At 50.0% G+C, this 69,781-nt stretch overlaps 2 protein-coding genes and 1 long non-coding RNA gene across 4 annotated transcripts; 1 reads left to right on the forward strand and 2 right to left on the reverse strand.

Annotated features, from left to right (window-relative positions):
• Positions 1–17,490: 17,490 nt before the first annotated feature.
• Positions 17,491–36,160, reverse strand: LOC142828082 (uncharacterized). Its single transcript, XR_012903049.1, has 3 exons — positions 21,268–36,160; positions 19,787–19,845; positions 17,491–19,295 (listed from the first exon to the last, which is right to left on the reverse strand). It is a non-coding gene; the product is annotated as an uncharacterized LOC142828082 (long non-coding RNA).
• A 3,522-nt stretch (positions 36,161–39,682) lies between these two features.
• Positions 39,683–43,556, forward strand: SSTR4 (somatostatin receptor 4). Of its 2 annotated transcripts, none has more exons than XM_075925734.1 (2): positions 39,683–39,906; positions 40,544–43,556. In XM_075925734.1, the coding sequence occupies exon 2, from the start codon at positions 41,094–41,096 to the stop codon at positions 42,327–42,329; it is 1,236 nt and encodes a 411-aa protein (XP_075781849.1). In that variant the 5' UTR covers positions 39,683–39,906; positions 40,544–41,093; the 3' UTR covers positions 42,330–43,556. The 2 variants fall into 2 exon arrangements, with proteins under 2 accessions (XP_075781849.1, XP_075781850.1); XM_075925735.1 differs by lacking the exon at positions 39,683–39,906 and adding an exon at positions 40,101–40,436.
• Positions 43,557–54,484: 10,928 nt separating this feature from the next.
• Positions 54,485–59,706, reverse strand: LOC142828084 (thrombomodulin-like). Its single transcript, XM_075925741.1, has one exon. The coding sequence runs from the start codon at positions 59,510–59,512 to the stop codon at positions 57,872–57,874; it is 1,641 nt and encodes a 546-aa protein (XP_075781856.1). The 5' UTR covers positions 59,513–59,706; the 3' UTR covers positions 54,485–57,871.
• Between the last annotated feature and the right edge of the window lie 10,075 nt (positions 59,707–69,781).

Raw genomic sequence — 69,781 nt, forward strand, 5'->3', positions numbered from 1 at the left:
GTGCATCTTTGACTTAAATGGGATTGAGGTTCAGAGGATAAAGGAAATAAGAGTCGTGTGGCATGCTGGGGGAACGGACGCTTTCCCTGTAGCCTCACGCTTGACACACAGCACTTGGCTCTATTAATCCTGAAGACAAGGATACGTTGATCAAAGAACAAAGATTTAAGTGATCGTGACAGTGCAGGAAACAAACGGCTACAGATGGAACTGAATCATAACATGTTCTCTAGAGACTAAATTTAACAGGTCTAAAAAAAGCCCACACGCAAAGCTCCTAGCAGTGTTTCAAACAAGCCTGGCTGAGACCCACCTTCTGTGAAGCAAACTCGCTGTCTCTTTGCTTCCTGGGACAGCGAGGGATGCTAGGGGGTCCCCCCAAGTTGGTGCAAGCAAACCTTTGCTATGCACCTCAAAATAAGGTCCCCCCCATTTCCCCACTGTTTGTTTTTTCCTGTTACTTTTCTCTCTCCTCTCTCTTAAGGTTTCACAACCCTTCGTTAGCGTTCAGGTGGGTGATAGAAGAGCCCTGTGAATACATACGCATTTCACATGCCAACAGACCGTTAAGAACATCCTTTTCTGTGTGTATTCATAGCTCCTTACCCAACAGCTGCACATGTGTTTTGTGCTGATACAGATGCGCCGGGTGGCAGCAGCTTTCATTTGAGACCTCATCGGTAGGCGAACTAGAATGTATGTGCCATCAGGGGATCCCTGGAGCCCCTATTGCCCTCTCTGTCCCCCATGTCTGCTGGCACTTACTGGTTCCTGAGTGTTGTGGGGCGAGCCCACCCGTTCTCCTTGAGGGCAGGGGCGGATGAGAGCGCCGTGGGGCCCAGGGCAGCACCGCGGGGCCCCAGGCAGCGAAATTTTGCGGGGCCCCCCGTGGTGCCACGGCGCATGCACGGGGCCTCGGGAAGCGTGGGGCCCGGGGCAGCCGCCCCGCTCGCCCTGCCCTAAATCCGCCGCTGCTTGAGGGGGTGGGCGTCAGGCCTCTGAGACCTCTCAAATGGCACTCACCTCCACGTGCCTACTAATTTGGAAAGGGCGGGGCTATGCCTTCCCTCCCGACTATACCTGTAACACGTCCCAGGCCGAATGGTCTGGCAGCTTGGGTCAACAACAACACCCACTTCCTGCAGGGCCACGTGGCCCAACGGCCAGAGTCGCTAGTAATGCCCTTCTCCCCCAGGGCAGTGTGGCCTAATGGTCAGAGTCAACAGCAATATCCACTTCCCACAGGGAAGTATGGCCTAGTGGCCAGAGTTAATAGTAATGCCCCCTTCCCACAGGGCTGCGTAGCCTAGCAGTCAGCGTCAATGGGGGTGGGGTGTACCACCCCACATGGGTTGATGAAGAGAGAGTAGCGGGACTCAGGCCCACCCTCTCCACCGGGTCCTACCCCAGGACCTGTCAGCAGTGGAGAGGTCCATGCTAGCTTGGCAGGGAATCCCCTTGAAACACGCCACGCACCTGGGATACAACTCCCAGTCCTGGACTTCTTCCTATCACTCTCTCCTGTACAGTCTTTTCCGTCTCTTTCCTCCTGCCCGGGGGCCTCTGCTGCGGTTCCCTGCTGACTGGCAACAGCATCTGGATGCACCTGCATTCCTCCTTCAGGCGCTCCTGCGGCGCCTCCTTTCTCATCGGCAGTCAGCCCAAACAGAGCTGCTCCATAGGCCTTTATAGCTGGCCTCCAGCTGGAGCATGCCCAGTAGGGCTGAAGGGGCGGGGCCTTCTCAGCCAGGTGGACAGGGTTAACCCTCGCATCCCCAGTGCAGGATTGGCACACCCCGTCACACTGAGTCACAATGATGCGGAGACCTTAGAACTGAAAGCGCAGACCTCCGCAGCTACAGCTGAAGAGCCAGGCTCCGTAGCTATGTCTACGTTGTTGTGGGCAGGAGGGGGAACACATCACACTACATTTTCAATGGGCTTATAAAAGACATGAGGACCCTCCAGTCATGCCATGTCCTTAGAGGCAAGGCTGAGGCTACTTAAAAGTTTGGCCAGTGCCGTGTTGGTGCCCGTTGTTTCTGACAGCAAGAGCTGGGCGTAGCATTCAGTCATTCCTCAGCACTTCAGGTACTTTGCCGTTGGCTAGAGACCAGAGGTTTTTAGGTTCAAAGGCAGTAGATAAAGCAGAGGCCGGGCTGATTTCCAGATTCTGTTGCTGCTCTGTGAACAAGAGGTTAGGATGGTTGGCCAGGAGGTGACTTTTCCCATTCATATGGAGGGCAAAGTATCTGGAGCCCAGCTGTCTCCTAGAAAATCCAAAGCGGGAGTAATTGTCTTCTCCAGAGTGCCAAGGATAGGTTGGTGATGTGGGGAGAAGGCTGCTGCACACCCTCACAGGGGGAGTGCAACGTCCCAGATAAGAATTAGAAGGAGGAACGGGAGCGATCCCTCTTGGTGGGAGATGGGGCGCGCTTAGCAATACGTTTTCAGGGACAGATCATTGGCTGAGCGGGTTGGCCTTTTGTGGACAAAGCGTTTTCACATTAAAAAAAAAATCCAATAATGATTTGCCAATATTTTTCACTACAACTTGTCCTTTTCCCCATTTTTTCCCACTCTTGTTTCAACCAAAGTCATTTTCACAAAAATGTTTCGTTAGCCGGAAGAATGTTGAATCGACATTTCCCATTACTCAGAAACCAGAATCTTGCTAAAGAAAGAAAACAGTCTGCAGGTGTTTTCAAACATTTTGGCTGTGTCTACACTGGGCCACTTATTCCGGAAAAGCAGCCGCTTTTCCAGAATAACTTGCCAGTTGTCTACACTGTCCGCTTGCTTTTCCAGAAAAGCAATGATGCTCTACTGTAAAATTGTCAGTGTTTTTCCGGAAAAACTATGCTGCTCCTGTTCGGGCAAAAGTCCTTTTTCGGAAAAACTGTTCCGGAAAAGGGCCAGTGTATACAGCACAGTAGTCTTTTCCGCAAAAAAGCCCTGATCGCGAAAATGACGATCGGGGCTTTTTTCCGGAAAAGCGCATCTACATTGGCCACGGACGCTTTTCCGGAAAAAGTGCTTTTCCAGAAAAGCATCCTGCCAATGTAGACGCGCTTTTTCCGGAAATACTTATAACGGAAAACTGTTCCGTTTTAAGCATTTCCGGAAAAGGGTGCCAGTGTAGACATAGCCTTTGTGTGGATGGGACGGGGGGGAAAATCACAAAATCATCTCAACCAGAAATGCTGGTTTGATCCCTTAATAATGGACACACCATTTTGGGGTGAATGAGTTTGTCACTCTTCTCCAAACTCTCTCCCAAAACATAGTATCATTCCATTGGCTTCGATTCAGAAATCTGTTCCTCACAGCTTACGGATAGTTCCATTCGTTCCTTGGCTGGATAAGTCCAAGGATTTAGACATCTAAGGCAGGGGATGGTTTATTTTTCCAAACACATTTGCTCACCCTTAATCAATGCCACATTGGCCTGGGGAAGAAATGAAAAAGGAGCCAAGTGCCAATCTCAGGAGCTTTAATGGCAAAGAACCTGTAAAATGAGTTTCCCTCAGCTCTTGATTCTACATCTAAGTAAAGCTCTGTATAAAATGAGATCACTAGTAAAATCCCCTCAAAGAGGTCATGATATCATTGCGCAAACACACTCAGGATTTAGACAAGCCCCGCAGTAAAACACTCACCCTGAGACGAGCCAGTTACCTTTGGGCAGCGTTCTCACTGGACCGGGATGATGCGATAGTGTTGCTAACACAGCGAGGGCTGACAAGAACAGCTGTTCACCTTGAGGGACAGCTTTGTGGCTGTAGTTAGGCATGTCTAGATAGGAGGAAGACATCAGACTTCTATCCCCAGCTTTACCGATTGGCTCCCTGTGTCACTAGAGAAAGCCCTTTAACCGCACTGCACCTTAGCTCTGCATGTGCAAAATGCCCTTTGTGCTCTGCAGGCTGCAATCTCTTTGGGGTAGTGGCCGCCTGTCGCTATGTCTTTGTACAGTGCCTTGTGCAATAGAACTGGCCCCGAGCTCGGATCCACATCAGCTCTTGGGAACGGTCATTATGGCGCTGCTAGCATAGGGCTTTGCTTGCCAGCATGTTAAATGCAACAGTGTGTGAGAAGAGCCATCGATAATGCCCACTGCCTTGACGGGTACACTGAGGAATCAAAGTTGGGACCGAAAGTGCCCTAGCCAGGGGTATGGCAGACCCATATCCTCCACGGATGGGGCACAGTAATACACACTGAGCAGCGGGTCATGCCTGCAGGGTTCTCTGAGCCAGTGGTTTTCTCCAGGGCAGATGTCCACCGGCACGGGATGTCGGGCCCCTCTCTGTACCTGGGTGGCTTCGTCGTGCTCCCATTGTGATCAATCCATCGCACCTGTTCTCCTTACGCTCTGCCGCTGCCCAGCCCGCTCCAGCAGGAGCCCATAGATAGGCCATGATGGCTGCAGCTCCCAGCCCCGGGGACCTGCTGGGACACTCCCACAGGCCCATAGTGAGCAAAACCAATGAGTGAGGCCAGTGTAGCTGCTCTACCAGGTACTTGGAGATGGGTGGAAATATTGAGTCGTGCCCCTCCTTCACCAGAAAGCAGGAGGAGCACTGGGGTAGGGCCGTGCGACAGGCCGGGCGAGCTCACCACGTCTGCACAGCAGCTAGAGTCACAGACCCACTGGTTTTGTTCAAGCCAGCGCGCTAACAATTGCACCCAGGTTAGCCACCCAGGTACATAGTGGGAGGGAGGGTGTAATTGGGCGGCTGAACGGAGCCACGGCCCATGCTGCTGTGGCCACGGGGCTGGTTTTAGTGTGCTGGGCAGTGCAGAGCTGGCGCACGTCTGTCTACCCTCACTGGGACATGTGGTCTGAGCCGCGGTGCAGACGTTCCCTCCGAGAACACCCCAGCTCGGCTGTAGGCCTTAGGAATGTCGGACAGAATTGGCCGTCGGTGGTAGCGGAGTGCCTACCGCCTCCGCCCCCTTTTGGATCTCTCAGTGTTACGGTCACTGTTAGATCTCAGGCGTCTCCTGGCTGGGAAACCTTTCACTGTGGCATCAGGCAACCCAGGGCACTGTCAGCTGCCACCGGTTTTGTTTTAAAAAAGGAAAAGACCTTCCCAAGATAAACTCTCCATGGCCGTGGCTAGCACAGCCTGCTCGAAGGGCAGGTGAGGGTGGGCACGCTGGATGCCAACTTCTATTGTGCCCCCTTTATTTTTTTGAGTTGACTACTGAGGGGTAGGGGTGGAAGTGCCAACATCATTTTCATCCCGGCTGGCAAAATGCTCAGAGCAGCTCCTGGTGACCAGCCTTATTTCTCTGGGCTGAGGAGCTGTGGACCGTGCTGGTGACCTAAGAGGTGCATTTGAACAGTTTTCTACGGCACCCGACCCCGGTTGTCCATTTCATCCTGTCGAGCTGTGGCTTGTCATTATAAACCGAGAGGGTGAGTTCTCCAGGGCAGAGTCTGTCTTCTTAATTCTCATTACTACAGAGCCTAGCAAAATAGGGCCCTGAGCCTTGATTTGGCAAAAGACAACTGGTTAATGCTAATGGTGCTGTTTGAGACGTCTGATCGCTTTTACCATAGGACAGCCATGTGATCTGGGCTATCTCCTACAGTTACAGAAGCGACGAGACCCCCTCTGGGCATGACGTTCCTCTGATGTTTTTCTGGAAGCCCCGTCTTCAATATTCATTTAAACATCTATTTATTTTTCACCAAAAGCTACTTTCGCCTCCCTTCCCCGATTCCAGCACAAGTGAGGACCGATCGCTCTTCCAGTCATACTATTTCTCCCCCCAGCTCCCCGGAGCCTGAAATATTTCAGAAGCCGGATAGCTCCAGGGTCCTGGATCTGCTTTGCAAGTGAATACACGAGGCATCTTGCATCATGAAAGTTCCACCCAATGCCACTTGCGTTTCCGTTTCTCCTTCCCAAACGTTTATAGGTCAGAAGGGACCTTTCTGATAATCCAGTCTCTGGCTTTGGGCACTCAAGAGGGGCAGAAGCTCGCCCAGTGATTCCCACAGTGTGGGGTACTGGGGAAGGCCGGCTGTGCCTCCACAGCCCAGGGCCGGCCCACAACATTTTGGCACTTGAGGCAGGGAGCTCAAATGATGCCCCCATGCCCCTTCACTTGGGCCAAAACTTTGAAAGGTCTCAAATCTCTGGGTCCTATGGCACCCCTCTCCTCCCCCAGTCTGGCACCTGAGGCGGCCACCTCAGTTCGCCTCATGGTAAAGCCAGCCCTGCCACAGCCCCACCTGGCAGGGAGAATCTGGCCTCTTCAGCACCAGCGTTCTGGTTGACTAGGGAGTTGGCAGGATCTCACCACTACTTCCCGCTGCCCGCTCTCCTCTGACAGGAGGACGGGGTCGCCTCTCGGGTACGGGCTGCGGGAGAGGGAAGGTGTTGTGCTGTAGGAACGCAGCAGCTGGAAGCCATGCTCAGGCCTGGGGCACAAGCCCCGTAAGCAGCCTGAGAGGAGGGTCCCTACGAGGATGCTCTGAACCGACGTATCAGCCCCTGATATGCGGGGACTCTCCTGCTGCCGCCTCCCTAGTCCCCTTGTCCCGTGATCCCCCTCCTGCCCATGTCATTGGGGGGCATGTGCCCCCTCAAGCCCCCCATGTGTCACCCCGCTTAACTCTTTCACTCCAGGTGGTGGCAGGAATAAATCAATGGGAACCCAGCACGTTGGCCGATGAAAGATTAATACCGGTAAGTGTGTCCTTATCCAATGCTACAACATAGGAGATGTAAGCACATGCCGATGCAAGCAATAGGTTTAGAACATCCCAGATATTTACCTAAGTTCTGGGACAGTGCTGACTAATCGATGGCCAGCCTGCTGGGAAGAAAAGGTGTCAGAAAAAATATCTCTTAGCATGGCATCAGAGAACTGCTCCAAAACACATTTCATGAGCTAGTCTTTTATAACTAACTTTTATGAACCACAAAGATCAGAGTGCTAGGTCATCCCTTTACTTAATATCAATCAATTGCTTTGCAATAAACATTCCTAACCAGCTTAGTCAGAATACGCTTCTCCATCAAAGGCACCCAAATTCATTGCTCTCGTCCACTCCTTTTCATTCAGTCTCAGGTGTTGAATTTTTTTCCTCCTCTCTTCCCATTCCAATTAGCAGCGCCTGCAAGTTTGCAGCTAGTTTTGACCTTGCCTTCAGAAGTCCAACTATTCAAATTAACCGTTCCCGATGTGGTTTTCTAGTTTATTCATTCACATGCAGAAAGGGATCTAGGGGTCATACTGGACCACAAGCTAAATATGAGTTTACACGGTGACACTTGCAAAAAAAGCACATATCACTCTGGGATGCATTAACAGGAGTCTTGTGAGCAAGACACGAGAAGTCATTCTTCCACTCTACTCTGTACTGATTAGGCCTCAGTTGGAGTATTGTGTCCAGTTCTGGGCATCACATTTCAGGAAAGATGTGGAGAAATTGGAGAAGGTCCAGAGAAGAGCAACAAGAATGATTAAAGGTCTAGAGATCATGATCTATGAGGGAAGACTGAAAGAACTGGGCTTGTTTAGTTTAGAAAAGAGAAGACTGAGAGGGGACATGATAGAGGTTTTCAGGTATCTAAAAGGGTGTCACAAGGAGGACTCCTGCAATGAGGTTGAACAGGTAGCTCGAAATAGGGCTTTATTTTGAACACACATTTCACTGCCGCGTGTAGATGCAGGCAGTTATTCCAGGCTTGTCAATTCAAAAAATGGCGCCCGTCCGGGAAGATGCAAATCAAGCGCAGGATATGTAAATCCCAGGCTTGATTTGCAATTTTGAATGCCTACATTTGCAGCCCTATTTCAAATTAGGTTGCAAGTGTAGACATACCCTAAGAGTGAAGCCAGCAAACAGTTAATCTCATGTATATCTTTACTCACAGGATCAGTCCTGAGTTAAATGAGACTACTTGTGTGAATAAAAGTACAGAGACATAAGAGTTGCTGGATCGGGGCCTAAGAGTTGAGGATTCAAATACAGGAACACCAGAAAATTTGTTCTGGTTCACAGGTCATAAAGCCAGAAGAAACCACTGTGATCACCTAGATTGCCTTCCTCTGTAACACAGACCAGAGACATTTTTGAAGTAATTCCTGATTGAACTAGAGCGTGTCCTTTAGAAAAACCACCCAGTCTTGATTCAAAAATTGCCAGAGATGGAGAATGTCCCCCAACCTGTGGCAAGCTGTTCTGGTGATGAACTACCCTTGTTTTTTTCAGTGTATCTTATTTCTAGTCTGAATTTGGCTCATTCTCTTGCTTTCAGCTCAGTTCCTCCCAGATGATATTTCGCTTTGTTTTGTTTCAGAAATCAAAATAAAGAGCACCCGTTATGAAGAGCCTGAGCATGTCTCATGCCGCTAGGTGCACTGAATGGGAGGGTGTTATTAAATGCCGTTGATATCACAGACCACAGAATGTGAAACACCGATCAGCATCCACCCCCCCCTTCCAGTGCCCATTGTTTTTACGGTGAGTGGCGACTGACAACTTGGCATCCGTTGTCCAGCCCCCTGCCCGTCTTCCCCAGACGATGAGGTTTAAGAAACGGGAGCCAACGGAATCATGGCCACATGTTTGTCATTAGTCACGAGACGACAGCAAGAGACGGAGGACGCAGCTCAGCACTTGTTTACATTAGAGGCTTTGGGGCTCTGTGAACTCCAGTACCGAGCTGAGCACATTTTCTGGACATGTAATATATTCACCAAAAATGTAAATTGGGGTCAACTGACACAAGTCAGAAATTAGTGCCAAATGGGGCACATAGATTTGCTTTTCTCTTACTAGCCAAACCTACGTCAAAATGGATTTCCACGTTTTCCAAACAAAACGTTTGGACATGATTTTGAGTGCTGAGATTTGGCTGGATTTCTTTTAACAAGCAACACCCACCCAACAGGATAAGAAATACCTGAAAACTATACGAAATGGGGAGAGAGGAGGCCCCCTCAGCTCAGCTGGGTCCTCTCAATGCTGCTTTAACAGTCATTTTTCAAACTCTGTACAAAACGTACATTTGGATCGACGTGATCTCAAACTCAGCCGTTCAAAAGGGAGCAGCGCCGCCGAAACCAGCTTCCAACTGAGCTGAGAAAAGTCAAACATGTTTAATTATCCTTTCCCCAAAAGATGGTGTCAGCCTGCGAGACTGGCATCATCAGGGTTTTACTCATTATCAGGCGAGCTGACAGACTCACTGGGCCCTTGGGCAAGGTGGGGGAGGGGTGGCTTCATGCTCCAAGAAGGGGTGGGGCCTCAGGCAGAAGGGGCGGAGCCAGGACAGCTGGTCCTCAGCACCACCCAGACAATGTCGCCCCTCAGCGCTGTCCACAGAATGCTGCCGGGGGCCTGGCTACCACCGATGCTGCAGTAACAGTGATGGCAGCCGGAAGCCCCAGGCCCCTTTCAATCGCCTCCTTAAACCTCCCTCCGCATCAGCGGGTCTGCTTATTATATGCAATGCAGAAATCTAAGAGACTCCAGACTAAAATAATAAACATGAGTTTGTGTTTGTATCTACACTCATCTCCAGAGAGATGTAATGGTCTTGTCAAAGGCAAAATCCTAGCTTAGCCTGGAATGATAGCCCTACTATAATAAATTATTCGTTTATTACATCAATCTAATGCAACCGCTGGAATCCATTTTCAGGAAAGGACCAGCTTTATCAACTTTATTTTCCACACTAAAATGATTTGGAAGTGCACCACCTTCTCCTGTTCAATACCCCAAGCCCTTACACCTTGGGCTCTCAGACATATCTGGTGCCCTGAGGTAGTCACTTACCACTGTGCCATTTCTACAGTGTAACATGGACATGGCTTCACTTTGGTCAATAACATCATCCTGAAAGGTCAAATAAATCAGAGAATGTCACTCCTTTGCCGATGTCCAGGATCTCACAGATCGGCTTCTCATTGGAGGACATGGATTCCTACCCCAATGACGTGGAGACTGGGTATATTCTTAGCGTAACATGTTTTATTTACGCTATATACAGCAATCTTGGTAAGAAATACATACGCAATCCCTTCTTCTAGAAATCTCAGCCCCGCCCCAATGCCTACTACCCAGGATGCTTCTGTGCTCCAAGAATTGATGCTAGCAATAGGGATAGATGCAGAAAGCATGTTCTGACCATATGAATCTGCAACAACATAGCTAACACTTCAGCACTTCTTCAAAGACTAAAAGCTTGCTCGCACACTAAGGAAAAAACAATGCTGCATCACAGCACTACTGGCGCCTTTCACCCTGACAACAACGAAATGTTAGCAATATAGCTGGAGACACATTTTTTTGGGACAGCTCACCCCATTTTCTTGGCCAGCTCCAGTCAGTATTTTCTTGGACCTTCAATGAAAAAATTGTTATACTCTTTCCCCCCTTCTTGGGCTGCCCCTTGCCTGTGCTTAAGATACTATTGGCACTGCCCTGAGCTGCAGTCCCCAAAAATATAGGCCAGACTGCTCTGCAAGCCCTGGATCAATTATTTGATCATCTATCCCCTGCACTAGGCCTAACAGACTCTCCCCTTTATCCCTCACGGTGGAAGTACTGTATACACCAGACAGTTCCCTCCTCTAAAGAGTCTGCTTCTGAAACAGAGTTGCTAGCTGCCTGCAATTCCTGTCCCTTCAACTTTCCTCAATGGCCCCATTCCCGGTGTTACCGTGCAACCTGACATGCACATTGGAGAGGTGAAATTCTCAGCCGGTACAATTGTTAAAGCTGTATTATTTTTGCACCTGCGTGTCTCAGAAGAAATCATACTAGTGGCAGAAAGACTGTGCCGTCACTTCAAGGCAGGGGTGGGCAATAATAGTTGATAGGGAGCCTTGCCAAGATTTTGGTAAGAGGTTCAGGGCTGCGCTTTACTACGGAGGTGGTGCAGGGTCTAGGAGAAAGTTTGGGTGTAGAAGGGAGCTTGTGGTAGGTGACTGGGGTGCAGGAGAGGGTATGGGATCTGAGAGGGAGTTTGGGTGAAGGAGGGAGTTGTGATCTGGGGCAGAGGCTTTGGGTGCAGGGTCTGGGGAGGGTATGGATGCAGGAGAATATTCTGGCCTGGGAGGGGTGTAGGATGGGGTGCAGAGTCTGGGAGGGAGCTGTGACCTGGGGCAATGGGTTAGGGAGGGTGCAGTGGGTTAGAGTGATGACCTGGCAGGAGGGGGTGGTGGCCTGGGGCAGGGAGCTGAGGGGAGGGTGAGGCTGGGGTGCCAGAGGCAGGCTGTGGCTTGGAGACGCTTACCTAGGTATCTCCTGGCCAGCAACCCTGCAGGACCTCAAGGCAGACCCCCTGCCTGCCACAGTCCCAGGCTGCTCAAAGTGTCTGGCTGCTCCCTGTGGCTCTGCTTTGGATGCCAAGTGGGGAGGGGGAGGCGTCTCATGCTACACCCCACCCCCCACAGCAAAATCTCTCAGCTCCTATTGGCTGGAAGCCTCCCTTTCCTCCCAGAGCCTGGAGCAGAGAGTCACAGGGAGCAGCCAGCCATTTAAAGTGGTGTGGGGCTGCTCTGTGCCAGAGGGTCCTGGTGGGGCAGCCCACAGTCCGTATCTTGCCTGCCCCTGCTTTAAGGTTTCAATCACCAGATTGCTGATGCTGGCAAACAACTGTCCAGCGGCCCACTGAACTGCTGCTGTTCTGTATGAGGATTGTGCATGTGACTGCACAAGACAAGGCATGAAAGGCTACTAGAGGAACGTGCAGAAATTGAATTGCAACGGTACTGCTGACCCAGGACAAATCACAGACTGCTTACTAGGGTCTGACTTGGCTCCTGGACATTTTCCTAACCCTCTGTTTGGTTTTGCCTGATGATCCTGGGCATCTTCTCTCCCCACCAGGGAACGAGGCAGAGACTTTCACCCAGACACAAAACACCTTTACGTTAATGGGAGGAAGTCTTGCCAATTGTGCTCACAGTCTAGTCACTAGCTGTAATATCCCCAGACAGGTAGCTGGGTAGATAGTTTTCCAAATGACCTCCATTTTTCCCCCCCAACATCGTTGTTGCGAACTTGAGGCATTCTTCCAAGGTGTTCGGTTTCCAGTAGCATGCTTGCTACAACCCAGCACTGCAACACCAATATCAGGGGTTGTAACACCCTTTCCTTTGCTGGATGTGTCAAGAATTTTCTGGGCAAATGCTCATTTAAGATTGTTTCCACCTAAGAACTGGCTGTGTGTTTTCAGTTTCACTAGCAGCGTGACTTTAGAACCACTTACAAAACTGTAGTTACTTTTTCTTTTTTAAAACAAGGAGCGGTGTGGTTATCTACCCTCCTTGAGCACTGACTAACAGCCAGTGGCTGATGTAGATTTAGAGCAATTATGAATCCTAATAGCTATGATAACAACTTCAGACAAATGGCCTTTACCCAACAAGCCTTTGGACGGGGATTAAAATGCCAGTGGCTGAATGAGGTACACGCAGCAGATTCATTAACACTTTACCTGAGGGAAGAGTATCTCATGGCCGACTCATGGTGGTTTTTTTAGTCCTGTTTTCACACACGTGCATTACCATGTTAACTGATGTGACTGTGAATTTTATAAACAGGAGATACATGTTTGTCATTGACACGTTAATTCACGCGTGTTAAAATGAGACTAAATCATCAAGTAACAGCAAGATGTTAGCACCTGTGATGCCAGTGACTGGAGTTTGATTATTGGTTACCAGCTGAATACAAACCCTAAACAGGAATGCTAAGGTTTCATAGAAGTGTCTCTGTTTGCAAACTGTTCCTCGATGTTACGCAGCTTCTTTATGTCCACAGCTGGATGCCCGGGAGAAGTCTGTGCTCTTTTAAAGACAATCCAGGAAGGTAAATAAGAGCTTGTCTACACAAAGAAATTAATTTGGAATAATGTGGGATGTGAATTTAAAGCACAATAGCTCTTCCAGACAGTGTCCATATGTAGATACATCTCTGTATTAATCATAAATCTCTGTATTAATCGTTTTCTCACTGAAGAGTTTAACCTGGTATTATGTCTTTTTATGTAGAAACTCTGAATCTTTTCATATATAACTTTGCATTAAGACTTATATTATAAAAACTTCGTATTAGGACTTTTTAGAATGTTATAGACCATAGGAATAGTTAAGGGAAAGAAAATGTCTTTTTCCAAGGCGTAGAAAGAGCTCTTCCCTTTAACTGATTGCCCTGTTGAATGAAAGAGGGGTGAGTGAGTAAGGTATGGAAGTCAGGTGCAGCTGAACAGCTGCAGCAGTTGAAGAGGGGATGGAAGCCAGATCCAAGGACAACACGCTTTCTTTGTATTACCTGTCAAGTGGGATATACTGAGGGCCTGGGGAGAAGCAAGTGCCTTCTTTTGGACGCACCCGTGTTGAGAGGAGTCATTAAGAAGAACTGCATATGCGGCAGATTTTGCATATGTATGTCATGATAGATTTGCATGAGAGGGAAGCCACTATAAAACTAAGGTGTCTTGCAGGGGGACCTCTGGTATCGTCTTGTCAACATGGGAGCACCGATCTGGATCGGCAGAAGCCCGGCTCCACCCCTCTCCCACCTAACCAATGCAACTATTGGTAACAACAACAAGACGGAGTGTGTGTGTGTGTGTGTGTGTGTAATATATCACATACATATGACAAGTGTTGATTGCTACATTACCAATAAATGTGGCATATTGCCTTGTCCCCCGAAAAGATCCCGTGCAGCACTTTAAATACAACACATCTGAGTCACTATTCTGCAATAGCTATTAGACAAAGGCTAGAGAAGGATTTCTGCATATTTTGCTTCTTCTCTGAAGGTGTCAAAGGGTGAAAGGCGTGTCATTACGGGTATGTTTACACGGCAGCCGGGAGGTACAACCCCCATCTGAGATCCTAGGGACGAACCGGGGCAGCTAGCTAAAGCCACAGCTGCCATCACCGTCACTGTACTATTCTTAGGTGCCACGCAAGTGAGTGGCCTTGTAATTATTCATCCGAGCCATTCCCCGCTTGGTGAATCACTCTTCCACACTACTGCCAGGTAAGTGCCCCTAACCCTGAGAAGAGAGAGGGGGAGTGAAATACCTGGGCCTTCCACTTTCCTCATCACTCAGGTTTCCTTATCATTTCTGTTGACCTGCAGCATCTGCCCTTGTGACAATGAAGACCCCTTTGCACAGTGATACTGGCTCGCGATGAACAATTTGCACGTCTCACGGCAGGCTGTAAGGTTTGCTCCTGTCCTAACCCTTTCCCGAGAAGCAGACATCTCGCTGCTTGAACACTGGACTCCCATTGCCTGGGCGCAGCTCCCCAAACGCTCAGCTAGACCAGCTCAGGTGAGCTGCAGGAGCTGATTTCCAAACGGGAACTTTACACGCACATGGGGAGTCCGCCTCTGTTCTCCCAGTGCAGTATACTTCCCTCCAGCTCTCTGTATACAGTCTCTTCATCCCTTCCTTTGAGCCATCTTACAGGGTCACGGCTGTTCTTAATCACTGGAAGAAAGACTCTTTCCAGGACTTTGCAAGAAATTCTGCCTAAATCTCTTGCTGATGCCAGAGCTTGTTTTCTTATGCAATGATGAGCCCCTCAATTATCTGGCCAAGGTTTGCGAGCATTCCTGCTTGTATTATTCACCTGTGCTTTACGATCCACGATAGAACAACTTGATCCGAAAATTATGTCCTATTAACTAAGCAGAGCAGATCCTAGTCAAGTGCATTAATACCAATTGGAGCTGTTCCGAAACTTCATTTAAAAAAAATAATAAGTCTTTTTCAGGAAGTGGAAATTTCTATCACAAACATTCTGTTTCCTTTTAAATTGATCTGGGTTTTATCAAAAAGCTGTTTTCAGTATGAGTGGTTTATGACTTACCAAAACCAAAACCAAAAACTGTTTGGAGGTGAACAACTTTAAAGATTGTTTCAACAAAAGTTGAAAGAGGGTTTGGTTTTCTCCCTATTGTTTCTGGGACTGGAGGATGAGTACATCTCGTTCCTCCTCCCGCCCCCTTTCCCCCCGCTCTAATGCTGTGCATATTTGCCAAAGCTGAACCTCTGGCTCATATTTACTTTCTAACCCTCTCCAATCTGAAAGTTCATTAAACTAAATTAAGTGTGGCATTCCTTGCAGACATTTGTTTTTATTAACAGAGGATACATGCACTCTTTCCGGATATCCTCAGCCTTGGCGAAGAGGTTTACAGCGCCATGAACACTGCTGTCATGATTTTCACAAAAACAATTGATAGAAATAGTTGTAAGGCATTCCAGGAAAATAGAAAAACAAAACATGACAGACCTTTCTTGACAGGACACTATGTGCCAACTAAAAGTTTCTCATTAGACCGGCTTAAGCAAACAGCGTTTTTGCAAGCATGGTCTGTTTATATATTTTAGCTCATTGCTACATTCCCAAATACCCTAAGCTTCGGCATCAAAATGGGAACAGATGCTAGGACCTACCCTCCACAAAAGCTGAAATTTTATCTATATGTAATGTTTGGTTTTATCCAAAGTCAAAAGGGCAAAGAATTTAGCATGTGATGCATGAACCTGAGTAGTGTTTGAGTCCTGCTGTTGACTCAACGGGCTTTGAATCAGGCCCTAATTGCATAATGGTCGCTGGTTTTGTTTTATTTTGTTTTTTTCAAATTAAAGGTCATTGTCTCAGGAACTGCTTATCAGGAGCGAAGCTCTAGTTAGATCCTGTTATTAGCACAAACTGTTGTCCTCTCAATCTTTTTTTTTTTTTTTCACCCGGTAGTTTCTTGCTACCGTTTCCCAAATTATTTTGAAGGACTCAGAGCAGATTATGCTGGACTAAAGGGGTAGGGATAGCTCCGAGGTTTGAGCATTGCTAAAACTGGGGTTGTGAGTTTAATCCTTAAGGGGGCCATTTAGGGATGTGGACAAGTCTGTCAGGGATGGTATGTGGTCCTGCCATGAGGGCAGAGGACTTGACTTAATGACCTCTCAAGGTCCCCTCCAGCTCTATGAGATAGGTATATCTCCATAATTTACTATCCAAGGTTGGCACAGTGCCTCAATTACATGCATTCCAGCATCATATGTTTGATTCCCTTCTTTATCTGACACACTGGTCTGATTTCTGTGGTCTAAAGAAGGGGTGAAATAGCCAGCTACCCATTCCAACCATGCCCACATGTAAGTTAATGGTTTTGGTGACTGCAAAGAGGTAAAGTTCCCACAAAAACACACTTCCAGGGTTAGGTGTCTGAGAGAATTCATGAAACAGGTATAGATGCCTCTCATGGACAAAAAGGCATTGCAGTTCTCAGTCCGCGGTTTGTTATGCTGTTTGCTTCTTTCAGCGTCTAACTGAGATCTGAAAGGTGTTTGCCTTTCAAGAGCTACCAGACACAGAAAGGTGATCAGAAGGCAAAGAGAAACAGAATTTACAGACAGGAAGGACTAAAAGGGCAGTACCAGATGTGATGGAGAAACAGAAAAGGAAGCATCAAGGGAGAAAAGAATGAAAAAGAAAAGATCTAATGTATTTTAGACCCTTCACCCCACCCCCTGGGACATGTTTCTGATACCATTACTCAAGATGAATGGTATCTGAGTGCATGACAGATCTGTGGTGATAAACGGAGTTGGTAGATCTACCTCATTTGTCAGCCTATCTGTTGGAAAGTGGATACAAGTTTATGAAGTGTTAATTAACCAAAACAATATATCTGGAGGAAAGGTGCAAAAAGGAGACAGGGACTGGCTTGGTGTAAATCAGAGGTTCTTTGTCGAGAGGCGTCCCTGGGGGTGCTCCACATCAGGTGTTGAGCGCCCCAGCACTTCTCAACAGATTTTTCTGAGCAATGTATTGGGGGCCGTGCATGTGCAGTGCACACGAGCCTCCCTCAGTACTATCGCGCATGTGTCCCCACCCTTCAGTTTCTTTCTACCATCCCCCGGCTTCAGACAGAACTCTCCTGCTCTCGCAAAGATTTCTCCTCACAAACTTATTTCTTCAAATACTTGTTTAGAGTTAGTTTATTTCCATAGTTTCTGTTAGTAGTTAGCTAATTTACTTGTTTAGAGTTTAAAAAAAACCAACCCAACCGCCTGCAGTCTTGAACTGCGATCTCCAGCCACCTGGTTTTGAAAGCTGTGGGCTCTGCAAGAATGTGATGCCTGTCACCAACGGCGCTAAGACAAAAACGTGCAAAGACAGAGAGCTGCAACTTAAAATGTCCTGCTCTGACAAGGACAAACACCACACCTCTGACCCGGGCTGGGGTCTGAGCAATACACCTATGAGGCAAACCTAAGCCATCAAAAAACAGGACTATGTAGCACTTTAAAGACTAACAAGATGGTTTATTAGGTGATGAGCTTTCGTGGGCCAGACCCACTTCCTCAGATCAAATAGTGGAAAAAAATTTCCTCTATTTGATCTGAGGAAGTGGGTCTGGCCCACGAAAGCTCATCACCTAATAAACCATCTTGTTAGTCTTTAAAGTGCTACATAGTCCTGTATTTTGTTTTAGCTACACTAGACTAACACGGCTACATTTCTATCACTATTTTCTAAGCCATCAAAGGCAGGGATGAGCGCCCTGAATCAGCAACCCAGAAAACAGCAGGCTGAGGGGAGAAAGACACACTGCTCAGGCAATAACGCTTGAGCTTGTTTGACCTCGCAGGCACTCTGGGTGAGCACAAAAAGGGCAATAAAAATGCAAAAAAATTTGCCCTTACCGAGGCAACAGGTGTGCCCGTGCCCGCCTTACACTCTGCGCTGACACATCAGTGCTTGCCCTACCACCAGCCATAGGAGATCTTCCCGCTCCCATCACAGCAACGAGGAATCCCCTCATATACCCACCACTGGATGCCCCCTTCTCCCGTTACCAGGGGCAACACCTCAGAGGAGCGCTGCCTCAGCAGCTCGGCCAACTTGTTTACTAGTCAGCAGAGGTATCCACGCTGCATACTCCCCTCACTAGCCACAAGGACCACAAAGACCTGGCAATCTCCCACTTTACATTCGCCTCGCTTGACTGATAACATACATCCTCTATCTCCATTCTCCGATTACTCTGACTTTCCCTCCCCCCTCTCTGAGGACCAGGAGGAATGTTTACCTGCTTTTTCACCTCAGCCATATATGGAGGGCTCTCCGTGGTCTACTTATCAGCAACAGCCAGATTTTCTTAGAGCACAAATGGCTCCTTATTTTTGGATGCCACCACCTATGCTTGGCCCCCCACAGTGGCAAATGTTCCATCAACCACCTCAACAATATAAAAAGAGACCATGTAAGATGAAGCATATGGCGAAACCCTGCTCGCCCTTAACCCTGTCACCCCACACATCTATGAGGGGAACTGACAGTGAAAGCCATTGCTCTCCGATGTCGGCTTCTACATCCACATTACATTCAAACGCAGCCTCAGCCATAGAGCAGGCATTGTTACCATCTGCTACTCAGACCACCGATGATCTCTCCTCTTTCCAAGATGTATTTAAGAGTCGCTATTGATTTGAATATATGCCGGCTTGTAATCTACTCACCATGGGCAAGTAGATTACATGATTTGTCGAGCCCCGAATATATCTATGGAAGAAGTTCCAGTTTCTCAACATGAACTCACTAACATCCTCCAGCCCAGTATAGCAACAAAGATGGCACTTCCTATTAATCCAGCCATCTTGGAGCCCACTAAAACCCCATAGCAAACACCTGCATCCATCCCACCAACATGCAGGAAAGCCAATCAAAAATACTATGTTCCCCCCAACGGTTCTCAATTCCTCTTTTCTCACCCTCCACCCAACTCCCTCTTAGTAGACACTGCACAGAAGAGAAACAAACAACAAAATCGTTCTACCCCATCTGAAAAGGACAATAAACGTCTAGACACGCTCAGAAAGAAGGTTTAAGCCTCTGTCACTCTTCAGATGAGAGTGGCGAACTATGCTGCTTTATTAAGTAAATATGACTTCAATAATCATACACATTTCAATACTTTTATTGAAGATATCCCTGCCAGCAAAAAGGCACAGTTTCAGGCTCTTGTTTCAGAAGGCCAGATAATATTGTGAATAGCCCTGCAAGCTGCACTTGAATCAGCAGACACAGCTACAAGGACTATGGCAACAGCAGTCACTATGAGACGAGCCTCATGGTTCAACTCTTCTGCTTTTCGCCGCCAAGTACAACCATCATAGAAGACCTTCCGTTCAATGGAGAAAAGCTATTTTCTGCAAAGACCAATGAACTGCTCCAATCAATGAAAGATTCCAGAGCTATATTGTGGTAACTCGGTATCCAAACCCCTATGACGAGACAGAGACAGTACAGGTACCAACCATATAAGAAACCTAGGTACCCACAATTCACTTACCAGTACCAGAGACAAGACCATGCCCCGTACCAACAGCAGCAGGCAACACAGACGGCACCCTCAGACTAATAACCCCAACCGCTCATCCCAACCAAGCAAGCAAATTTGAATCAACAGTCAAAAGATGTAAAAATACACCCCATGCGCCAGAGCTTGAGATTGGTTCCAAACCTTTCCTATTTCGTTTATTACCTTTCCTTTCAAATTGGGTATCTATTACCACTGATAAGTGGGTAACTCAAACCATCTACGTAGGTTATACCATCCCTTTTCTCTCCCCCCACTCTCCCCACCCGCCCACCCCGTCCCTCTTGAGGGACCCCTCTCACGAAATCATTTTGCAACAAGAAATTGACCATCTTCTTGAATTAGGAGCCATAGAACTAGTACCCCAAGAGTTCCACGGAACTGGTTTCTACTCACATTATTTTCTTGTAGAGAAGAAGACAGGTGTTTGGAGGCCGATTCTTGATCTTCGGTTACTAAATAAATACATAAGGAAACAGAAATTCAAAATGGTCACCCTAAATACTATTATCCCAGTTCTGGAGTCTGGTGACTGGTTTTCTTCTCTTGACCTGCAGGATGCATATTTTCATGTATCCATTCGCCCCTCTCATAGATGTTTTCTTCGTTTCTCTTTAGGTCTCCAACACTACCCATACACGGTACTGCCCTTTGGTCTCTGCACTGCACCAAGGGTATTCACGAAGATGCTAGCGGCTGTCGCTGCTCACCTCAGAAAACAAGGAATCACGATTTACCTATACTTAGACAACTGCCTTATCAAAGCGAGGACCAGTCAAGAATGTTATCAAGATACCATTACTATGATAACCTGCCTTCACTCATTAGGTTTCCTAATAAATTACGGCAAATCAACACTCACGCCAACCCAAACAATCCAATTCATCGGAGCTCAGCTCAATTCGATCACAGCCAGAGCCTCTTTACCGACAGACAGATTCACTTGCATCAGTCAACTCGCAAAATCGCTTCAAGAGATGCCAGTAGTAAGGGTTTACGACTGCCTTCAACTATTAGGTCACATGGCATCATGCAATCCTGTGGTCCCAAATGCACGTCTCTTTATGAGATGCCTCCAAGGTTGGCTCCAACACAAGTACAAGCCACACATCCATCATATGAACAAAATGCTCACACGACCACACCCTGTGAAAGCATTCCTACACTGGTGGACAAAATAATGCAATCTGTGCATAGGCATCCCCTTTCAAGCCCTGGACCCCTCTGTAGTTGTCACCACAGATGCATCCTTTATGGGCCAGACTGCCCATATAGAAAGCCGCACAGCACATGGCCTATGGTCTCCAGCAGACCACATGCTCCATATCAGTGCCCTCGAACTCAGGGCAGTTCGCCTGGCATGCCAAAAACAGTTACCCAATGTCACGGGAATACACGTAAAAATATACACAGACAACACCGCATGCATGTTCTATATAAACAAGCAGGGTGGTGCCCGATCACACACTCTATGCCTGGAAGCGATAGCACTTTGGAATTGGTGTCTAGCCAGAGACATTCACATATCTGCTTGCCACCTTCCTGAGGTCCTCAATTCAATGGCAGATGCCCTCAGCAGAGCCCTGCCACAAGAACACGAATGGGAACTCAACTATGTACTCCTCACCGACATCTTCAACCAATGGGGTTTCCCAGATATAGATTAATTTGCCACCTCAGTCAACAAAAAGTGCCCAGGTTATTGCTCCAGGGCGGGCACAGGGAAAGAGTCCTCCAGGGATGCTCTTATTATAACCTGGAATGCACTCCTACATTACGCTTTTCCACCATTTCCTCTCCTCAACAGAGTCCTCATAAAGATTCTGAACGACAAAGCAAAAGTTATCCTCACTGCACTCTGTATCATATATCCTCACCCACAGTTTCGCACACTCCATCTCAAGGTGTGGTACTTCGATGGTTCACAGGCATAGAACTGCAGTGCTCTCAACAAGTCCACGATGTCCTCTTTCAAAGCAGAGCACCTGCAACAAGAAAAACATACATGAGCAAATGGGCTCGATTTGTTCACTGGGCAACCTCTCGTAACATAGGACCACAAGACGTTCCACTTGCTGATATACTGGAATACCTGCTACACCTCAAACACTCACATCTCTCCCTCCGCTCAATCAGGATCCACTAAGCAGCCATTGCAACCTTCCATGTAACAGTGGAAGACACTACAGTCTTCACACACCCAGTAACCACGCTGAAACAAAAAACAGGACTATGTAGCACTTTAAAGACTAACAAGATGGTTTATTAGGTGATGAGCTTTCGTGGGCTAGACCCACTTCCTCAGATCAAATAGTGGAAGAAAATTGGCACGACCATATATACCAAAGTGATACAATCAAAAAAATGATCACATATGAAATCCAAATGTCGCCACCCTCTCCACTAGCTCTGGCTGAGTCCCAAACACCATCTGGGAGGTGAGACTTGGTCTCATGTGTATATGCACCCCCCCCAATCTCCTGCCACCTCCTTTTCTTTCACTTCCCCCATATCACCCATTCAGTGAATGGGCACAGGTAGAGATGGGCCAGTCAGCTTGGCTGTGTTAGGGCTAGATTGTGAGTTGGATTCCATGCAGTGGCGCCTTTTCAGATTTTGGTCGGGGGGAGGGGGGGGGCTTTAACCATGATTCCAGGGGCTACTATGCACCTGAAAAGCTTAGTTTTCTGGCAGATAATTTAGAAGTTAGCAAGTGCGAACCCTGTAACTCATAGAATCATAGAACACTAGAACAGGAAGGGACCTCGCGAGATCATCGAGTCCGGTCCCCTGCCCTCATGGCAGGACCAAGCACAGTCTAGATCATCTCTGACAGGTGTCTGTCCAACCTGCTCTTAAATATCTCCAGTGATGGAGATTCCACAACCTCCCTAGGCAACTTATTCCAGTGTTTGACCATCCTGACAGGCAGGACATATATAAAAAGAATGACATAGATAATAGACCCACGCTGCTCTAATAACAACATGTCCCGGCATCTTGTGGCATGTCGCTTCAGGGCAAGGCAATATTCAAGGACTGTGAATGGCAGCTGCTTGAAAACGGGTAACCAAGAAATCCTATTTTTTCCAGCAAACAGATAAAGAGCCTGTGGAACTCATTGCCACAAGGGATCAAATCTTAGCAACATTCAGAAAAGGATTGGACCTTTATATAGATAAGATGCAACTCCTGGGTGATACAAGAAAGGAATAGGAAAATCAAATAAGGTGCCTTTGTGTGGATTTTGGTGCCTAATTTAGGAACGTCAGAATTGCCGGGCCAGGGTCCATCTACTCATTCTCCTTTCTCTGACAGTGGCCAGCACCAGTGGCTGCAGAGAAAGGTGCAGCAAATACTGCCATGGACAACTGTGGAATAACCTGTCCACGGGGAACATTCTTCCTGGATCAAAAGCCACTGCAGCGCTGCTGTAGCTTGTTAGAAAGCTGCTGGGATTTCATCCCAGTGGGGGAGGCATTGCAGCGGTGGGAAGCTGATCAGCTCCTTGCAACCGGATCTGGGTCCTGCTCAGGAACTGCGGAGCAATGGGTGTTGAACTATGAATGTGCGCCTTTCAGCCCAGCCCCCGAAGTGAGGCAGGTGCTTCATGTCTGCAGAGATGCAGCTCCCAGCCGGCCCAACCTTCTCAGGACTAGATCCTGCCCACGCACCCCCAGGCATGGGGCCAATTACTGGCCGTACTGAGCATTACTAATGAGAACACTGAGCATCTGCAGGTCCAGCCTTACGTTTACATGGGGGTAGAAACTGGAATGTCCAAACTGGATCTGAGCCAAGCCCCACGTAGGTCAGCACCCTCCACTCCGACCGCGGGCCGCACTGGCTGCTTCAGAGCACAGGGTAAGAAATCCTGCAGCCAGCCGGGAGGGGGTCACCTGCCTCGGGGGCTGTTTCCTCCTGATCCCCAGCACTTAGCTTGCCTTGTGCCCTGGAGAAGGAGGGTTTGTGTCCCTCTGATGCCCTAGGAGGGTTAGGCCACAGAGGGGCTGGGTGAAGTTGGACAAGTGTCACAGGAGCGGGACTGAAGGCCACTCCTGGCATGGCACATCTTGGTTCTCATGCTGCCCCATTCTCCAGTCCCCCAAACCCTGCCCCGAAGCTCCGGTCCCCCCAAGTTCTCATGCTCCACCCCATTCCACCCCTTCTCCCAAGCTCCTGTCCCTGTTCCGCCTCTTCCCCCCCTTTCTCTCCCCTAACCTCACCCCATCCTCACTCCTCCCCTCCCTCCTGGAGCTTCCGGAATGCCGCGAATCAGCTGTTTGCCGCAATGCAGAAGCACGGGGAGGGGTTGGTAAGTAGGGCGAGAGGTGCTGGAAGAAAGGGCAGAGTGGGACAGAGCTTGGCTGCCCGGGGCTTGACGCCCACTCATTTTCTCCCATGATGCTCCAGCCTTGGAATACCCATGGAATCGGCGCCTATGCACATAGGTACTTTGCGCTTTTACCTTCTCCCTTAAGTCAGGGCTGAAGACCCCGCTTACGTTCTGTGGCACTCTGCCAGAAGCACCATCTTTACTCCTCAGTCTCTAGCCAGCAACTGATCTGGTCTGTCCAGCGGCTCCTTTTTATAGAAGCCTCCTGGGCTCTCATTGGCTCTTCCCTGCTGCCTCTCTAGGCAGGCTGGAGGACCCTCCTCTACTGCTGCCTTTTAGGAGGTGGGCGTGGCAAGACCATGAGGCTACACCCTGTCGCAAGGACCATTCAAGGTAGACTGGTCCTGTAACACCTCTGCAGTCATAGGATCAAAAGAGAGGATTAGTGGGTGACAGACTGTTGTACTAAATCATAAATCCAGTGTCTTCGTTCAGTCCAGGATTTTTAGTGCCCAGCAGAGTAAGGAATTTGAGCTCCCAGTTCATGTTCGGAAAGTGTTTAGAGTTTCTTTGATGTTTCGGAAATTCCTGACCAGACTCCCCGAAAGCGACAACTCCTATCGAAGGTAACACAAACGACAAAATCATGGGTTTACTGTCCATGGATGGGGAGTGACTGTAGATCGGGGTGGGCAACAGAGCCTCCGTAGGCCAGATCCAGCCCGCCAAGCAGATTGATCCAACCCACAGCCACCCTCCCGCTCCCGCGCCCCCAGGCCAATCGAGACCTGGGGACAAGGCAGCCCATGAAGTCTCCCCCCGCCCTGCAAGGAGTGCATGGAACCTAGCAGGAACTGCCAGCTGTTCAGAACAGGTGGTGGTTCCCTTTAGGTGTTAGAGGGTGGGGTGGGAGCAAAGACTTCACACACTCCCCCTTTCCCCAGGCTAATCAGGGTCTGTGGGCAGGGGAACATGGAAGTGTCTGGCCCTACCCCTTCCGGGGCAGCCCGGGGCCGCTTCAAAAATTTGTGGCATGGTCCCCCTTCTAAAATTATTGCCCACCCCTGCCGTAGATGCATGCCAGTGGTACGGCGGGTTGTGGAGCCGTCCTGCCACTACAAGGGAAGATGGATCAGGGAGGCTTTGGGAGAAAGGAATGTACCCTCGGGTCAGAGAACTTCACTCACAGGTGGCAACTGTCTTCGGAATAAGAGCACCAGCAGATGCATTAGCCAGCACTCACCTAGCGTTCAAAGACCGCACATTTCACCACACCTCGCTGTGCTATCAGCAGCATTAACAGGGCATTGGCTGGGTGCAGCACGTTGAGAAACATCCATCGATTCATATTTCATCCCTGCATTCTTACAAGGGGAGGGTTTTAAGGCAAAAATAGAATTTGCTGCAGTGCCCTGCGCTCAGTGAGAAAGCTCTTGCCAAATACCAAAGTACGGTTGCTGTGCGGGGTTGGAAAAATCAAATTAAGCCAAGCCATTGGCTTTCCCCCCAAGCATTCCAAAATGTGCCTTGTAAATCATCAGTGTAAACCTCCCTTCATTGCTGGAATACCCATGGCGAATTCCACGCCTTTGCTCTTTCTCCCCTGATGCCTCTTCCCCCAGAAGTAACCCCGGGAGACCCATTCCCCAAGAAACGCTTCTTACCGTATTTTTGGGAAAGTCAGTGGCCTTTACATCAGGCCCTACATGTGCTAGATGACAGAATCAGGCCTTGCATTTGTTGTCAGCTGCCACCAAGCAAATCTAAGAGGAGTTTACCGCCAGGTGGGTAAAATATTCAGAATCCTCAATTTATAGTACGGGCTGAAAAAGGGGATGGATTTGTCATGAAAATGTGTCTTTTTTTTCTGTAAAAAATGTGAGAGTTGATATTTTTTGCCCATGTCAAGAGATGCTCTAAAAATGAAACAAAGTTTCCTTTTTAAAAAATGCTTCATTTGTGGTGGAAAATGTGAAAATTTGGGAATGTTTTGACTCATGGTAATTACAATGCCACAATCTAGTTTTCCCCATGTAGAAAACACACCCAGTCCTGGTGACACTCTGTCCCCCTCTAGTGGTGACCGGACCATAAATAGAAGTTGATGAGCCCGTGAAAGCCTTAGCTAATAAAGCTGGGCCTTAAGGCCATTACACACGTGTTTAATTTCAAGCTGAGTCTATGGCCACAGGAGTCCGTATTTCCTAGCACAGTGGTTCTCAAACTTCTTGGCCCACAGCCCACCCTGCTCAATGAAGACCTTTCTGTGGACCACCAGCCAACCACCCATGATGACAAAATGGGTGCAGGAGGGGTTGGGGTCTGACCAGGAGTTAGGGGGCAGGAGTGAGCTACGGGTGGGGGGCATGGGAGGGAGGGTGCAGGAGCGAGCTAAGGGTGGAGGCCTGGGAGGGAGGGTGCAGGAGTGGGATGGGGATGGGAGGGTCTTGGCAGAAGGGGGTCTATGAGGGAGATGGGAGTGCAGGGTCTGGGCATGGGGCAGATGGGAGGGCACTTACCTGGCTCTGTGCCTCCTGCTGCTCCCATTGGCTGTGATTCCGGCCAATGGGAGCAGCAAGGAAAGCCTCCAGGCAAGAGGTTTCCTGCACTGCTGTTTCTCAAGGCAAGGGCAGGGGAAGGAGCAACATGCAGAGCTGATTCCTTCCCCCGCAAGCTGGATCCAGCCCGTGTGGCTTTCCCCTCCCTCCCATAGCGGGTAGATGAGGGGGGAGGAGTGGTGCACAGGGCACCGGTGCAGGCTCCGTGCTGCAGGGGGAAGGTAAACCCCGAGCCTGCGTCCACCTGCAAGAAGGTCGCAGAGAACAAGTGGTTCACGGCCCACACCTTGAGAACCACTGGCCTAGCACAACCACTCGTTTCAATAAGACTCCAGAAGTACCCATGGGGGGGAGGGACGGATAGCTCAGTGGTTTGAGCATTGGCCACTTATGAGCTCAATCCTTGAGGCGGCCATTTTGGGATCTGAGGAAAATCTGTCCAGGATAATACTTGGTCCTGCAGTGAGGGCAGGGGACTGGACTTGATGACCTTCCAATTCTATAAGATAGGTATAGCTCCATATTATATTTATTAGCTCATGCACACACCCACACAGAGGGCTCCTGGTGCATACAGGGCTCATGGTGCAAACCCCAAGGGAGCACGAGTTAATAGAACCTCAGTCTTCTGGATGAAATCCTGACCCTGCTGAAGTCAATGGGAGTTTTGCCATGGATTTCAGTGAGTTCAGGTTTCCATCCACTTTCCAGAGCCGTGCGGAGGAATACGTTGGCACACGATCAAGGAGCAGAACATGCCAGAACCACGCTGGTCTGAGCTCAGTCAGAAACGGAGCAGACTAAACAGCGTGTGCCAAATGAAGAAGGACAGCGCCAGTGGAGAAGTACGTGTTGTCAAGACTTTATGGACGTAGCGCACATAAACGGGCTATTATTATGGTCAGGAATTTAACTGAGGGCAGGAGGGTGGTATTGTGGTTAGGGTACTAGCGCTCTGAGGGGGTGGGTTTGCTTCCTGCCACTATCACAGACTCCCTGTGTCACCTACAAGGGCTGTTTGTCTGGATTTATGCTGGATAGCCCCTCCTGTTTTTTTCAAGGTTTGTCCCGTCCAATATGACTATAAAATGAGATGTGTTTTTTTTCTGGTATCCTGCCACATGCGACTGAGGACATCATTTTGAAGAGTGTGCCACTCCACGCCGGCGGGGGTGACCCTGTACATATCGTTCCTGGGGTCATGCCAGTGATGCACCCTTCCAAATGGCATCTTCCGTGAAGCAGGATCTCCTATGCACTATGCAGGTGAAGTCACACCAACAGGGGTGGGGAGTGAGGTCGTACAGGAAGGAGAGGCCCATGCTATTCCCAGAGTACCAGCACGTCCAGTATTGTGGGGATACACTCCGTGGCCACCTTAATGCTACTCTAGGCAAGCCACTTAAGGCACAATTTTTCAATGCTTTAGGGGCTTTGGGACAGATTGTAAAAGGTATTTAAGTGCCTGAGGATGCAGTGAGATGCTTTTGGAGATCTCGGTAGGCACCTAATGCCCAAAAGTTCTCCGTGTGATTTTGTCTACTTCCGTTATACCTCAAAATGGAACTGAAACAAGAATGAATTCTAGGCTAATATTCTGCTTGGTAACTATAAGTCACCTGTATTTTACAGTTCTTTCCTCTAAAGACTTAATTTAATTCACTTTTTCTAATGGAGAGATATGCCTATCTCATAGAACTGGAAGGGACCTTGAGAGGTCATTGAGTCCAGTCTCCCGCCCTCACGGCAGGACCAAGGACCATCCCTGACAGATTTGACCCAGGTCCCTAAATTACCCCCTCAGGAATTGAACTCACAATCCTGGGTTTAACAGGCCAACTCAACCCCCCCCTGCAACTGCATTTTGCTCTTTCAGAGTCACATAGTTAAACAAAAAGTAACTCACTTAACACAAGCAAACTAGAATGAATTAAATGGATTAGGCTGACAATTGAGCTGACTGCTATTCTACATTTTGTAGAACTTTCTCTATTCACAGTGCACTATGCTCTTCCTGTTTCTCTAACACGGTCATATTACATTCATAGAAAGGGAAATGAAGACAAGTGAAATTAGTGAGTAATGACTCAGAAAATCAGCAAGCAGAAAAAGTCAGCAGCAACGTTCCCTTTAATTTTTTCCACCAATGTGTGAAATAAATTTGTTATGTGCACCAATACATGGCTGGATGTGCACCACCAATAGCCACATGTTGCTGGCTGTGGGTGCTCTGCTAATCAGAAAGATCCCTTATTCCTCTTAAAAAAGGGAATAAGGGATCTTTTGGAAAAGGCTTTATTTTCCGAAAGATCCCCGTCTAGACTGGTGCTTTTTTCCGGCAAAGCTCCGAGCTGGAAAAAAGCGGCAGCCATGTTTATGCAAATGAAGCGGGGGGGATTTAAAACCCTGCTTCATTTGCAGTTGCGATGTGTCTAGTTTGCATCCCTTTTACGGAAAAGGGATGCAGTCTAGACACAGCCCACATATAAAGGCTACATTAGAGGGGCATAAGGGAGAGAGACCTGAAGAACTTTCCACAGATATGATTGTTGTTTGTCACCGTGAGGCCACCAGACCCATAGGACATGGAGCATCAGCAGCCATTTGAGGACAAAGGACAAGGCAAGGCAGAGCTCCAGAGACGTGAATTGGATCAGTGAGGCCAGCTGCTTTGTTTCGTTGTGTCCACGTTCCCCATAATCCTTGCTGACTCCCTCCCTTTGTCTAGAAAGTAAGTGCTCTGGAAAAGAGAGGGGCCAGATGTGACCTCTAGGGGCCACCGTTGTACAAATAATACCTACAATTCGACCAATAGGAAGGGGCGTGTTTAATGTTACACTCAACCCTACGGAATTAGCGAGTGTTTCACAATAATCCGTCCCAAAGTGAGGAGCATTCAGTCCAGCTCCCTTTGACTTCGGGGTGGCGGGGGGGCAGAGTTTTACCCTATATGTATTAGATGACAGGTGCTTGGAATGCATTATCTTAACCCATACCCGTTGTGGTAAGGATATCTCACTAGTGAACCTTCAGTGCCAGCCGTGTATTCCATCTGAAATCACATCAGACAGCTCACGACGGCAAGGAGGGGTGGGCTCGGAGCTCCGTAGTTGCGGCTGCCAAAAAGATGACACTACGAGCAAAGCTTCAGGCTTGCCGATGAAACTCCGGTGTGATTGTATTGTAGGGAAGGCAGGACGTATTTTCATTAGCCAGCCGTCTGACTATGCCACGCCTCCGCCATCGAGTGCGTAGCAGATAATACCAATACAGGGCAGGGAACGGTTTCCAGAGATCGAGACAACACCAGCGACCAGGCACTTGCCGAGCCGGAGGCGTTGCAAGACACGCACATTTTCTTCTCCCTGTTCTCGGAGGGGCGAATGGAATCACTGGTTGACAGTAACACAAGGTGGACAGGACTGGCAGGGGGATGCAGGGACTTGCTTGCTCTTCTGGGGGTGGGGAGGCTCTGTGCAGCAGGACATCATCACATTTGGCTGTGGGGCAGGGTGACCCACAAGAAGGACCAAATGACATGAGCCGCCCAGATGCTTGGCTCCCTCCTCTCTGTCAGAGGGGCACCAGGAGGGAATAGCCTCTGCAGAAGGCTCTCCAGATGCTCCATGTCCCAGGGCAAGGATTCCTCCTTCTTGTGTCCGCCTGTGGATCTCAGCATTCAGCTGGGCTCTGGGAGGTGGATTGCTCCTCCAAGAAACTCTTCCAATACAGCAGGAGGTGTAATCTGGTGAAACGTGTTTCGCCCAGTTGTGCTCCACCAAACCCGAGCGCAGTACAGACTTTGGCAGGCCTTGGCATGCAATAGACACCCACAGAAACAACCTGTGATGGGGGCAAATCTGACTCCCTTCACTCAGGCTCCATAGCACTGAAAGCATCTGTGCAGCCAGGGGCATGAATGGGACTGGAATAAGCTCCATATAGCAAGTAGCATTGTCTCACCAGTCGAGGCCACGAGAGGATTTGGGAGGTGAGCCGGGGATAAACTGCAGTTCTCTGTCCTGGGCAATGGAGCGTCTGAAAATCCCTCCTTAAAATTCTCCTCTGCTGGGATGCCTACAAACCACTTGACAGCAGTCAGATAGCTGATATGCTAAGACTGGTCTCAAGTCGACTAGTATTGTCGGTTTTCTTGTGCCCCCTTTGCCTGTATTCACCTATTGGCTTTCATCCTCTGCTAGAGATTGTAAGCTTTTGGGAGCAAGGACTGTGTTTGTACAGTGCCTGGCACCATACAATTCTTGACTGTGATGGGGGCTCTTAGGTACTAAGGCAAAACATTATTAATTTATTATTAACTTCTAAAGCTGATGATCCAACCAAAGTCACGGGCACTAAAATTCAGAACAAAGGATATCATGTGAGAGCAAGAATATGCACGAGGCTGCTGGAAGTGTCTCCATCTCTAGAGGATTTTAAGTCCCGGCTTGACAAAGCCCTGGCTGGGATGATTGAGTTGGGGTTGGTCCTGCTTTGGGCAGGGGGCTGGACTCGATGACTCCTGAGGTCTCTTCTAGTCCTAGGAATCTATATTAAGGTTCATGGGCTGAGAATGGCCATAGTATTCATGAGCCCTGCTGGTGGCATTTTCCAAATGTTGAGTGTCCAATGAACATTCTGATTGGAAATTGAGTTTCTGACTCGATGATATTGTCTCACGAGAGTTGAAGGCCATTGGTGAGCTCCTGCTGCACATTTCCAATGAAGGTCTATAAAATCTTTGCACTAGAACAGAGTCTATTTTCCATACAGTGGCTACTTTCCACACATCTCCAGGATCCACGCTGTTGTAACCACATTGGTCCCAAGACAGGGCTGTGCCCCGAAACTTCTTATCAACCACGGAGGTTTTAGCTGTCACCATTATCCTATTCCTACCATGGCTTAACAACCTCAGAATTACTCCTGTGTGCTACAGTGCAGCATGTAGTGGTCAGGAGACCGAGTCACTAGAAACATCATCCCCTGGCAACTTGAGAGCGCGTGTTCTGACCTTGAGAAGAAACCTATGCGGCTCAAAAGCTTGTCTCTCCCACCAATAGAAGTGGAGCCAGTTAAAAGATAACACCTCATCCACCTCATCTCACAGATCCAGGAGTTTTGGGGACTAATTTTTTCTACGCCTTAGTTATCATTAGAGTTGGTTGGAACCAGAGGCGCCAATTTCTGCTCTAGCTCTGGGATGCTTGACCTCCCACATTGTTCCGGGTCCTGCTTCGACTCCACCTCTTCCCCCAAGCCTCCGCCTCCACCCCAACTCTTTCTGCCCTCTCCTCTGAATGCGCCACATCCTCACTCCTCCTCTTCTCTCCCGGAACCTCTGACCACCTTGTTTGGTGGTGGTGGGAGGGAGGGGACCACCAGCAGGTGAGAGGCACTGAGGGGAGGGGGCAGGAAGGGAGTGACTGGCTGCTGGTGGGTGCTAATCATCTGCTAATTTTTATCCGGAGATGCTCCAGCACCAGAGCACCCCTGGATTTGGCATGTATGGTTGGGAATTTTCCATTGACAGGTTGGATTAGATTACGCAGGTTTTTTAGTTTGTTTTTCAGAAAATGCAGCTTCTGGAAAAGTCAGCATTTGGGGAAAATGTGGATTTTGCCAAAAATATTTTGTTTTTCTGATAATTTTCTCTCTTCAGCTGAGCTATAATCTGACCAGGGAAACTCACCCTGGGAGGATAACGAAGGCCTCAGAAATGTAACCTATATCTCTCATAAGGTACCACCGTCATATAGGAGCACACAGAGTAAAGCTGAGGCATGCTGAAACAAAAGTTTTCCTGCCCATTCCACACATTTTTAAAAAGCACTGGTTTTGAATTCAGGAATGTCTTAATGTTTTGTTTCAATCCAAAATGTTTCACATATTTTTAAGCTTTACTTAACCACAATTTTTTTTGACTTTTCATCTCAATCTGTAATGGAAATTCCAATTTTCAAAGTTACTAAGGGTGCGTCTACACAGCACCCTAAACTCAAAATAAGATACACACTTTGTGCTACGCAAATTGTGTATCTTGTTTCGATTCTATTTAGAAATAGCTTATTTTGAAATTTGGCATGCCTACACAGCGCCAAATTTCGAAATAATGCACTATTTCGAGACACCTCTTAACCCTCGTTGAACGAGGGTTACAAGGATGCCAAAACAGCACGCCCGTTACTTTAAAAAAAATCAAAATAACAGACAGCTTGTTAAGACACGGGGTAGCTATTTTGGGATACTTCCTGTGTCTTAAAATAGCCGCACAGTGTAGACGTACCTTAAGTGCCTGAATGAGCCAGGCTCAGGTAAAGAAAACAGTGAAAAGCGATCAATTTAAAACTCCTCTTCAATGGCCTCAGATAGCTCTTCTGGGCCTGCAGATATGATAACCTTAAAGCCTAGATCTCAGGGTTAGAAGCAGGCATCATTGGCTAGCCGTGACTATCTCCTATCCCATGTCAATCCCAAGTCCAAACAGGCTTTGAGAGATTCGTTCTTAAACCTGTCAATAGTCCAGCACCACTATTGCTTATCTGAGGCCTCAGCACAAGCAAATGTAGGCCTGAGGAAATTTCACACAGAGGGATCGGAAAGGGGCGTTTTTGCGGCAGGTTGACTTTGTTTCAAGAGTGCCCAAGTGAACTGTTGTGGCTGTGGCAGAGCTCCGGCCTCGCTTGGGGCCTGCATTGCTAGGCGGAAAGTGTTTGCCTCAGAGGCTCGCTGGGCACCTCTACACCAGCCTCTTGACCATTACTAGAGGCCAGGAGCACAGCCTCCAGCGCGTTCTTCATCATAGGCCACTCACACGGGTTTGGCATGAACCCCTCTTGAGGCCCAAACTCCCCCTTCAGAGGTGCAGGGAGAGCTGAGGGGAACCCGGGCCTGCCCTCTGCTCCGTGTCCAGCCTAAGGACCCTAACAGCAGTGGATAGTGATTCCTCAACCATCAGAGCTGCAGCTTTTCTCTGGACCACTTCCCTAAACAGCCCCTCCCAGCATCTTTCTCCTGGAACCTGATTACATCCTTCTGCTCTTCCCCAGCACCTCCTCACACCCAGTCCTTGGCCTGCCGGCCCTCCCTGAAGGGAAGCCTTATAAATTAGCCCCAACAGGCCCTTAATGGGCCGCAGCTGTTCGGATAGGCCTGCGGCTTCTGGCAAGCCCTTAATTGGGTCCTGGATTTTCCTGAGTGAGCTGCACCAGCTGCTCCTGCCCTAGTTACTCAGGGAAGAGAAAACTGTTCACCCAGGGTATGTCTATACTACAGAGTTTTGTTGGAAACACGGCTGGTTTTCTGACAAAACTTGAGGAGCATCCACACTGCAATTGTGTTCTTCTGCAAGAAAATCGAAAGAACAGAGGGGTTTTTAGTCTGGTATTTGTAATCCTCGTTCTACAAGAAAGAAGCCTTTTTGCGAAAGAGCTCTTTCGGAAAAAGGCGTGTGTGGACGGGAAGAAGCAGTTCTTACAGAAGAAGAGGAAAGAGGAAAAAGCACAGGTGCCCTGGTGGCCATTCCGTCCATGATTTTTGTGGCACTCTGTCATGGCTTACATACGAGAGAGCGTCCATTCAGTGTGGACGCTCTCTTTCGAAAAATCAGATCGCTTTTTCGATGCACTTTTGCAGTGTGGACGCTCTCTTTCTGAAGTTTTTTCGGAAGATCTCTTCCGAAAAAAGTTTCTTCCAAAAGAAGTCTGTAGTCTAGATGTAGGCCTAGAGGCCAGCATTTCTATCTTCCATCAGACTGTGGTAGCCCGCTGGTCTGGGTCTGTCACATTATTCATGTGTGTTACAGTAACACTTACAGGCCCGGACTAAGATCAGGGCATTGCAAGAACACATAGTAAAAGAGTCCCTTGCCTGGAGCGCTTTCAGTCTAAATGAACGTGACAGAAAACAGGTGGGAGAAAAGAAGGATTATCATTCCCATTTTACAGATGGAAAACTGAGGCCCAGAAAGTCTGTGACCAAGCCGAGAATGGCATCTAGACCTCCAGGGTCTCAACCCAGTCTTTCAACTACAAAACCTTTGCAAAATGCCATGCATTCAGCCTGGTATGAAAGCGCGTGATACATTATTAACACGGTACACAGAGCTCTTGAACTCTTGCCGGCTGAAGATGTTTCTAATGACTCACTATACTAACGAAGATTGCAGGAGACAGGATTCAATCTTTTTATTTCAAGCCAAACTCCGTGATAAGAATAAGTAACTGCTAAAACCTAAGTAACTGCTACCGAGTTTTGGAGCACACCGCTTTCCTCCTTTACAGTAAGGAGCATTTAATCATTTCCTGTTCAGCGTGTTCACTTTGGGCTATTCAATGTAATCTGCATTCCATTACACTGCTTTATTGCACACCTTCCGGTGTATTGCTGCAACAGGAACTAGGTCTAACCCTGCACCCCCCACCTCCAGAACAGAATGTATTCCTTGGCCAGAGCTTCTTTTAGGAATGTTCATATCCGTGTGGCTAATGGAGACTTCACTTTCACCACATTAAAATGTTCAGGATCCTCCCTCAAGACGCAACGGGGAAGTTGCGCTGATGAAATGCAAGAGGCTGCATTCACGGCGTCAGTACCTCCTCACAGGCTCCGCTCATATCAATCAGCATAAAACTGAAGCTGTGCCCAGTTACACTCGCTGAAGATTTGGCCCTAGGGATTTTAGTGCTTTTTGTACAGCAGCCAGCTTTAAAGGGAGGGACGAAGTGGGTCAGGTGACCTCTTTTATTGCAGCAACGTCTTGACAAGCTTTGGAGCCACAGAGAGCTCTTCTCTGTGTAGCTTGAAAACTTCTCTTTCCCCAAAGGAAGTTAGTCCAATAAAAGAAATCACCTCGCCCAACTTCTCTCTCTAGCATCCCGGGACTAACCTGGCTACAACACCGCTGCAAACCAGGCGAGAACTGGAGACATCTTCCAGGAGAGGCGAGGGATGGCTGAAGGACATATGTCAGCAGCAAGGAGGCCATTAAAACAAGCGCTGGAAACAGGATTGCTAACTTTGAAAGGTCAATAATTGGGAGTCGGACTCCAAAAACTCATGGGTGCATGTAACAGGTCGGCACTCACCTCACACGAGTGCCCCTGTTTGGGTTCCTGCAGTGCCGTCAATCTTCAGCCTTTCAGCTACTCAGTCCTCCGGCCAGGTCACACAGCCTTGTGTGAAATCCCTGTCCCCTTCCAGGATACACCTAACAGGAACCCATCCCGGTCCCCCTTGCTGGCATCTCCAAGTCTGTCTCTGCTTCGCCTCAGTCTCTTTTCCCACTCAGTGAGAGTGGCATCTCCAGGGCTTCCCCTCCTGAAGGCAACTTCCTCAGCAAGCTTCACAGTCTGCTCACCTTCAGCTCTGCCCCACACTGACTGCTGCTGGGCTTTGCAGCCCCTTTTGTAGACCTCGCTGGCTTCTGATTGGCCTGTTCCTCCAGAGCCTCTCTGGTCTCTTGGAGGACTTATCTATGGCCCTTTTGGCCTTACGCCTACACCCATTACAGAGTGCCACAAAAATCGTGTGTGTGTGTGACCCCCATTACAGTAATTCCTCATTTAACACGGTAGAGACGTTTCAGAAAATGATCGTGCTTAGTGAAAACGCGTTATGCGGGATCCATTTTCCCATTGAAAATAATGGAAAAGGTGGGGGTTGCATTTCAAGCGCACATGTGCTCACAGCTCCAACCTGCACTTGTTAGCAGCTGGGACCAGGACATAAGATTGGGGGAGAAAGGGGACTAGGTTATAGCAAGGAGGGGAGGTGTTTGGCTCTGGAGAAGGGAAGGGAAGGACAGGGGAGGGGGCTTGCAGCTGGCGGCTGGGTTTCCCCAGCTGGCCGGTCACTGGCAGCTGCGCGGGGCTTCCTCGGCCTCCTTACAAAGCGGCAGAGGTTTGCCGCTCGGCGCGCAGTTCCCCGGTGACCCCCTCTGACCAGATGCCTTGCGTCCGGCCAGAAGGGGTCACCGGGGAACGGCGCTGCGAGCGGCAAACCTCTGCCGCTTTGCAGGGAGGCAGGGGAAGGGTTACGCAGCTAGCAGCCACAGGCCGGCCCTAGGGGGAATCATGTTATTGCGGGGACGGGGTCGTGTTGTTTGAAAAATGTTCCCTAAAAAAAAAAAAAAAATCGGGCTATCGCGAAAACGTGTTAAGGTAGGAATTACTGGACAGAGTGCCACAAAAAACAGGAGTGTGCGTGTGTGTGTGTGTGTGTGTTTTACAAAAGATGACACTTGCAGGTACCCAGGCTGTGTTTTCATTGTTGACCTCCCTCTGTTCACCCTACTGTGTGTGTGATGAAGTTGGAGGAGGCTACAGGCTGCTCAGTCCGCCCCTACTGCTCAGTCCGATGCTCCCGCTCATGGATAGCACTTATGTTCCTGAGATGGGGAGTTCATGTCGATGGAGCTGCTGCCACAGGCGTGTAAAAACATGGCCCTTCCCTGCGTGGCCCTTTGTGATTAGGGATGGCGCTGCTGGTGACCCCCGCTTTCGTTTCCACAAATGGGGCACCAGACTGTTCCCTGCCAAGGATGTGGGTCAAAGGAAGCCAAAACTAAATGGAATCAAACCAAGTATGTCTCCTTTAATGCAGCCTCATGGAAGGAGCCGTTGTAATTCACACAAAGCCCCCTTGAACTCTGGTTTGGGGGTCTCCTCAACTCACAGACCTCAAAATCTCTACCTAAGCAGGCCACTATTCTGGACAGCAAGGGAGAGCTCTGACCACCCCTTGCAAACTGGATAGCCTCTCTGCTCTGCTTCCTGTTCCTGTTGAAACAGGACAGCCATAAGGCGGAGCAGGTAGCCTTCTTGATTAGCCCCGGCTGTCTTGGTTGTGAGCACCCGGCTGTCCCTTAAAGGGGTAACACACTCCTTCACGATCTAGCACTCTGACCTTCCTCAGGAACAAGAAACGTGACGCAGGGCTGAAAAGCAGGTGTCCCCAGGTGCTGGACACACGTCCTTTGTGTAATAACATTTATAGAATGCTTCGGATGCAGTTTAATTAACAAGGGGCCGGGATAGCGAACCTGCTCTGTCAGGCTTCCATCGTGGCTTTTTTATAAAAAGAAGGGTGCTGCTCTCTTGGCGCTATTGCATGTCCCAAATTGACAGGTTAATCCAAAGGTTTTCAAACTTAGCGGCTTGCAAGGGAAAGCCACTAGCTGGCCGTGAGGCGCTTTGTTTACCTGAGCGCCCGCAGGCCCGGCCGCTTACTGCTCCCAGTGGCTGAAGTTCACCGTTCCTGGCCAATGGGAGCTGCAGGAAGTGGTGGCCCAGCCCACACTGCTTCCCGCAGCTCCCATTGGCCGTGAGATATCTTTCTGTACACGTTTTTAGGAGATAGGTAGCGCTGGGCACCCCCTTGTGGCCAAGGATGTCTCTGCAGTGGCCTACCTTGAGTAGCTCCTATAGCACTCCACTGAGCCTTTGTTGTGGTTTGCAGCACCTCTGTCTGGGGCTGGTTTGATATTCTCTACAAGGGGAGCCTTGATCACAAAATAATCCAACATAAAGTCCAAAATTATAAGATCTCCCTGAAGCCACCAATTCCCAGCCCCCTTTGCCCAGACCTTCCCCCACTGGCCGTTTATCCACCTGTCCCCCAAGTCCCTCCATCCCCCATCTCCCTCCCTCCCAACCATCTACACCCCTGAGGTTCCTATTGCTTTTTATACCATATCATCTGATTCCCCTCAAGTGAGTCTCCCCTTTTAATCCCGGCTGCCTTAGCCCCAGACTCTCCGGCACAAGCCACCGTGTTACATGAGATACATACATATATTCCAAATAAAACAGGCTGTGGAGACACCCGTATGGATGAGGCTGTAAGCAGTGCACACTTACTTCACAGCAGAAACTTGAAGCAATTATTTCCCTGATGTGAGCTATCTAGTTCCTTGCTCTTTCCTGGGGAAGGGTGGGACTCTCATCCCTACAGTCCTCCAGGCCAAAAATGAAAACTCAAACACACAGACATGATCAAAATATCTTCAAAGGAGCCCTCTGATTGACACCACAGCTGCTACAGAGGAGGCTTGGCCCGAAAACAAGAATTCTGTTCTGCGAAAAAAATCAGTTTCAATGTCCTACACTGGGACGAGCCCCTTTCTAACTTCACCATGAAAAAAATAAGAGGGAGACACCAACCTCAGAGCAGCCAGTCTCTCGGTGATTGGGAGACTCACCCGAGAGGTGGAAGAGCCAAGTTCAAGTTTCTGTTTTGAATCCAACAGCGCAAGGAGTTGAAGCCAGTTTCCTCACCTCTCTTGTTCTCCCTCCAGAAAGTCCATTTGGGATCTGACAAATCTCCCCAGGGAAAGCGAGGCAAAAACTTTCTGTTTCCAGGAAGAGACGTTTTTGGATGGAAATGTGAGCCACTGACAATCCTCTGTCTGCTCGAAGTACATTCCCAATGACTGGATAGACAAGAACAGAACAAAGGAAACTAAAAGGAAAGGAAAATGCTTGTCTCTCTCACCAATGGAAGTGGGTCACATAAACGATATTATCTCACTCCCTCGTCTGTCTGGAAAAGATGAGGCACACTGGGAGTCAGATCCCTTGCTAAGACAAGGGCTGGTGACTCCATGCCTCCATTGTCGATGGATGCAACTTAGTTTTCCTCAGCCTCAGACCTGTTTGTGTCACTGCCATGGCCAGCTGGTCTGTGGCAGCCCGGGTTCCCCTTGGGGCCTGGCTGGGATCGTGACTTTGGCTACACCTCACTAGACATCATCAGAGTCCTCCGCGGGCTCCTGTCACTAGGTCTGCCTCAGTCTAGACATGCAGCCCATGCTGTGCCCGGCTCTTTCTGCCCTTTCCCCCCGGGCTTGTTCAGAGAGTCCTTCCCTTGCTCCCGGAGGAGTGGACTCCGATACCCTTATGCAGGCTGAATGGGACCTTACTGCGGGAATAATCCAAGCCAGGGGGCAGAGGAGAAAGTAAGGAGCTAAGCTACCGCAAGACCTGGCTGAGCTGCAGCAAAAGCCCCAGGGAGCTATTGAAAGAGCTGGCAGGCACCTGGGTTGCAATAGGACAGTACTTGTACGACATTTAAGTTCCTTTCACTCCTACCAGGGGATTACTCGTGGAGTAAGGAGGGCCTGCAGACCTGAGCACACACAGTTTGCTTGGTCTATTGCAGCGGTTTCCAATGCTTTTTGTTCTTTGCAGACCCCTTCGGTAATTATGAACGGGGGCGCACACCCCTTTGGATCTGCACTGTCAGGGGATGAGTGGTGACATTCTGTCCAGTTTTCAGGGTAAGACTTTTGCGGACTCTTTAGACATAGTCGGCGGCCCCCCCAGTTTGAGCTGCACAGCTTGATTTGATTTCCTCCCTCTCTCCCCCTCCCTGCTTCCGAGTCCCTGTCAGTGGACCGGCCAGAGCAATTCCGTCTGGGAGGAAAAAGGCAAACCCCAGCCCTCTCTGCAGTGGGAAGAGATTCCCAAAGGAACTCTTGAGCGCTAGCCAATCCGGGTGGGCCGTCTCTAGTTGCTAAGGAAACCTTCCTTCCTCTAATGCCTAGCCTATGCGGCGACACCTTGCATTGTGCTGCGCGCTGCTTGCCCGCATGACCCACTCCCAGAGGTACCGGCTGGATTCCCGTACGTATATCATTTGTGCAGGCCTTTGGGATGATGCATGTGAATGTTGTTACGGAGCGGGGACAATTTTGCCGCGAGCGTCTTGCCTCCCTGCCAAGATGCCCGCAGTGCTGACTGTGAGTCCCTGCAATGCAACCGGCACTAGGCAGTTACCGGGAACAGATCTGTGATTTAGGAACGTTCCCCCTTCTCCCTGACCGCCACAACTCTCGCAGGCGGCTAGGAGGGACGATGGAGATGCAGAAAAAGGAAGCAGTTTCCTTAGCTATTTTTAGTGGCCAGGGACAAATCCAATCAAGGGGGAATGATTTGAAATTTGAAACCCCTGAGCAGAAAACGGCAGTGTCTTGGGGGAAACAGTGTATTCTGTGTTAGAAATTATTGGAGCAAATGAGACGAAGCGGGGTTAAAATGCAAGGAGAGCGGCCTGTCTTTTACTCCACAAGGGCCAGATCCCACTAACTTTATTCGCCTTGGCTAGGACCTCCTTGTGAGTGTAGCCTATTGATGTCGCCGGAGCTGGCTGCAGGGTAAGGCATCTTCTTAGCAGCATGCAGGTGGCAGAATCCGGCCCTAAACAATGGGGAGATTAAATAGCCTCCGGGCAGCTTTTTCATGACATTCCCCTTCTTTGCAGGGGGGAATGAAGCCCATGAAGGCATGTGAAGCACCTCGGGGAAGATGAACCGTTCGCTGTTGATTATCCCTTTCCATGGCCCGGCGAGCAGCCCCTGGTGCGGCGTCCGGCGTCCGGCTCGGTCTGTGCTGGGCCTTGCGAGCGCCGCATGCTGCAGCGTGCTAGTGTCTGGCTGGAAAGTGAGTCCAAAGCACGGCAAGCGGGTGGCCCGTGATGGGAACAGCTGGCGGTGCGTAGCAGCGATTTGACTGGCCGGGCAGCAGCGCCGAAGAGCACAATGCTGCAGCTGCTGCTATGGATGCGGCAGACTTCCTCTCGCTCTCTGCATCAGCGGCACGCTGAGACGCAATCCTGCCAGGCGGCATCCTCCAGCCCCGTCCTTCCTCTGCCGGCAGCACCACCCGTCAGCAGGCAGCAGCCGGGCATCCCCCTGCAGAATCCCGCTTCCGGCCACACACACACACGCCCGTCTCACAGCGTCCATCCCCAATAGAATCCAGGCCCTGCCGCCCCTCTCTCCCCGCCCGCCTCTGACGGGCCAGTGGCCAACATGAGCACCGATGCCACACGCCTGCCTACCGGCGCCCAGGCCGGCGGGGCTATGTGGACTCCATCCGGCTTGATGGCTTCCGACATGCCTCCCAACGCCAGCAGCTCCTTGGCGCCACCGGAGCAGCGGCCCCGGGCGGAGGAGTGGACTGGCAGTGCCGGAGCGGTGGTGGGCACGGTGGCCATCCAATGCATCTACGCCCTCGTGTGCCTGCTGGGGCTGCTGGGCAACTCGCTGGTGATCTTCGTCATCCTGCGCTACGCCAAGATGAAGACGGCCACCAACATCTACCTGCTCAACCTGGCCATCGCTGACGAGCTCTTCATGCTGAGCATCCCCTTCGTGGCCACTTCCGCGGCCCTGCACCACTGGCCTTTTGGCCGGGTCTTGTGCCGCACCGTGCTGGGCGTGGACGGGCTCAACATGTTCACCAGTGTCTTCTGCCTGACCGTGCTCAGCCTGGACCGCTACATCGCCGTGGTGCACCCGCTGCGGGCCGCCACCTACCGCCGGCCCCGGGTGGCCAAGATGGTCAACGGAGGCGTCTGGCTGCTCTCGCTGCTGGTGGCCTCGCCAATCCCCATCTTCGCCGGCACGGCCACCACACACGACGGCCGAGCGGTGGCCTGCAACCTGCTGTGGCCTAGCCCGGCCTGGTCGGCCGCCTTTGTGGTCTACACCACCTTGCTGGGCTTCCTGCTGCCGGTGCTGGCCATGGGCCTCTGCTACCTGCTGATCGTGGGCAAGATGCGGGCGGTGGCGGAGCGGGTGGGCTGGCAGCAGCGGCGGCGCTCGGAGGGGAAGCTGACCCGGCTGGTGCTGATTGTGGTGGCCATGTTCGTGGTCTGCTGGATGCCCTTTTACGTGGTGCAGCTGGTGAACCTGCTGCTGCCCGGCCACCTGGACGCCACGGTGAACAACGCCTCCCTCATCCTCAGCTACTCCAACAGCTGCGCCAACCCCATCCTCTACGGCTTCCTCTCGGAGAGCTTCCGGCACTCCTTCCACGGCGTGCTGCGGCGGTGCTGCGACGCCCGCTTCTGCTGCTCCCACCCCGGCCTGGACCCCGCCGAGGAAGAGGAGGAGGAGGAGGCGCTAGATTACTGTGCCATCCCCAAGGCGGGGGAGACGAGCCAGGGCTGCATGTGCCTGTCTCTGCGGTGCCACCAGGAGCCGGTGCACCCTGACCCCTGCTGTAAGCCTGGCACCCTCCTTGCGAAGACCACCACCTTCTAGGTGGCACCATTCGCCCATGTGTCCTCCTCCCGGGGACCCCTGCCTTTGGAAAGGGAGGGTCCTCCTGGACCAGGCCCTGCCTTGGCAGCACTGGCTTCTTCTACTAAGCACCATTGCCCTGCTGTAGAAACAGGCGCACGGGGTCAGTCAGGAAGTCCTCAGCGTCAGAGGGCTGGCTCTTCCCTTCGGGCTGCGGCTGGGGTGGGGCTTGGACGGGGGCCGGGGGAGCTGGCGCAGAGACTCCACTCGCTCTTTTCTCTTTGGGCGCCTGGGCTTGTTTCTTGGTCTATTGCTTCTGCCGCCGGAGAGGTCCCTGGCCACTGAGACCTCAAGGACCATGCTTGGGGGCAGGAGCCACTTGAGGTGGCAAAGGGCGGGGGCAGAATCTGACCCGGGGAATGAAGATTCTCTTAGCCACTCCCATGCTGGGTATTTGATCTCGGGGCAGGTGTTTTCTGTTGCGCCTCTGTGCTTCTGGGCCTGGTGACTTCAGGAGGAGCTTTTCCTGCTGATCTTACTGGGATTAGGCTCAGCTCTAGTGCCAGAGAGGGAGCAAGAGAAGGGACCTTCTTTAATCGTGACCAGCTCTCGGCCGGGGACGTGCCATCCTTAGCAATTGATGGCCCACTTTCCCAAAGGGCCCAGCTCCCAGTAAGGACAATGGGGGCTGTGGGACCCTTTTGAAAATCTGCCCATTAGCCTCACGTTTCTCTGATGGGAAAGGAGTTTGCAGAAAGCACCCCGAAGGATGGCAGCCCCGCTGCGCTGATGTAAGGCTTCTACGTTAGGACCGAGAGTTTTGCCAACAACATGACCCTACCCAGGCTCTGGACTTTTTAAATGCTTGAGGTTTTAAGAGCTCCCTAGAAAGAGCACAGCTGGGAGGACTGCGCTGCCGTTGTGCCAGGAATGATCCAATCTGTAACTGTGCCGTGCAGTTTGGAAAAATAAAGAACCGTACTATTGGCCTGGAACGTGGGTATTATTAGCCCTCGGTATGACATCATGGGGATGTTCTTGTTGTTTAAATAAACGGCCTTCACAACATACAAGATCTTTAGGCACCGAAAGGGGGAACCAGAGTCTAAAATGGATTCCCAGGATCTGGCAATAAATCCTAACCAGGAACTGGCTCCAAAAGCTTGGGGAGTCGGGAATTTTGCTCAGTCCTCCACTCATGGGGAGCCGGTGAAGGTAGGGCTACAGTAAGCAAGCCCCCACCCCCGCACCTTCTGACCAGACCACTGCCCCCAGGGGAGCCAGGCCGCCTCCCCGTGCCCACCCCCAGCACAGGGAGGGTAGGCGGGTGGGCGCACAACCCAGCCTCCTTGGCCCCGAAACAGGAGGAGGGTGGATGCTCAGGGCAGCAACACTCCGCTCCCCGGATGCCGACAGTAGGGTGGAGTGTGGGAAGGGCCAGGCTGGCGGTTTGGGAAGGCAATACCTCCCCTTGCCTCGGATACCGGTTGCCCCTCTCTCCACCGACGTCCTGCATTTTAGGTGCAGACACACACTTGTTCTCATTTGACTTTCTTTACAATTCTCTCGGTTCCTAAAAAGGCCGGCTCCCGGCAGTCACTGATCCTGACGTCCTGGGCATGTTCTCGAGCGGTTCATTCATCCCTTACAAATTACTGCAAGGGTTTCAGCGATCACTAGGCACCTCTATGTTCTAGTTTTCTACAGCTGCTCCACTGTGTGGCGAAGAGCTTCCCAATTCACTGACTTCTCTTCTTGTTTCCTTTTTATGTGTCTGACTGCTGGCTTGAGAGCATCCGTCAGCACCGCCTCATTGGTCTCCTTTTCTCGAACAGCTCGCGATGGCTAATTATTAATTATTATTATTATTATTATTACCAGGGCACCTAGACACTGGGGCGGACGCCACCGTCCTACAAACCCAGAACCAAAAGACGGTCCCGCTCTGGCCTCCGAGAACCCACAACCTAAGAAGTCACATTTCCAAACACTCAGAACAAGGGGAGACCATTTTAACCTTCGTCACGCTCAGCTGATGTAGGAGAACAATAATCCGAGGTGGGCAGGTTTGTCTGAGGTGCTTCAAATTTGGGTCCCTGCCTTGCAGTTTGGTGCCGGTGCTCATCACGCCGTACTGCGAGCCGTTGTCAGTCGATGAGACAGCTGGTGGCGCTGGGGGATGTTATATTTACTTTGATCAACTAGGCAATGGATTTTCCATCAACTAGGCGATTAGTCGATAAGTGGGGGGAGCTGCAGCGGGGTTTAAAAGACTGAAGCAGACCAGAAGGGACTCGGCACGAGCTGGAAATCAGCTGACGCCGGGTTCCCTCCCTTTCCCCTTCTCCTCCACAGGCTGCGTCTAGATTGGCAAGATTTTGCGCCAATACTTTAATGGAAAAGTTTTTCTGTTAAAAGTGTTTGCGCAAGAGAGCGTCTATACTCGCATGTGCTTTTGCGCAAAAGCATCCATGCCCAGTGTAGACGCTCTCTTGTGCAAGAAAGCTCCAATGGCCATTTTAGCCATCAGGCTTTCTTGCGCAAGAAATTAACGTTCCTGTCTACACTGGCCCTCTTGCGCAAGAGGGCTTATCCCTGAGCGGGAGCGTTGGAGTATTTGCGCAAGAACCACTGATTTCGTACAGTACAAAGTCAGTGCTCTTGCGCAAATACAAGCAGCCAGTGTAGACAGGCAGCAAGATTTTGCTCAAAAGCCAGTCTAGACGCAGCCACTGTGTTTTAGCTTTTCAAATGTATTAAGAGCCCGCAGGCTGTTAATACATTTAAAAGGCAGAAGCGCCGAGGGGGGGGACTTGGCACCAGCCGGGCCAGCTGATTCCTGGCTCGCACAGGGTCTTCTCCACTGTGCACCAGCCTTAAACGTAAAAAGGCTGGTGCGCAGTGTGGGGACCTGGCGTGGGCCAGGAATCAGCTGTCCCTCCCGCTGTGGTCTCCTGCTGTCCCTCCCGCTGTGGTCTCCTGCTGTCCCTCCCGGGTCCCTGCTTCCGGCAGGCTCTTAATACATTAAAAAAGCAGAGGTGCAGCATCTGGGATTGGGTGCAAGCCAGGAGTCAGCTGATTCCTGGCTCGTGCAAGGTCCCCACTACTCCTCTGCCTCCCCCCCCCCAGTGGAGATGGTGCTGGGGGGGTGGGAATCAGTTTTTAAGCTGGTTCTCCCCAGCACTGGCTCCTGCTCCCTCCTTTTGGTGCCTCTGATAGCGGGACTAGTCGATTACCTGATCAGTTGTTGCTTATCAGGTAGTCGATTAGTGGCTTACATCCCTAAGCAGTGCATATCATTAAATGTGTCTTGTCAAGGGTTGGGGGTTTGGATGCCAGCGTGATCCTGGGAAGATTTATATAAGAGGTTCCATTGGCTGGATATGCCCTGCAAAATGGTATGAGGTGACTCCTGTCCTTTGGCTAACCAGGGCACTCTCTTGGCAGCTCAGCACGGGGATGGTTCTCCTGCCTTTTCACCGGTGCATTCTGGTCCGGCAACGTGGCTCACCCGCTTTGCCTTTGTGTCAAGCGCTGGGCCTGATGGAAGGCAATGGAGCTGCACCAAGCCTTACGCAGCGATAGCCCTGCGTGATTTCCCAGGGCTGCTGATCCGTCTGCCATGGCTTCGCTGTGGCTTGATGGGCAGGAAAAGCGAAGGTTCCCAAAGGAAAGCCTCGCGCTGCCCTTTTGGCTCTGACAGCTGTGGCACTGCCCTTGGCCTTCCGCTGCACACAAGGGAAGCAAAGGGATCTGGGCCTGGGAGAGGCTCTTTAATAGCATTTCAATTATGCTCCGACAATAGAAAGGACAAGTCTACGTTCTGGGTGTGTCTCCTGCCGGGGTATTGCCCTGCCTTGGGCGTGGGCTGTCAGGCTCAGCCCTATGACCACCAATGTTCCCAGCACCGAGCCCCGCTTTCCTCGCAGCAGCCTCGACACGGCCTGGAATTCGGGGTATCGTCCGCGTGTCTGTGGCTAAGTGTCTTCAGTTCAGAGCTCTAAGGCTGGAAGAGGCTGCTGCGCCCACCTGCTCTGACCCCCAGAGCATCACCCAGCAAGTGCATCAACCCACGCACGGCAGGAGGAACTAGCCCAGCGGGTTTCAAACGACTGGCACTCCAGGGCTGTGTCTACACTGGCCACTTATTCTGGAAAATCAGCCACTTTTCCGGAATAGCTTGCCAGCTGTCTACACTGGCCGCTTGAATTTCCGGAAAAGCACTGACGATCTACTGTAAGAAATCAGCCGCTTTTCCGGAAATACTATGCTGCTCCCGCTCGGGCTAAAGCCCTTTTTCCGGAAAACTGTTCCGGAAAAGGGCAAGTGTAGACAGCACAGTAGTGTTTTCCGCAAAAAAGCCCCGATCGCGAAATGACGATTGGGGCTTTTTTGCGGAAAAGCGCGTCTACATTGGCACGGGCGCTTTTCTGGAAAAAGTGCTTTTCCGGAAAAGCATCCTGCCAATGTAGACGCGCTTTTTCCGGAAATACTTATAACGGAAAACTCTTCCTTTTTAAGCATTTCCGGAAAATCATGCCACTGTAGACATAGCCCAGGGGTGTGTCTAAACTACATGGCTCCATCGATGGAGTCATGTAGATGAGGCTGATAGGCAAAGGGAAATGAAGCCGCGATTTAAATAATTGCGGCTTCATTTAAATTTAAATGGCTGCCGCGCTGAGCCGACAAAGAGCTGATCAGCTGTTTGTTGGCTCAGCGCGCTAGTCTGGACGCTCCCGCGCCGACCTGAAAGGCCTTTATCGACCTCCCCGTTATGCTTTCAGAAGCACTCAGTGTTACTTATGGCCTTGTTTGTACTAGAAAGTTGGGCCTCTCTAACTATGCTGGTGTAGGGTTAGACAGACATGGTTAAAGCCGGGCGACCACACACACACTGGTACAGCTAGCCCCATATGGGATGGCGAATAAACGGTACTGGTACAAAGCATCTTTATTCCAGCAAAACTGAGAGCTCGTACCGCTATAAACACATTGGTCAAAAAACCAGTGTGCAATGGGCAGTCACAATTAGTAAGTGGGCTGCATGAGTGGCCCTCCTTCATCTCTGTGCCGCATGCGGCCTTGCACACCCCTTTCCCCGTGCTCCTCTTGCACACGGGGGCACTGGAGCCCTGCCCTTCCCACTCCTCCCATGCCATCCCAGCACTTTCAGAGCGCCACAAATCTGATTCGCATTCTGGGTTTGCTCCCACCCCTCCCTCCCAGAGTTGGAACCCTGTGAACAGCTGATTCGTGATGTTCCAGCTCTGGGAAGGAGGCGGAGGAGCGGGGACGGAGCGCGAAGCAGCGGATTCGTGGCGCTTGGAAAGTGCTGGGAGGGTGGGAGGCTGAGCAAGGAAATGCAGGGCCCCAGCACACAAGAGACCCATGGGGGAGAGAGGCAGACTGGGGGTCCGTGGGTGGCAGGCATGCTGGGCCGCATGTTGCCCACTACTGGTGTAAGTGCATCCTACAATGACAAAAGAGTTTTTTCCATCACTGTACGTAATCTACCTCCCTTGCATTGGCAGCTAGGTGGAAGGAAGAATTTTTCCATTGACCTATCTATATGTACCTTGGGGGTGAGCTCAGCCTGGCCACATATTGTCGTGGGAATTTTTCACATCCCTGAGCACCAGAGCTGTGTCAACCTACTTTTAAGTAGAGATCCGGCATTAGACCAACACTGACTGCTTTGAACATCCGACTCAAGGCTTGGGTACTCTACCATATGTCCTGGGGAAGATCGTCACTGCTGGTTCAGACATTTCTCTAGCCTCCCCTTGCTGTTTAAGATATTAAATGACAGGGTGAACCTCCATAATTTGGATTTTCCCGGGCTGGGATTGACTCGTCTGGTCTGGCAAATCCCCTGACTCATGACCAGTCAGGTCCCCCTGGTGCTGTACCAGGGAGGTTCAACCTGTAGTTACAAAGTCTGGATTCACTGAAGCAGGGGCCAATATGCAATTTGAATCTTTTACATGGAGCCCAGGTGAGCAGAGGAGCTGTACATATGGTCCCTTACATTTGCATTTATTAAGCAATTAAGAGTGGCTCAAAGGAAATACTTGGAAGCCTGAATCAGATTGGTAGCCCCATTTGGTAAAAATCTGGATTAGTTGCCCCAGGAATCGCCAAGTTTCAAGGAAGTTTTATTTCTCTGGGTTGGTTCCATTTGTCACTTAAAAATCAACATTTCAAAACTCAAGTCCAGTGGCATTTAATGCCTCCTCATTTTATCTGTTAGCCAGCACCGTGGGTCATTTATCCCAAGACAAGAAAAATGCTAAACCTTATCAAATCCGAGGGCTGGCATTACACAACCACTTTGCACCTACACTGCAAACACCTTGCTCAAGGAGGAAAGTTACAAGGTGCAAGATCAAGACCTTACAGCGGGCAGTAGGAGTAAGACATGAATTCTACTGGGGCTATGTCTAGACTGCAGGCTTTTTTTAGGAAGAAGCTTTTCTGAAAGAGATCTTCCAGAAAAACATCTTCTGAAAGAGCATGTCCACACCGGCCAAGGGCATCGAAAAAGCACCTGTACTATTTTTCCTCTTTCCTCTTCTTTCGAAAGAACTCCCTCTTCCCCATCCACACACGCTTTTTTCCGAAAGAGCTCTTTTGCAAAAAGGCTCCTTCCTCGTAGAAAGAGGTTTATCAATGTCGGAAAACCCCCTCCATTCTTTCGATTTTCAATTGCAGTGTGGACGTAAGTGAAGTTTTTTTTCGGAAAAACGGCCATTTTTCTGAAAAAAACCTCGGTAGCATAGACATAGCCTGGGAATCCCTTTAAAAGAATCTATTTCCGAAGGGGTTTTGTTCCCTGTGTTTAATTTATAAGTGGAGGAGAGGGGATGGTACCATTTTTTCTCCGTAACTGGTGAGCTGTGCTAATTGGTACAGAAATGCTGCCACCACACCCCCTGGCTTGAAGTAGTTTCCAGCATATGCAGGGGCATTTCCTCCACAGCTTCTCTCCCCTCTAGGGGGCAGACTGCACCCAGACAATGTTAAACCGATGTTGCCCGGCCCCTGTACCAAACATCCTAACACGTTCCCCCCCCGTTTGCACTCCCAGGAATTCGTGCTGGAGCCCCCTCCTGCACAGGGAGAACATGCCTGTTGCTAGATCCTTGCAAGGGGGACCGCACATGCCAAGGAGTGCCTGGGAGCAGAGCTGACTGGTGCCTGGAAGGCGGGGCACAAGGCTGATGGCTCCGCCTCCTCTCCATCCCCTTCAGCTCGTGGGACAGTGCAAAGAGGGAGGAGCTTCGGTCCTGTTGTCACGGGCACGTGGGCTGCTTGTGTGTGTTTCCTCCCCGGGCCACGGAAAGGGCCTGGCAGCATGGACAGAGCAGCCTAGGGCAAAGCTCAAAAGACAGAGGGAGAAAGGGACTGAAATCGGGGGAATTGTCCGACCGCGGCCGGCTCAAACGAGGCTCAGCAGGGAGCTGCAACCCTGACCTGACTATGCCGTCCAAGATCTCCCGTATGTAAATCAGGGAGGGGTGGATCATCTGGAACCCATCTCCAAGGGATGACATCAGTAGCAGGTGGGGGCATTTTCAGGGCTGGAATTCATCATCTCACACGCCATCCCGCTTCCCTTGCTCCTAGGAATTGTCCCCTGGGTCTCCCAGCAGGCCTCCTGGGCTGGGGTTTTGTCTCTCATGAGCCATCCAAAGGGAAAGACTTGGAGGCACTTGTCATCTGCAAACGTTGGGGGCTGTTTTAAAACCAAACACTGTTATTTATGGGCAGATATTTCGCAGCTCTGGGGAAAACATCTGGGTTGCATTTACGTGTAGCTGCTTTGAATAAAAACTGAACGGGACGTACATAACATAACCCTCTTAGAACAGCGAAGGTTGGATTCCCAGCTGCTCCTCTCCCGCACAGGGCCAGAGACGGAGCGAAGGATTGAAGTCCCCCACGATTAAGGCAGAGTAGCCTCCGAGTGGCTCTGATTTACACGCTGCTTCTACCTGGCTCTGTTCGCTCTGAGGGGCAATGAACAGCTGTAGTGCCCTCCAGCCAGAGCCCTGAGCTATCTCCTGGGCTGGGCCTGGAAGCCAGACGGGTGTAGAGCAGGGGTGGGCAATAATTTTCACAGGGGGGCCACTCAATGAATTTTGGTACTAGTCACGGGCTTGCTCCACCCCCAAGGGGCGGGGTCTGGGGCAGAAGGGGCGGGGCCTGGGGCAGAAGGGGCGTGGCTGAGGACTCCTTCCCCCTCCCCTGAGCAGTCTGGGGCCAGGGCTTTTAATAAAAGCACAGAAAAGGGCTCATGGTTCCCAGCATCACCGCTACCACATTGCCTGGCAGCCGCCCAGGGTTGCTGCAGCTATTTAAAGGGCTCGTGGCTCCAGCCCCTGCCAGGGTAGCGCCGTGACCAGGAGACCTTTAAACAGCCACAGAAACCCCGGGAAGCTTCCAGGCAACACAACAGCAGTGAGGCTGGGAGTAAACAGCAGCAATTTAAAGGGCTCGCGGCCCAGCCGCTATCACGCTGCCTGGCAGGCGCCCGGGATTGCTGCGGCTCCAGTCCCTGCGGGGGTAGCATCGTGACCAGGAGCTGTGAGCCATTTAAATAGGATCCTGCTGCCTGAACCACCACCTGGAAATTCGGTGGCACGGGCAACAGGATATAAATAGAAAGCAGCTAGATGCAGTCTGTGAGCTGGATCAAAGTGTTAGGTGGGTCGGATCTGCCCCCCAGGCTGCGTTTTGCTCAGTCCACAATCCTACTGAGAATCAGGCCCTGAATCTCAAACCCTGAGGGTAGTAAAAGGACACAGCAAAAAGTCTCTGTGAAGTCCTGTGGCACTTAAACACTAAGCCCTGGTCTATACTAGGACTTTATTTCGAAATAACACCCCTGAGGTTGAATTTAGAAGAGGAGCGTCCACTCTCCCAAGCCCGTTATTTTGAAATAACGGGCTGCTCATTTTGAAATCTGTACTCCTGCTTTCCTCAGGGAATAATGCTCATTCCAAAACAGTTATTTCGAAATAGCGGTAGTGTGGATGCGCCGGTGCTGCTTTTTCAAAATAACGACTCCCCAGAGCAGTGTTTCCCAATTTTATTTGGCTGAGGAACCCTCACGTTTTGTCGAGCCAAAAAAACCCCCAAAAAACCAACAAATCCCCAACAACAATGCGTCTCTGTCTCTTTAAGTGGGGGCAGGGGAATGGCAGGTCTTCATGGAACCCTTGCTTTCGCTTCGTGGAAGCCCAGGGTTCCACGGAGCACCAATTGGGAAACACTGCCCCAGAATAATTAGAACTAATTACTCCCCAGAACTTCCTGGGACTCTAAGTCTGAGCCTGCCTTGGACTAATTTCAAGGCTTTCCCATAGCATAGACAGGCTAGTTCAATTTTGTTAAATCAGGAGTTATTAAGTCGACTTTACTAATTTAAAAAGAGTTTCCTAGTGTAGACATGGCCTAACAGATTTATTTGGGCATCAGCTTTCGCGGGGAGCATCTGACAAAGTGGTTTTTACCCTCCAAAGCTGATGCCCAAATAAATCTGTTCATCTCTAAGCTGCTACCAGACTCCTCGTTGCTTTGGCAGACACAGACTATCACGCCTCCCCCGCTGGGACCTGTGAAAGGACCGCTACTAACGCGGCTGACGATGAGCCCTGCAGTTGCTGCTGCAATAATTAGGAACTGACTCTCAGAAAACCAAAGGAGCCAATTCCGTTCTTAGTGACATCATTACCCGCAAGGAGTTGACCCCGTGCAGTTGGGGGAGGATGTCAGTTTTTGGACCCAAATCTGGGAAAGGGAACACAGCCCAAGAAAATTTACATGACTCTCAAGTCCTACACCCACACCCAAGCCCGTCCGTGCACGGGGCTGGAAAACAGAAACCAAAGCATTTCCTGGAGTGTTTGGTTCCTCAGTTTTGATTGACAGGAAGGTACTATTTCGTCCACTTAAAAATTTGTCACTGTTTGGTTTAAAGAAAGGGGTGGTGGGGACCACAATAAAAACTGCCAGCAGTTTGCAAGTTCCCCACATTGTGCCTATGTGGACTAGCAGCACAACCTACCCTTGCTGCCCTTGGAAAAGGTGATCAGTTCCTAACCATCCTGAGTGAGATCGCTGGAATCCGGCCACCCTGGACGGAAGCTTTGCAAAACCAGCATCCTTGATCAAAACCTCCTGGGCTTGAACAAAGACATAAACTAGTTGGCGTATTACAAAGCCAATTTTCCCCACCTTTAACATCTGCATTTTCACATCAAAAGCCATGAATGAACACTTCCATTAGCTTCATTAACATGGATCCTACAATTCACAGGCAGTGATTTTGCTGTTATATCTTGGATTCTGTTATTTCCATTCCAACTCATCTGATGAAGTGGGTTTTACCCACGAAAGCTCATCATTCTGTGTATTTTTGTTAGTCACTAAAGGCATGTCTACACTAGGAAATTATTTATTTCAAAATAAGCTTATTCCCCAAGGCTACATCTAAACTACAGGTGCCTCCAGTATTCTGAAATAGCTATCCCACGTCTTAAAAGCAAGCCCGTTATTTTGAAATATAACAGGCTCACTATTCCAACATCCCTTTAAACCTCATTCCATGAGGAGTAAGGGATGTTTTGGAATAGTGGGTTATTTCCAAATTAAGCTATCTCAAAATAAGACTGAAATAAGATATGCAATTTGGTATGTCAAATTGTGTATCTTATTTCAACCAGTGTAGATGCACCCGAAGGAAAACAGGAGTAGTTATTTTGAAATAACTAGCCCCTTATTTCAAAATAACAGGTTTCGCAGTGTGGACACTCTGCTTGTTATTTTGAAATAACTCCGTAGTGTAGATCTGGGCTAAGGTGCCACGGGGCTACTTATTTTTAAAGTTATAGACTTACACAGCTACCCTTCTGAGACTTCAAAACTTCCTGACTATCCATGGATGGTGGTCCATCCCTTAATCTTTTATTGTCAGTCTTCTCTCTTTGGAGTGAAATCCTGGCTCCATGGCTGTGAATGGCCAACCTCCCCATTGATTTAAGTGGGGCAAGGTTTCATCCATCATTTTTAATTGCATTTTCTCCCCCAAGAAAATCCCTCTTGCAACCTTTCCTTCCCACCTCCTGACCCCTTCCCGTTCCTCCTTAACATATATGTGGTAACATTCCCCAGCCCCTCTGCTCCCTGCAGAAATCAGTAAACCTAGGATCTTCGGCAGGACATTTCTTTTGTGATTATTTTTATTCATGCAGCACTTTTCGCTCTCAAAGCGCTGTACAAGTATGAACCAGCCCTCCCAAGAAAAGTCAATCTTAGCCCCTTTGGACAGACGGGGAAAATGGAGCACAGAGATGCTGTAAAGTCACACTGTGAGCCTCCATGGGAGCCAGCCAGGTCTCCCCACTCAAATCTTGTGTTTAATCCACCTGCACCACGATTTCTGATCGGAACACATGCAGGAGAGTCTCTGCTCGTGTGTGCCACTGAAAACAATTTGCTGAAACTTTTTAGGAGCAAATTCATCCCTGGCCTGGGAATAGGAGTAAGTTCAGCTCACAAGGAAGTTGTCAAATTAAAAGGACGATTATAGCAGGCGCTGCATTTCAACGTTAACCAGTGCCACTACTGGACGGGTAACGTTATTTGCAGTAACATATAAATTTTAGGCCCAATCCTTGCTCATATTAAATTCCCATTCAAGTCAACAAGAGTTGGATAAAGACACATGGCCAAATTATCTCTTCCACATGCAACTCCCACAGGCCAAATCCTGTTCACACTAACAAAAATTCACTCACTTTAAAGGAGCATTCTATGTGTAGACAGATAGATATCTCAACAAAGTGTCGGTAGGGCCACATTCATTCTTATGTAGCTATCGTTTTATTTCTATTTTTTAAACACTTTTCTTTCAATGTTAATCTTGTTCTCCATTATTTACAGCCCATTTTCTCTGATAATAATCACACTTGTGAAATAGCCATAGAAGAACACCCAGGTTGCTTTTCAAAGGTGCCAGAACATGCAGCTCTCATGGACTCTAACGGGATCTGTGGGAGTTATGCACATCTGATAATCTGGCCAGTGAAGAAATCATTCTTGGTAAGGAAAGATCAGCATCTGCTGTTACTCAGGGAGATCATGGAAAGAAAGAACATTTCATTACCACATTTTCTCTAAACCAGCTTGGTCACGCTTTATTTGGCTGCATGTGAAAATTGCATAGGGTATATTTCCAATAAATAAATAACTATTTACAAATGCGCTGAGTTTACAAAATTGCAGCTTGAACCATTTACAGTAAGAAAGCTAGATTTCATGTCACACATTTCCTCTTCTCCAAAAGCTGAAATGTAGTTTGATCATTCTGGCATGTCAGGAAAAAAAATGCCAAGTGACAGCAATTTCACTTTATATGTACCTAGTTATTTCCACCAAAAAGGGGAAGAATACGAAACACCCCTCCCCGCAAAGTGAAGTCCTGTGGCACCTCCGAGATTAGAATAGTGATTCTTAAACTTTTTTAGACTGAGGAACACCAAACAATTTTTTTTAAATGGGGAACACCAACCATTTTTTTTTTGTCGAGCAAAAAAAAACCCACCAGGACTGGGAGACCTGAAATGTGCCACGACCTGCCCCCCCTTCTCCCTCCCCACCCCACAAGAAGACTGCCCTAATAACAGTCTGGTACATGGAGCTGAAAACGTAGACCACAAAAAAGTAAGGATAGAAATAAACAAATGTTAAATAAGGTCACGTGTCTGGCCAGGAGGGAGGGCAGAGGGTCTCAGGGCAGGGTGTCTGGCCAGGAGGGAGGGTGCAAGAGGGGACTTGGGGCAGGGTGTCAGAGCAAGCTGGGAATGCAGGGTCTTGGCAAGGGGAGGGGAGTGAGAGGGGTTTGGGTGCGGGGTCTGGGCACGAGGGGAGACGCTTACTTGGCTTGGCACCCTGCTGCAGCAGGGAAAGCCTCTAGGGAGGACACTCTTCTTCCTTGGAGAGACAGAGAGAGAGAGAGAGAGAGAGAGAGAGAGAGAGAGAGAGAGAGAGTGGGGGGGGGCTCAGTTTACCCAGGGAACCCAGCACAGCTGCAGCGCCAGGCCAGGCTTCCTGCTGGCAGGGCGGGGGAGTAGAAATCCCGACCGTCCTCGCCACATTAAACTCTGCCACTTCCCCAGCAGGCTGGGGAGGGGCGCAGAGGGGAGAGAGCAGCAGCGCCTGGGGGGCAGCAGAGCCCAAGCATGCCCCGAGGGGGGGGGGGCAGCAGAGCCCGAGCATGCCCCAGGTGGGGGGGAGAGCAGGCAGCAGTTTTAAAATGCCATGGTCTGGGAGTGGCTCCTCGGCTCCTGCCACTCCTCCCCCTCCCAGCAGCAGCAGCCCCTGTAAAAGCTGTCACCTGCACATGTGGAGGAGGAGGCTGAGCAGCACTGAGGCCCCGTGGGACAGGGGCCATCCTGCAGGCTGGGGGGGCAGCCGCAGCGGGAGCAGTCTATGGGCTCTGCAGGGGACGGGGGAGCAGAATTTTTTCTGTTCTCTCCGCGGCACACCTCTGAGGTGTGCCACAGAACACACTAAGAAGCGCTGGACTATAACAAAAATATGTAATGTCACAAAAGCTCATGCGCTATATATTTTTGTTAGTCTCTAAGGGTGCGTCTACACTGCACCATAGTTCGAAATGAGATATGCATATCTTATTTCAATATAGCTTATTTCATCAGCTGGCGCTGTCTACACAGCACCAAATTGGAAATAACCCGCTATTCCAAAATGTCCCTTACTCCTCATGCAATGAGGTTTACAGGGATGTCGGAATAGCGAGCCCAAAATAACAGGCTTGCTGTGAAGACGTGGGATCACTATTTCGGGATACTCCAGTATCCCAAAATAGCGCTGCAGTGTAGACGTAGCCTAAGGTGCCACAGGACTACTGGTTTTTAAATTTACAAATGAACATGGTTACCCCTCTGAGACTAGGAAAACCAAGTTTTTCTCAATCTCTGAACAGTAAGAACTGTTTCTTAAGAACAGCTAGGTGGCAGCAACATGTTTCTTTACAGTCAGTTCATTTTCAGTCACTTATCTGTCCGGGCTTGCTAGCCCAGAACTGTAAAGTGCACTGCTAGAAAATTGAACACGGCTGCAGATAACGACTTTATACACACAGAACCCTATCTGGTAGAGCTGAATTGTGCTCCTCTTGAAGCCAGCATCAAAGCTTCCAGCAGCTTAACAGAAGCAGAAAAAAGGTCCTTAGTTCTCCCAGCATGCGGGTTTATTTTCTTCCACACTCTCCTTTTGACTCTCAGCTTTTACAGCCTCCTAAGCCTTCATCTCAAACAATTCATAAAAGAATCCAGAAAGGAAAGTGTGAACGGTTTTCAGATTTTATTCACTGAGATGATTCCCTGTTCTGTTCACTCCCTCTGGGGCACCTGGCGTCGGCCACTGTCGGAAGACAGGATCCGGGGCTAGCCGGACCTTTGGGCTGACTCCGGTTCTTATAAGACCAGATGGCAGACAGAGCTGGCCTGATCCTGCTCCCATGGAAATCAATGGAAGTCTTACCACTGTGTAGGTAGGATTGGTACCAGTGATCTGGACAGGGGCAGAAGGACTTAGCAGCGCTGGGGAAAAAAGCCCTGCCATTAATATAAAGTGGTTTTGTTAATGATATTTTAACCTGATGGCGAGAAAAAGGGAACAAAACGTCCAGAGAAAAATGTGAACGGAAGACAGAACTACCAGATGGGAAAGCTTTTCTACCTCAGCAAGAATGACGCATCACTGACAGCTCCATGTCTCCCCCCGCTCCCCAAAATCCTGCAACAACAAACAGCAGCAACATAAGCAGTTTTGACCCCTCCAAGGGAGAAGGAGCACAGATGCCAGGAAGTCCATTAGGAGCTTTTCCTTGCTCTTGATTTCATATGCAAAGTGCCCACACTGCATTGATGACTAGCAGGAGAGCCCCCTAAGACACGCAGACGAGAGGAGATGCAATTTCTTACAGAGAAGCAAGAGGACAGGACTACGGAAGGTAGGGGAAGCAAAAAAAAAAATAAACCAAACCTAATTCATGTGTCGCAGAGGTATCCCAGCTATTCCTGATTGCTGGAAAGAACTCATGACACTGTGTCTAGAGGCAGACCAGTTCAAAGTCTATAACTTTTCAACAGTCAGTTGCGTCTATGCTCTTGTTTGATAGTCAACATAGATTTCAGCAGTCAGTTCCAAACGAGGGCAGTTTTGTCAATGCACAAAAAAATCACCAACATCTCTCCCTCTTTAAGCCCCACACAGATTGCCAAAACTGGAAAAGAAGGGACTCAAAAGGCATGTACTGGTTTCTTTAAAGACACGGGATTAGCTCAGCACTGTCTGCCATGCTAGTCAGTGTTTCCATCTCTTGGACAGCATATTTTTCTGCAGCTGGCTGAAAAACAGAGAATATTTTTCATGCAACGTTTAAGTAACTGCCCTAGAAACTGTTTCATTGGAATTTTGGAAAATTCCAACCAGTTTCATCCCTTTGCTTTCGGCCCCATGGGATGTCGTCACAGTTTCTGGCTGGCAGAAGGGCACCTGGGGGTAACTTGCTGCAGCACCACTTCCTTTTCCGTGCTCTTGCTGCATTTATAATCCATGGTGCCGCGGGCCGGGCAGTGCTTCTTCACCAGGTGGTAGAGAATGGCCAGCAGGGCCAAAAGCGTGGCCAGGATGCCCATGCTGATTCCGATCAGCGCTCCGGGGTGGAGGCTGTCTGCCTTCGGCGGGGCGCGGGTGGGAGCCACTGTTTTGGGGTAGGGCTCCGTCTCACCTGACGACTCCTCCTCAGGAGAACACGTGCGCTGGTCAGAGAGGACGTACCCCTCCCGGCAGTGACACCTGTAGCGGCCTGGCTCGTTCGTGCAGAGCTGGTCACAATAGCCCTGCTCACACTCGTCCACATCCTGACACATCTTTTCACCCCTGTCACCCTCATTCAGAATAAAGCCGTCGGGGCAGTAACAACTATCCAGAGTGTGGGGGTCACAGTCTGCTGGGCATTCTGTCTGGTTGCAAAATCTGGCACATTTGTGCGGGTTTAGGGGGTCTGTAATGAATCCATCAAAGCAGCTGCAGCTGTAGCTGCCTGGCACATCCTCACACTTGTGCTCACACTTGCCTTCCTCGCAATCCAGCACGTCCTCACACTTGCCGTCCACCATCTCGTAGCCCGGGTGGCACTCGCAGTCGAAGCCCCCGTCGGTGTTGGTGCAAACCTGCTCACAGACGCCCGGCGTGGCTTTGCAGTCATCAATGTCCTTGCAGTGGACGCCGTCCCCCGCCAGCTCGTAGCCCTCGGAGCAGATGCAGGTGAAGTTCCCGGTGCCCGGGGTGCAGAAGTGCTCGCAGGGCGCGTTGGCGCACAGGGAAGAGCAGCCGCGTCCGTCCTGCTCCAGCTGCTCCCCCTGGGGGCAGGCGCAGCGCGGGCTCCCGCCGTCCCACTGGCACGATTGCTCGCAGCCCCCGTTCTCCAGCTGGCAGTGCCAGGCCCCCCGGCTGGCTGAGCTCCATCGCCAGCCCCCGCTGCTGTGCTCCTGGCACACCAGCTCCACGCCCAGGCCCGGGGCCGAGGCCGTGCTTTGGGGCGGGAGGGCCAGGAGGTCACTGTCCCGCACCCCGAAGGGGGTGGTGTAGGTCACCACCAGGCCTGCCCCCGGGGAGAGCTTGGGGCACGTGCCGGGGTAATTGTACTCACACAGGAAGCCGTCTGCTTCGGAGTCACACTGCTTCGCCTCCCACAAGAGGTCCGGGGCCACGGCCACGCACTGGGGCCCGCAGCTGGGGTCGCCCGGCTTCCAGTTGGCGTAGTCCGTGCTCTCATCGCCCGTGACCCAGCGGAAGCCCCGCAGCCTGCGGCCGGGCTCCGGGCACTGCTGGTCCTGGGGCAGCTGCAGCCCGATCCACAGGCTGGCGGCGCCCTGGCGCGGCACCAGCAGGGAGATGGCGTCCGCCGCCACCGTGGATCGCACCGTCATGAGATGCCCCCCGCTGGCCGCGCAGAGCCGGCCGGCCTCGGAGAACCCCCGGCGCCCCCAGACCACGCCGAAGCAGTCGTGCTCGATGCACTGCGCCCCCGGGGGCGGCGGCGCAGAGGGGGCCGAGCGCCCGAGCTGGGCGGTGGCCAGCAGCGCCAGGCAGAGCCGCAGCATGGTGCGGGGCGCGGGAGCGCAGCCGGGGCCGCCCTGCGAGTCGGGCTGGGCAGCGGCTGCTGCCGGCGCTGGGGAACGGCGGGCATGCCGCGGCTCGGCCGGTGCCCGGGCTTTTATAGGGGCGCTGCGGCGCAGGAAGCGGCGGCCGGGGCGGGGAGCGCCCCCGCCGCCGGAGCAGAGCGCGGTCACCCGAGGGGCGGAGGGTGGGCGCGGCGGGGGACTCATTGTCTGGGGCGGGCGGAGCAGGGGGGCGGATAAACAAGCCGCCCCTCCCCGCCCCGGGAACAATCGGGGGCCAGAGGTTAACGCGCCCGTCCTTGCCACAGCCGCCGGGCCCTTCGCCTCGCCGGGGCGGCGGCCGGATTAAGGCGGGGGAGCCCCCGCCCCAGCCCCGCGCGGCGTCGGAGCCAAAGCCCTGGAAAGCGCCGCGCGAATGGGGAGGGTCGGAGGGAGGCCGGGCGCACGGGCGACCCGACGGGAGGTGCCGGGGGGAAGGCTGCGCCCCCCCAAACCGCGGCTCCTCTGCGGGGCGAGAGGCAGAAGCGGCTCCGCGCAGCGGGCGCGGGGTGGAACCGGCGCCGGGTGCGGGACGCGGAGCGCTCCTGTGAGTACGGGAGGCGGTTCGCGGTGCGTCCCCGCGGATCGTCTGGCCTGGGCAGCCCGAGGGCGAGACCCACGCGGGCGCTGCGCAGCGGGAGGGAGGCTGGGCTGGTTTTTGGGGGGGGGGGCGCCCAGAAACTCGGAGCGACACGTGGAAAGGAGACGCGCCGACTTGCTCCCCCGCCGGTGGAGCCGAGCGCACGGTGCCCGCGGCTCCAGCAGGAGGCGCTGCGGGGTCTCCAGGCCAGTGCGCTTCGCCCCACCGGCCTGCCCGGCTCCCCATTCACCGCCGTGTAGGACTGGACGCGGCTCTGCGGGAGCCGGAGGCTGCTCCCTGGCTTGCAGACTTTCTCCACCCAGCTGCCCCGCAAAGAGCCTCCCGGACGCAGGGAAGGATTTTGTCCCTCCCTTCCGAGGCCTAAAATCCCCCCCCCCCTCCCGGGCAGCAAGACAAACACGAAGGATAACTGATGTTCTCCCAGCTTCCCCCCCCCCATCTGGACTTTTCTTCCTCTTGGGAACCAGGAGAGGGGGCTCCCAGCCCGGAGCCCCCAACATTCCCCACCTGGGGAAGGCGACCAGCTGGAAGCAGGCGCGCTGCTGTGCTCGCTGCCTGCTCCAGTTGGGAGGGCGCCTTGTCCTCCGCTCCTGGGCGAGAGGGTGGGCCTGGAGGGGAGGGGGGGGGGGGCTCTGCTTTCCAAGGGCTGAAATCCGCTGCGGCCCGCGGAGCGCTGACTCAGCTGCAGCGTGACTCGAGATCGCCTTGTGCGTGTCAAGAGGAAAAGGTCACATCCTCGCTGCCCGGCTGGAATGACAGGCGAGGCGTCAGCCCCGCTCGCAGGCGTTCCGGGGCAGGGGTGCCCCAGGCAGGCGGCCGGGAGGTCAAGGGACTCCTCCTTATGGCTCAGAGGCACCGGCTGGAAGGGCAGGTCCCAATATCCCCTTCCCAAAACGCAAGAGCGCCCTCCAGCAGCGCGCAAGAGAGCTGGGCACTGGGCACCTGCCAGGCACGTCGGTTTGGGGGCGATGGAGCAGGGGAGGATAAAAGTTTTATGCGAAGCTGTTTCTCCCTCCCTCCACCCCCTTGGATTGGACCCAACCAGGCTTGAAACTCAAACCAGGTGTTGGGAGGGGAACTACATTACAAATGGCAAAGCACTTCGAGCTGTGCAGATGGAAGAGCTAGGGAAGGGCTAGTGCTGATCGCTATCAGTAAATAATTCCGTGCACATCGCTAGCTTCTTCCATTCAGGAATCTCAAAGGCTGGAGCCATCTGGAACTAGTAGAGTATACCTCTATCTCCATCTCTCTATGTATCCTAGGACCTGGGTTCCTCCTCTAACTTATAAGGTTCTACCTTTGTTATTGTATTACAGTAGTGTCTAACATTCAGGCTATTCCCAGCTCTGCCACTGCTTTCCCTGAGTGACCTGGGGCAAATCACTTTGCTGCCCTGTGCCTCGGTTTCCCCATTGTAAAATAGGAATAATAATGACATTGTCCTCCTTTGTAAAGTGCTCTGAGATCCATGAATGAAAAGTGCTACAAAACAGCTAGGTATTCTCATTACGGTGTGAGACATAGCTCATACATAAGGCAAGAGACAGTCCCAAAGAGCTTACATAGGCAAAGGTTGTGCCTACACTGGTAACTGAGGGACTACACTTTTGTTGCTCAGAAGTGCTAACCACAACTCCAAGAAAAGTTTGCCACTAGAGGTATCAGGTACCTTTGACATTGTCAGCAGGAGCACTCTCCTCTCAAAAACACGCTGCTCATTGGGAGGTAGAAGTATTTTGTCAGCAAGGGCATGTCTTTCCATCTTATTTTAAAATAAGCTATTTCGGAAGAAATACTCTGAAATAGTTTTCTTGAAATAGCACATCTACAGTACAGGGAAGCCTCAAAATTAGTCCAAGGCAGGCTCCCCTAACGTGGGCACACTACCTCAATGTAGAGCCCCAGAAGGCACTGGGGAGTCATTACTCTGAATGGCCCTGGGGAAGAGCTATTTCGAAATAGCAGCAGTGGAGTGTCCACACTACTGCTATTCCAGAATAGGCATTATTCCTCATGGAACGAGACTCACAGAAGTCACAATAAGCTGTCCGTTATTTTGAATTTATTTCAAAATAAGGGAATTGCTGTGTAGACACTCACATTATTTCGGAATAATGCTGCTACGTAGATGCACCCCAAGAGTGTCACAACCAGCAGCTACGTTGCCCGACTTGTTGCAACATGGCTGTGTCGCTAAAAGCTGTGTAGCTCAAAGCCAGCGGGCAGGAGAACAGAAGTGCTATTACCATCATTGTACAGAGAGGGGACGGCTGGGCGGAGAGATAAAGTGACTTTCACAAACTCACACAAGGAGTCTGGAGCAAAGACAAAAGGACTAAGCTCAGATCACCCAAATCCTTAACCAAATTCTCATCCATATGTCAGAATGGTGTGACACACTACATACTACCCTCACTGTGTGCACACACATTCGTGCCAGCCAAAGGCCTGGGAAACTGATTTTAAACCCAGTGTGCAGAGCCCGCAATGATGACTGCTTAAGGTGAAGGATCATTCCAGTTAATGGGCAATTGGAGTCTGAGGAACTAAGGCCAGATTACATGCTTAATGGTGCCTTCTAGCCTTCAAAATCTATTAAGCCAGTGTTTCCTGATTTTATTTGGCCACGGAACCCTTTTCAGCTTAAAATAATTTCAAGGAACCCCTAGGGTTCCCAGAGAAAAATTTGGCAAGCAAAAAACAAAAAAAAGAGCCCCGCCAGAATTGGTTGAGCAAAACAACCCGTGCAAAATACTCTGTCTCTTTAAGAGGGGGCGGGGCAATGCCACGTTCTCGCGGAACCCTTACTTCTGCTTTGCGGAACCCTGGGGTTCCACGGAGCACCAATTGGGAAACACTGTATTAAGCTATTACAAATCCCTGCAAGTTGCATGGAAACTTTTCAAAGATACCATAATAGAGGCCCAACTTACATGTATAACTCAAATTAAAAAATACAGTAAGAGAACCAAAAAAGTGCCACTATGACATAGCAACCAAGTAAAAGAAGCAGAGAGAGATAAAAAGGCATCGTTTAAAAAGCAGAAGTCAAATCCTAGTGAGGAAAAAAGAAAAGAGCATAAACTCTGTCAAATTAAGTGTAAAAATATAAGAAAAGCCAAAAAGGAGTTTGAAGAACAGCTAGCCAAAAACTCAGAAAACCATTTTGCAATTACTTTTTAAGTACATCAGAAACAGGAAGCCAGCTAAACAACCAGTGGAGCCTTTGGATGACCAACACGCCAAAGGAGCACTCAAAGACGATAAAGTAATTGCAGAGAAACTAAATGAATTCTTTGCTTCAGTGTTCATAGCTGAGGATAATGGGGAGATTTCCAAACCTGAACCATTCTCAAATAGATAAACTTAACAGTAACAAATCACCCGGACCAAATGGCATTCAACCTAAGAGTTCTGAAAGAACTCAAATGTGAAATTGCAGAACTATTAACTGTGGTTTGTAACCTATCCTTTAAATCAGCTTCCTTACCTAATGACAGGAAGATAGCTAATGTGACGCCAATATTTAAAAAGGGCTCTAGAAGCCGTCCTGGCAATTACAGACCGGTAAGTCTAACGTCAGTACCAGGCAAATTAGTTGAAACAATAGTAAAGAATAAAATTGTCAGACACATGAATTAACATTATTCGTTGGGTGAAAGTCAACATGGTTTCTGTAAAGGGAAATCATGCCTTACTAATTTACTAGAGTTTTTTGAGGGGATCAACAAACATGTGGACAAGGGGAATAGTGGATATAGTGTACTTAAATTTCTAGAAAGCCTTTGACAAAATCCCTCACCAAAGGCTCTTACTTTACTTAAGTTGTCATGGAATAAGAGGGAAGGTCCTGTCATGGATTGAGAACTGGTTAAAAGACAGGAAACAAAGGGTAGAAATAAATGGTACATTTTCAGAATGGGGAGGGTAACTAGTGGTGTCCCCCAAGGGTCTGTCCTGGGACCAGTCGTATTCAGCTTATTTATAAATGATCTGGAGAAAGGGGTAAACAGTGAGGTGGCAAAATTTGCAGATGATACCAAACTGCTCAAGATAGTTAAGACCAAAGCAGACCGTGAAGAGCTTCAAAAAGATCTCACCAAACTAAATGATTGGACAACAAAATGGCAAATGAAATTTAACGTTGATAAATGTAAAGTAACATTGGAAAAAATAATCCCAACTATACATACAATATGACAGGGACTAATTTAGCTACAACTCCTCAGTAGAGAGCTCTTGGGAGTCATGGTGGATAGTTCTCTGAAAACATCCACTCAGTGTACAGTGGCAGTCAAAAAAGCAAATAGAATGTTAGGAATCATTAGAAAAAGGGGATAGAGAATAAGACAGAGAATATACTGCCTCTATATAAAACCACGGCATGCCCACATCTTGAATACTGCGTACAGATGTGATTGCCTCATCTCAAAAAAGATATATTGGCATTGGAAAAGGTTCAGAGAAGGGTAACAAAAATGATTAGGGGGTTTGAAATGGGTCCTATATGAAGAGGGATTAAAAAGACTGGGACTTTTCAGCTTAGAAAAGAGGAGACTGAGGGGGGGATATGATAGAGGTCTATAAAATCAAGACTGGAGTGGAAAAAGTGAATAAGGAAAAGTTATTTACTTGTTCCCATAATGTAAGAACTAAGGGTCACCAAATGAAATTAATAGGTAGCAGGTTTAAAACAAACAAAAGGAAGTTTTTTTCACTCCGCGCACAAACTGTGGAACTCCTTGCCAGAGGATGTTGTGAAGACTAGGACTTTAACAGGGTTCAAAAAAGAGCTAGATAGATTCATGGAGGTTAGGTCCATCAATAGCTATTAGCCAGGATGGGCAGGAATGGTGTCCCTAGCCTCTGTTTGTCTGGAAATCGATGACAGGACAGGGATCACGTGAGGATTAGCTGTTCTGTTCACTCCCTCTGGGGCATCTGGCATTGGTCACTGTCGGCAGACAGGATACGGGGCTAGATGGACCGTTGGTCGGACCCAGTACGGCCATTCTTATGTACATGATTTGAGGCTTGGGGCAGCTGTGGGTCTTGGTCTCATGCTGCCTCTCTGTATTTGCTCCTTTGGTGGGAGATTTCAATCTCTTGGTGGGAGGCCTGCAAACAAGAGTGTGGATTAATAGATCCCATTCCCAGCTGTCATTTTGCTGCTTCCTAGCCATCTGCTCCTATCTGGCCACCACGCCAGCTGTCGTCACTGGTAGCCAGGCAGCAAGCTCCGTTCCCCTGCTACTGCACAGAACACTTTCCAACGCCACTGCCTTCCCCACAACTGACTGGCTGGGCAGCATGTGCAATAGCAGCCCTCCAGGGACAAGACTGAAGGGGAAGGCCTACATCTGTTCCCCAGACCGCTGGATCTCAAAGTGCCCTGCTAGCTCAGTTATGCCAGAGAGGGTAACCCGAGGCTCTGAGAAATGAAGTGTCTCATCCAAGATTCTGCGGCAAATCGGTGCTTGAATTAGGACTAGACCTCAGGTCTGCAGACTGTAACACGCAGGGATGGCTGCTGCCTCTCTTACAGAAGTACTGTCTTCGGTTAGCCAGGAATGCCTCTCAGCAGAAACAAAAGGTCACCCCGTGGATGAGGAGGGTTTGTATTGACTACGGAAATAACAGAAGCACTCCAAGACATTCCTTTGTGTTTTGGAGCATTGTCATACGCAGCGGTGGCAGGTGCCCAATGCAAGTGTAGGGGGATCCGTACCCTTCTCTCCCAAATGCTTCCCCCTTCTTCCTATAGTTTGGTCAGATTTTCACACTGATAAACCAGGACGTTGTTGGGGTGCAGAGGAAGGGTTATGATAAACAGAGGCACTTCACAGTAAAGAACTGTGGGTTCCCCTCTAGTTCCTTCAGTGTCTTCTCTGAACCTTCTTGTCTCACTCTCTCTCTTGCCTGCTTGTTGCCTTCATGCCTGCCCACATCCCTTCACCTATGCTCACAATTAGCCCCCCCTTTTCCCCCTCCCGCCACCTTCCTGATGTTCTTCTCTCCCAGCTCTGCCTGCTTTTGTTCAGAAAGCCCCAAGTCTCAGCTCAAACCCTAGCACCCAATCCCACCGGACTCCACCAAGCTCAGCCCCCTCTCTCATGAGAAGGTAAAATTCCCAACCCCTCAGGCTATGTCTAGAATGCAGGCTTCTTTTGGAAGAAGCTTTTCCGGAAGAGATCTTCTGAAAAAACTTCCTCCGAAAGAGCGCGTCCACACTGCCAAAGTGCATCGAAAAAGCAATCGGCTTTTTCGAAAGATAGCGGCCGCACTGAATGGATGCTATCTTGCATGTCAGCTGTGGTTACTATGGACGGAGTGGCCACCAGGGCACCAGTGCTTTTTCCTCTTCTTCCGAAAGAACCCCCTCTTCCCCAAACACACACGCCTTTTTCTGAAAGAGCTCTTTTGGAAAAAGGCTTCTTCCTCGTAGAAAGAGGATTACCAATGCTGGAAAACCCCTTTGCTCTTTTGATTTTCTTTCAAAAGAACGCACTTGCAGCGTGGACATAAGTGACTTTTTTTTTCAGAAAAACAGCCGTTTCCCCCAAAAAACTCTGTAGTGTAGACATACCCTTAGGCTGAGACACCCTCTTTCTCCAGCTCTCACTGCTCAGAATCTCCCATGGCTCAGTTCTTCCCCTACCAAGCTCTGAACCTGACGTCCTCTTATAATCCTCTCAGTGCTCCAAGTACCAGCTCACCCAGGCGTGTCCGCACCATTCTTGTGAGCAGGCAGAGAATTCAGTTCCAAGGGTCTGACTCGTCCCCCGAGCAGAGCCCATAGGGAGGGGAGTACAAGATAGCTAAGTGCATGCCAGCCATCACAATATCCTCCGCTCCCTAGGTCTGTTCTTGAGGGATCTTCAATGGAAAACTCCGGGCTGAAATTCTGTCTCCCTTTTCAAGTCAATGGGAGTTTTGCTATTGATATCAGTGGGGCCATGCCTAGATTTTAACATCATTTCAGCCATTGTTAGGAAGACCTGACTTTCTTCAGGGGCAAGGTGACATTTTTTTAAGACCAAGGAGGGTGATTGTTTGCCTGTCAAAGTTGACACTGTTTTGTCTATGCAATAATCATTTCAGTGTTAGTCTGTAATTTAAAAACGAGAAGTCCTATGGCACCTTAAAGACTAACAAAATATATATATATAACTCATGGGCAAAACCCACTTCCTCTGATGAGTGGAGGAAAAAAAGGGGATTTTTTTCTCCACTCATTTGTGGAAGTGGTTTTGCCCACGAAAGGTCATGATTCTCTCTCTCTAAGATACTACAGGACTACTTTCCCTCCCGTCCCCCAAATATATAGAATCATGAGCTTTTGTGGGCAAACCCATTCACCAGATGAATTGGCGTGTATCTGATGAAGTGAGTTTTGCCCATGAAAGCTCATAATATAGTGTTGTGTGTGGTGTGGTAGCCATGGTGGCCTCAGGATCGTAGGGAACAACTACGCTGCACGCTTATTTCAAAATAAGCAAGTGCGGAATAGTTATTCTGAAATAGCTTATTCCGAAATAGCACATCTAGGCTGTGTCTAGACTGGCAAGTTTTTCCGGAAAATCATCTGCTTTTCCGGAAAAACTTGCCAGCTGTCTACACTGGCTGCTTGAATTTCCGGAAAAGCACTGATGATCTCATGTAAAATCATCAGTGCTTTTCCGGAAAAACTATGCTGCTCCCATTTGCACAAAAGTCTTGCGCAAAAGTCTTTCGGGAAAAAAAGGGCCAGTGTAGACAGAATAGTACTGTTTTCTGCAAAAAAGCCCCGATTATGAAAAAGGCGATCGGGGCTTTTTTGCAGAAAACCGCGTCTAGATTGGCCACGAACGCTTTTCCACAAAAAGTGCTTTTGCGGAAAAGCATCCTGCCAATCTAGACACACTTTTCCGAAAATGCTTTTAATGGAAAATTTTTCTGTTAAAAGCATTTTCGGAAATTCATGCCAGTGTAGACGTAACCCTAGACTGCAAGGAAGCCTCAAAATTAGTCCGAGGCAGGCTGCATGTAGATGTACTATCTCGATTTAGAGCACCAGGAGGTACTGGGGAGGAATAACAGCATGACCCTGGTGACGGGCTATTTTGAATCAGCAGCAGTGCAGCATCTACACTTGCCTTATTTCAGAACAGGTCTTATTCCTCATAGAATGAGGTTTACAGATTTTGGAATAAGATGTGTGTAATTTCAAAATTATTTCGAAATAACGGGCTGGCTGTGTAGATGCTCACATTGTTATTTCAAACTAACACTAGTTATCGCAAAAGAACGGTGCAGTGTAGACACACCGTTAAAGAGAGAAGGGAGGATAAGGTAATATCTTTTACTGGTCCACGTTCTGTTGATGAGAGAGAGGCAAGCTTTGGAGCTACACGAAAGAAACCCTAATTACCTTACCCATTACAAAGATAGCTTCCCCAATTATCACCTCTAATATCATTAGCTCACAGACATTTACCTCCCCCCCCATCCCCCTTCTGTTCTGAAATTTGATTTGTCCTTTTCATATGTGTTCATTTTTTTGATTGTATCCTTTGGTATATATGGTTGTGCCAATTTTCTTCCACAATTTGATCTGAAGAAGTGGGTCTGGCCCACGAAAGCTCATCACCTAATAAACCATCTTGTTAGTCTTTAAAGTGCTACACAGTCCTGTTTTTTGTTTCAGCTACCCCAGACTAACATGGCTACATCTCTATTACTGTTTTAACTCCTGTCTCTGCCAGCAGATGGCATTTGGCTTTGCATTCCAAGGATGCTGAGCTGAGGTTAAATAAGTGCAGCGGTGGTTAAACACATTACAATAAAGTAATGTCTTTAGTCTGCTAACTCACTTAACGGAAAACCTTACCCGATACTTTCACTTTCTGATGGAGGCTGTTTCATATTTTGTAAGCTAGAGATATATAGTAGCCGCGGATAATGACTTTGATATATTAAACATGTAACGGAGGAAGAGAGTGTGTTGGAGGGTCAGTCTCCTGTTCTTTTTGGAAGAGACGAAGCCTGAAAGCTTCGGTGGGAATTTACTGAAATTTCTCCTAGCAGCTAGGGACTTGGAAACCATTAGCTCTTGCTTGAAGGGTGGGATATGAATGATGATGCAGGATCAGCACAGGTCCTTTGCATTATACAGTGATTAACAGCAAAATAAAGCAGAGGCAGGAGAGTGGAGGTAAGATGGGTCAGCCAAGGAGACAGTCTACGGGGATTTCCTCTGTGCTTTTTTGTATTAGCTTCTGGTTACCCAACCCAAATAAATAGCGCTGACCCAGACTTGTCCTCTAGATTACTCAGAGAATTTCATAAACTCTCCTCTTGCATGCTGTGCCTGCTGCATGTATAACGTATCCTCCAGGGTGGAAAGCTGAGCCCAACCTGCAGGTGCACTTGCTGGCGAGCTGAGTTATCTGAGCTCCAAAGAGGATATTTTTCAGGATTATACACAACTCCCCTCTTTAGCTCCCTCTTTAACGTGATCACCTTTCCAAATGCAAAACCAGGACACATGGCATTGAAAACACTAGGGAGGGCAATTGAATATGTATGTACACATTTTATATTCTATATTTAATAACAATCATTAAAAC

This window comes from Pelodiscus sinensis, chromosome 3, assembly GCF_049634645.1.
Source record: "Pelodiscus sinensis isolate JC-2024 chromosome 3, ASM4963464v1, whole genome shotgun sequence".
Taxonomy (NCBI): domain Eukaryota; kingdom Metazoa; phylum Chordata; order Testudines; family Trionychidae; genus Pelodiscus; species Pelodiscus sinensis.

Bases quoted from the DNA above. Each gene is read 5' to 3' on its own strand.
- SSTR4 (XM_075925734.1), top strand. From the start codon at position 41,094: ATGAGCACCGATGCCACACGCCTGCCTACCGGCGCCCAGGCCGGCGGG.
- LOC142828084 (XM_075925741.1), bottom strand. From the start codon at position 59,512: ATGCTGCGGCTCTGCCTGGCGCTGCTGGCCACCGCCCAGCTCGGGCGC.